The sequence below is a fragment of the Eubalaena glacialis genome, chromosome 13 (assembly GCF_028564815.1).
Source record: "Eubalaena glacialis isolate mEubGla1 chromosome 13, mEubGla1.1.hap2.+ XY, whole genome shotgun sequence".
In the NCBI taxonomy this organism is placed as follows: domain Eukaryota; kingdom Metazoa; phylum Chordata; class Mammalia; order Artiodactyla; family Balaenidae; genus Eubalaena; species Eubalaena glacialis.
The window spans coordinates 33,370,895-33,442,063 of record NC_083728.1 but is presented as its reverse complement, the minus strand read 5'-3'; positions in this window follow the sequence as shown (position 1 = coordinate 33,442,063).

Here is a 71,169-nt window from a genome sequence, read left to right as displayed (position 1 = left end):
CATGCTGTCTCAGTTCCTTGCTGGGAGCTCCTCCAGGAGCACTCTGGAAATTACCAGCCAAAGAAATGGCACCCCAGGCATCAAGTAAAAGTCCAGATGTCTCCCATTGTAAGCTTAGGTGTGCCATAGTAGCGAAGAAGCATGTGTTAAAGGAATGCTTCCACTCCTCTGTTATGTATTTCACGACGCGTTGTGCACTCACATTCGTTGTAACATCTGTGAAGGGGCACTGAACGCCGCCAACTCTTTTGTTGCCTTTGAGTCCCAGGAGGCAAAAGGGTTCGTTTGCTTTAACGCTGTGAATGTGCAGCGGTAATGGCAAAGCCCTGCCCGGATCGCTCGACAGCGCTCGTTTGTACAGCATTCAAATGGCCTCAGGAACGCCGTTCTAAGCAGCCTTACATTCCATGCTGGTGTGCCCCAAGGAGGAATTTGGGTTCTGAGAAACGCCACTGTGCCTCACAAATGAAACCTGTGAACTCCCAACGGACGTCTCCCTACGGCAGTCGGAAGCTAGATGTTGAGTTCCCGCCTGAAAACAACGGACAGCTTTCCCTGTGACAATGCTGGACTTCTGGGACCATCCAGATTCACCAAGGCCTAACTTTTGCACGGCGGGGGAATGCTCTTGTGCATGTACAGCAGTCCCCACGTGAAAACCTTTCTTAGCAGATGGAGGCGGTCTTTCCCTTGTACTAGGTAGCTAGGCAGGATCATCAGATAAACATGCTTTGTCATCGAGCTTGAAAGTGGGACACTGATGGGAAAGTTCACATTTTCCCGCTTTGCAAGCGACTTGCTTTTGGCTTCAAAGCTGCCTGAACAGCACTAGCGGCCCACCTTCTCTTCACTGCAGGAGTTTCGCTGTGGGCCAAGGCTGCGTTCTCTCAATGCCAAGAATGTGCTGACAATTCCCTTCTAGAAACTCATCCTACTGCACTCCAAATTCAGCTCCGGCCAATGAAAGGTGACCTAAGGCCACAAGGTAAGATCCAGTGTTTCATATCAGCAGAGCTGGGTGTGCATTGTATCCACGAAACCATACTCTGAAATGGAGTGCCTTAACTCTGCTATGCCCCTGGGGACACATAGGACAGTGGATCGTGCACCCATTTCGCATGATGACCACTGTGTGCCTGAAGAGCGTCCTCTGGCTTCTGAGGAACCCTAGGCGAAATAGGTCCCTGGGAAGCATTCTTCCCATTCATAGCAAGGGAAAAGTACTGCTTTCTGGGTTGCCAAGGAAGAGTGTCCCAGTCGTCAAAGAGCCTCGCGAAAGCAGTGCTGGGCAGACTCTGTTTGCAAGTCGACTGGCCTCAGTGACTGAAGGAGAACTCCACTGCTAATACACAGTGTGCTGACGATTGAGGCCTGGACTCAGGACAGCACGCAGGCAGAAGCGAAAGCTAAGCTCTGCGTCCAGCCTGAAGACGAGTACACTTTTCACACTTAACTCTGTTGGGATGTGCAAGAGCCATGGTCACCGAGGCCTACCTAAGGTACTGAAATACTTCCCCAGTTCAGCCTAGGCAGAGGACTCTGTTGCCAAAGGATCTCCATGGAAGGGCCCTGTGGGTTCCGTGTGTTTCCTTGAGGGAGTCAGAAACGACTGAGGGTAACTATAGGAGCTCATGGTTGAAAGCAGGCTACCCTGGCAAAACCTTATTTTCCTCCGCGGTAGGCGAGACAGTTGCGGTTTGAAAGCTGCCTGAAAAACACTCCTGCTGCCCATCTTCTCTTTGCTGCCTGAAGGCGTCACGAAAGTACTATGAGTGTACTCGTATGAGGCATGCTGTCTCAGTTCCTTGCTGGGAGCTCCTCCAGGAGCACTCTGGAAATTACCAGCCAAAGAAATGGCACCCCAGGCATCAAGTAAAAGTCCAGATGTCTCCCATTGTAAGCTTAGGTGTGCCATAGTAGCGAAGAAGCATGTGTTAAAGGAATGCTTCCACTCCTCTGTTATGTATTTCACGACGCGTTGTGCACTCACATTCGTTGTAACATCTGTGAAGGGGCACTGAACGCCGCCAACTCTTTTGTTGCCTTTGAGTCCCAGGAGGCAAAAGGGTTCGTTTGCTTTAACGCTGTGAATGTGCAGCGGTAATGGCAAAGCCCTGCCCGGATCGCTCGACAGCGCTCGTTTGTACAGCATTCAAATGGCCTCAGGAACGCCGTTCTAAGCAGCCTTACATTCCATGCTGGTGTGCCCCAAGGAGGAATTTGGGTTCTGAGAAACGCCACTGTGCCTCACAAATGAAACCTGTGAACTCCCAACGGACGTCTCCCTACGGCAGTCGGAAGCTAGATGTTGAGTTCCCGCCTGAAAACAACGGACAGCTTTCCCTGTGACAATGCTGGACTTCTGGGACCATCCAGATTCACCAAGGCCTAACTTTTGCACGGCGGGGGAATGCTCTTGTGCATGTACAGCAGTCCCCACGTGAAAACCTTTCTTAGCAGATGGAGGCGGTCTTTCCCTTGTACTAGGTAGCTAGGCAGGATCATCAGATAAACATGCTTTGTCATCGAGCTTGAAAGTGGGACACTGATGGGAAAGTTCACATTTTCCCGCTTTGCAAGCGACTTGCTTTTGGCTTCAAAGCTGCCTGAACAGCACTAGCGGCCCACCTTCTCTTCACTGCAGGAGTTTCGCTGTGGGCCAAGGCTGCGTTCTCTCAATGCCAAGAATGTGCTGACAATTCCCTTCTAGAAACTCATCCTACTGCACTCCAAATTCAGCTCCGGCCAATGAAAGGTGACCTAAGGCCACAAGGTAAGATCCAGTGTTTCATATCAGCAGAGCTGGGTGTGCATTGTATCCACGAAACCATACTCTGAAATGGAGTGCCTTAACTCTGCTATGCCCCTGGGGACACATAGGACAGTGGATCGTGCACCCATTTCGCATGATGACCACTGTGTGCCTGAAGAGCGTCCTCTGGCTTCTGAGGAACCCTAGGCGAAATAGGTCCCTGGGAAGCATTCTTCCCATTCATAGCAAGGGAAAAGTACTGCTTTCTGGGTTGCCAAGGAAGAGTGTCCCAGTCGTCAAAGAGCCTCGCGAAAGCAGTGCTGGGCAGACTCTGTTTGCAAGTCGACTGGCCTCAGTGACTGAAGGAGAACTCCACTGCTAATACACAGTGTGCTGACGATTGAGGCCTGGACTCAGGACAGCACGCAGGCAGAAGCGAAAGCTAAGCTCTGCGTCCAGCCTGAAGACGAGTACACTTTTCACACTTAACTCTGTTGGGATGTGCAAGAGCCATGGTCACCGAGGCCTACCTAAGGTACTGAAATACTTCCCCAGTTCAGCCTAGGCAGAGGACTCTGTTGCCAAAGGATCTCCATGGAAGGGCCCTGTGGGTTCCGTGTGTTTCCTTGAGGGAGTCAGAAACGACTGAGGGTAACTATAGGAGCTCATGGTTGAAAGCAGGCTACCCTGGCAAAACCTTATTTTCCTCCGCGGTAGGCGAGACAGTTGCGGTTTGAAAGCTGCCTGAAAAACACTCCTGCTGCCCATCTTCTCTTTGCTGCCTGAAGGCGTCACGAAAGTACTATGAGTGTACTCGTATGAGGCATGCTGTCTCAGTTCCTTGCTGGGAGCTCCTCCAGGAGCACTCTGGAAATTACCAGCCAAAGAAATGGCACCCCAGGCATCAAGTAAAAGTCCAGATGTCTCCCATTGTAAGCTTAGGTGTGCCATAGTAGCGAAGAAGCATGTGTTAAAGGAATGCTTCCACTCCTCTGTTATGTATTTCACGACGCGTTGTGCACTCACATTCGTTGTAACATCTGTGAAGGGGCACTGAACGCCGCCAACTCTTTTGTTGCCTTTGAGTCCCAGGAGGCAAAAGGGTTCGTTTGCTTTAACGCTGTGAATGTGCAGCGGTAATGGCAAAGCCCTGCCCGGATCGCTCGACAGCGCTCGTTTGTACAGCATTCAAATGGCCTCAGGAACGCCGTTCTAAGCAGCCTTACATTCCATGCTGGTGTGCCCCAAGGAGGAATTTGGGTTCTGAGAAACGCCACTGTGCCTCACAAATGAAACCTGTGAACTCCCAACGGACGTCTCCCTACGGCAGTCGGAAGCTAGATGTTGAGTTCCCGCCTGAAAACAACGGACAGCTTTCCCTGTGACAATGCTGGACTTCTGGGACCATCCAGATTCACCAAGGCCTAACTTTTGCACGGCGGGGGAATGCTCTTGTGCATGTACAGCAGTCCCCACGTGAAAACCTTTCTTAGCAGATGGAGGCGGTCTTTCCCTTGTACTAGGTAGCTAGGCAGGATCATCAGATAAACATGCTTTGTCATCGAGCTTGAAAGTGGGACACTGATGGGAAAGTTCACATTTTCCCGCTTTGCAAGCGACTTGCTTTTGGCTTCAAAGCTGCCTGAACAGCACTAGCGGCCCACCTTCTCTTCACTGCAGGAGTTTCGCTGTGGGCCAAGGCTGCGTTCTCTCAATGCCAAGAATGTGCTGACAATTCCCTTCTAGAAACTCATCCTACTGCACTCCAAATTCAGCTCCGGCCAATGAAAGGTGACCTAAGGCCACAAGGTAAGATCCAGTGTTTCATATCAGCAGAGCTGGGTGTGCATTGTATCCACGAAACCATACTCTGAAATGGAGTGCCTTAACTCTGCTATGCCCCTGGGGACACATAGGACAGTGGATCGTGCACCCATTTCGCATGATGACCACTGTGTGCCTGAAGAGCGTCCTCTGGCTTCTGAGGAACCCTAGGCGAAATAGGTCCCTGGGAAGCACTCTTCCCATTCATAGCAAGGGAAAAGTACTGCTTTCTGGGTTGCCAAGGAAGAGTGTCCCAGTCGTCAAAGAGCCTCGCGAAAGCAGTGCTGGGCAGACTCTGTTTGCAAGTCGACTGGCCTCAGTGACTGAAGGAGAACTCCACTGCTAATACACAGTGTGCTGACGATTGAGGCCTGGACTCAGGACAGCACGCAGGCAGAAGCGAAAGCTAAGCTCTGCGTCCAGCCTGAAGACGAGTACACTTTTCACACTTAACTCTGTTGGGATGTGCAAGAGCCATGGTCACCGAGGCCTACCTAAGGTACTGAAATACTTCCCCAGTTCAGCCTAGGCAGAGGACTCTGTTGCCAAAGGATCTCCATGGAAGGGCCCTGTGGGTTCCGTGTGTTTCCTTGAGGGAGTCAGAAACGACTGAGGGTAACTATAGGAGCTCATGGTTGAAAGCAGGCTACCCTGGCAAAACCTTATTTTCCTCCGCGGTAGGCGAGACAGTTGCGGTTTGAAAGCTGCCTGAAAAACACTCCTGCTGCCCATCTTCTCTTTGCTGCCTGAAGGCGTCACGAAAGTACTATGAGTGTACTCGTATGAGGCATGCTGTCTCAGTTCCTTGCTGGGAGCTCCTCCAGGAGCACTCTGGAAATTACCAGCCAAAGAAATGGCACCCCAGGCATCAAGTAAAAGTCCAGATGTCTCCCATTGTAAGCTTAGGTGTGCCATAGTAGCGAAGAAGCATGTGTTAAAGGAATGCTTCCACTCCTCTGTTATGTATTTCACGACGCGTTGTGCACTCACATTCGTTGTAACATCTGTGAAGGGGCACTGAACGCCGCCAACTCTTTTGTTGCCTTTGAGTCCCAGGAGGCAAAAGGGTTCGTTTGCTTTAACGCTGTGAATGTGCAGCGGTAATGGCAAAGCCCTGCCCGGATCGCTCGACAGCGCTCGTTTGTACAGCATTCAAATGGCCTCAGGAACGCCGTTCTAAGCAGCCTTACATTCCATGCTGGTGTGCCCCAAGGAGGAATTTGGGTTCTGAGAAACGCCACTGTGCCTCACAAATGAAACCTGTGAACTCCCAACGGACGTCTCCCTACGGCAGTCGGAAGCTAGATGTTGAGTTCCCGCCTGAAAACAACGGACAGCTTTCCCTGTGACAATGCTGGACTTCTGGGACCATCCAGATTCACCAAGGCCTAACTTTTGCACGGCGGGGGAATGCTCTTGTGCATGTACAGCAGTCCCCACGTGAAAACCTTTCTTAGCAGATGGAGGCGGTCTTTCCCTTGTACTAGGTAGCTAGGCAGGATCATCAGATAAACATGCTTTGTCATCGAGCTTGAAAGTGGGACACTGATGGGAAAGTTCACATTTTCCCGCTTTGCAAGCGACTTGCTTTTGGCTTCAAAGCTGCCTGAACAGCACTAGCGGCCCACCTTCTCTTCACTGCAGGAGTTTCGCTGTGGGCCAAGGCTGCGTTCTCTCAATGCCAAGAATGTGCTGACAATTCCCTTCTAGAAACTCATCCTACTGCACTCCAAATTCAGCTCCGGCCAATGAAAGGTGACCTAAGGCCACAAGGTAAGATCCAGTGTTTCATATCAGCAGAGCTGGGTGTGCATTGTATCCACGAAACCATACTCTGAAATGGAGTGCCTTAACTCTGCTATGCCCCTGGGGACACATAGGACAGTGGATCGTGCACCCATTTCGCATGATGACCACTGTGTGCCTGAAGAGCGTCCTCTGGCTTCTGAGGAACCCTAGGCGAAATAGGTCCCTGGGAAGCATTCTTCCCATTCATAGCAAGGGAAAAGTACTGCTTTCTGGGTTGCCAAGGAAGAGTGTCCCAGTCGTCAAAGAGCCTCGCGAAAGCAGTGCTGGGCAGACTCTGTTTGCAAGTCGACTGGCCTCAGTGACTGAAGGAGAACTCCACTGCTAATACACAGTGTGCTGACGATTGAGGCCTGGACTCAGGACAGCACGCAGGCAGAAGCGAAAGCTAAGCTCTGCGTCCAGCCTGAAGACGAGTACACTTTTCACACTTAACTCTGTTGGGATGTGCAAGAGCCATGGTCACCGAGGCCTACCTAAGGTACTGAAATACTTCCCCAGTTCAGCCTAGGCAGAGGACTCTGTTGCCAAAGGATCTCCATGGAAGGGCCCTGTGGGTTCCGTGTGTTTCCTTGAGGGAGTCAGAAACGACTGAGGGTAACTATAGGAGCTCATGGTTGAAAGCAGGCTACCCTGGCAAAACCTTATTTTCCTCCGCGGTAGGCGAGACAGTTGCGGTTTGAAAGCTGCCTGAAAAACACTCCTGCTGCCCATCTTCTCTTTGCTGCCTGAAGGCGTCACGAAAGTACTATGAGTGTACTCGTATGAGGCATGCTGTCTCAGTTCCTTGCTGGGAGCTCCTCCAGGAGCACTCTGGAAATTACCAGCCAAAGAAATGGCACCCCAGGCATCAAGTAAAAGTCCAGATGTCTCCCATTGTAAGCTTAGGTGTGCCATAGTAGCGAAGAAGCATGTGTTAAAGGAATGCTTCCACTCCTCTGTTATGTATTTCACGACGCGTTGTGCACTCACATTCGTTGTAACATCTGTGAAGGGGCACTGAACGCCGCCAACTCTTTTGTTGCCTTTGAGTCCCAGGAGGCAAAAGGGTTCGTTTGCTTTAACGCTGTGAATGTGCAGCGGTAATGGCAAAGCCCTGCCCGGATCGCTCGACAGCGCTCGTTTGTACAGCATTCAAATGGCCTCAGGAACGCCGTTCTAAGCAGCCTTACATTCCATGCTGGTGTGCCCCAAGGAGGAATTTGGGTTCTGAGAAACGCCACTGTGCCTCACAAATGAAACCTGTGAACTCCCAACGGACGTCTCCCTACGGCAGTCGGAAGCTAGATGTTGAGTTCCCGCCTGAAAACAACGGACAGCTTTCCCTGTGACAATGCTGGACTTCTGGGACCATCCAGATTCACCAAGGCCTAACTTTTGCACGGCGGGGGAATGCTCTTGTGCATGTACAGCAGTCCCCACGTGAAAACCTTTCTTAGCAGATGGAGGCGGTCTTTCCCTTGTACTAGGTAGCTAGGCAGGATCATCAGACAAACATGCTTTGTCATCGAGCTTGAAAGTGGGACACTGATGGGAAAGTTCACATTTTCCCGCTTTGCAAGCGACTTGCTTTTGGCTTCAAAGCTGCCTGAACAGCACTAGCGGCCCACCTTCTCTTCACTGCAGGAGTTTCGCTGTGGGCCAAGGCTGCGTTCTCTCAATGCCAAGAATGTGCTGACAATTCCCTTCTAGAAACTCATCCTACTGCACTCCAAATTCAGCTCCGGCCAATGAAAGGTGACCTAAGGCCACAAGGTAAGATCCAGTGTTTCATATCAGCAGAGCTGGGTGTGCATTGTATCCACGAAACCATACTCTGAAATGGAGTGCCTTAACTCTGCTATGCCCCTGGGGACACATAGGACAGTGGATCGTGCACCCATTTCGCATGATGACCACTGTGTGCCTGAAGAGCGTCCTCTGGCTTCTGAGGAACCCTAGGCGAAATAGGTCCCTGGGAAGCACTCTTCCCATTCATAGCAAGGGAAAAGTACTGCTTTCTGGGTTGCCAAGGAAGAGTGTCCCAGTCGTCAAAGAGCCTCGCGAAAGCAGTGCTGGGCAGACTCTGTTTGCAAGTCGACTGGCCTCAGTGACTGAAGGAGAACTCCACTGCTAATACACAGTGTGCTGACGATTGAGGCCTGGACTCAGGACAGCACGCAGGCAGAAGCGAAAGCTAAGCTCTGCGTCCAGCCTGAAGACGAGTACACTTTTCACACTTAACTCTGTTGGGATGTGCAAGAGCCATGGTCACCGAGGCCTACCTAAGGTACTGAAATACTTCCCCAGTTCAGCCTAGGCAGAGGACTCTGTTGCCAAAGGATCTCCATGGAAGGGCCCTGTGGGTTCCGTGTGTTTCCTTGAGGGAGTCAGAAACGACTGAGGGTAACTATAGGAGCTCATGGTTGAAAGCAGGCTACCCTGGCAAAACCTTATTTTCCTCCGCGGTAGGCGAGACAGTTGCGGTTTGAAAGCTGCCTGAAAAACACTCCTGCTGCCCATCTTCTCTTTGCTGCCTGAAGGCGTCACGAAAGTACTATGAGTGTACTCGTATGAGGCATGCTGTCTCAGTTCCTTGCTGGGAGCTCCTCCAGGAGCACTCTGGAAATTACCAGCCAAAGAAATGGCACCCCAGGCATCAAGTAAAAGTCCAGATGTCTCCCATTGTAAGCTTAGGTGTGCCATAGTAGCGAAGAAGCATGTGTTAAAGGAATGCTTCCACTCCTCTGTTATGTATTTCACGACGCGTTGTGCACTCACATTCGTTGTAACATCTGTGAAGGGGCACTGAACGCCGCCAACTCTTTTGTTGCCTTTGAGTCCCAGGAGGCAAAAGGGTTCGTTTGCTTTAACGCTGTGAATGTGCAGCGGTAATGGCAAAGCCCTGCCCGGATCGCTCGACAGCGCTCGTTTGTACAGCATTCAAATGGCCTCAGGAACGCCGTTCTAAGCAGCCTTACATTCCATGCTGGTGTGCCCCAAGGAGGAATTTGGGTTCTGAGAAACGCCACTGTGCCTCACAAATGAAACCTGTGAACTCCCAACGGACGTCTCCCTACGGCAGTCGGAAGCTAGATGTTGAGTTCCCGCCTGAAAACAACGGACAGCTTTCCCTGTGACAATGCTGGACTTCTGGGACCATCCAGATTCACCAAGGCCTAACTTTTGCACGGCGGGGGAATGCTCTTGTGCATGTACAGCAGTCCCCACGTGAAAACCTTTCTTAGCAGATGGAGGCGGTCTTTCCCTTGTACTAGGTAGCTAGGCAGGATCATCAGATAAACATGCTTTGTCATCGAGCTTGAAAGTGGGACACTGATGGGAAAGTTCACATTTTCCCGCTTTGCAAGCGACTTGCTTTTGGCTTCAAAGCTGCCTGAACAGCACTAGCGGCCCACCTTCTCTTCACTGCAGGAGTTTCGCTGTGGGCCAAGGCTGCGTTCTCTCAATGCCAAGAATGTGCTGACAATTCCCTTCTAGAAACTCATCCTACTGCACTCCAAATTCAGCTCCGGCCAATGAAAGGTGACCTAAGGCCACAAGGTAAGATCCAGTGTTTCATATCAGCAGAGCTGGGTGTGCATTGTATCCACGAAACCATACTCTGAAATGGAGTGCCTTAACTCTGCTATGCCCCTGGGGACACATAGGACAGTGGATCGTGCACCCATTTCGCATGATGACCACTGTGTGCCTGAAGAGCGTCCTCTGGCTTCTGAGGAACCCTAGGCGAAATAGGCCCCTGGGAAGCACTCTTCCCATTCATAGCAAGGGAAAAGTACTGCTTTCTGGGTTGCCAAGGAAGAGTGTCCCAGTCGTCAAAGAGCCTCGCGAAAGCAGTGCTGGGCAGACTCTGTTTGCAAGTCGACTGGCCTCAGTGACTGAAGGAGAACTCCACTGCTAATACACAGTGTGCTGACGATTGAGGCCTGGACTCAGGACAGCACGCAGGCAGAAGCGAAAGCTAAGCTCTGCGTCCAGCCTGAAGACGAGTACACTTTTCACACTTAACTCTGTTGGGATGTGCAAGAGCCATGGTCACCGAGGCCTACCTAAGGTACTGAAATACGTCCCCAGTTCAGCCTAGGCAGAGGACTCTGTTGCCAAAGGATCTCCATGGAAGGGCCCTGTGGGTTCCGTGTGTTTCCTTGAGGGAGTCAGAAACGACTGAGGGTAACTATAGGAGCTCATGGTTGAAAGCAGGCTACCCTGGCAAAACCTTATTTTCCTCCGCGGTAGGCGAGACAGTTGCGGTTTGAAAGCTGCCTGAAAAACACTCCTGCTGCCCATCTTCTCTTTGCTGCCTGAAGGCGTCACGAAAGTACTATGAGTGTACTCGTATGAGGCATGCTGTCTCAGTTCCTTGCTGGGAGCTCCTCCAGGAGCACTCTGGAAATTACCAGCCAAAGAAATGGCACCCCAGGCATCAAGTAAAAGTCCAGATGTCTCCCATTGTAAGCTTAGGTGTGCCATAGTAGCGAAGAAGCCTGTGTTAAAGGAATCCTTCCACTCCTCTGTTATGTATTTCACGACGCGTTGTGCACTCACATTCGTTGTAACATCTGTGAAGGGGCACTGAACGCCGCCAACTCTTTTGTTGCCTTTGAGTCCCAGGAGGCAAAAGGGTTCGTTTGCTTTAACGCTGTGAATGTGCAGCGGTAATGGCAAAGCCCTGCCCGGATCGCTCGACAGCGCTCGTTTGTACAGCATTCAAATGGCCTCAGGAACGCCGTTCTAAGCAGCCTTACATTCCATGCTGGTGTGCCCCAAGGAGGAATTTGGGTTCTGAGAAACGCCACTGTGCCTCACAAATGAAACCTGTGAACTCCCAACGGACGTCTCCCTACGGCAGTCGGAAGCTAGATGTTGAGTTCCCGCCTGAAAACAACGGACAGCTTTCCCTGTGACAATGCTGGACTTCTGGGACCATCCAGATTCACCAAGGCCTAACTTTTGCACGGCGGGGGAATGCTCTTGTGCATGTACAGCAGTCCCCACGTGAAAACCTTTCTTAGCAGATGGAGGCGGTCTTTCCCTTGTACTAGGTAGCTAGGCAGGATCATCAGATAAACATGCTTTGTCATCGAGCTTGAAAGTGGGACACTGATGGGAAAGTTCACATTTTCCCGCTTTGCAAGCGACTTGCTTTTGGCTTCAAAGCTGCCTGAACAGCACTAGCGGCCCACCTTCTCTTCACTGCAGGAGTTTCGCTGTGGGCCAAGGCTGCGTTCTCTCAATGCCAAGAATGTGCTGACAATTCCCTTCTAGAAACTCATCCTACTGCACTCCAAATTCAGCTCCGGCCAATGAAAGGTGACCTAAGGCCACAAGGTAAGATCCAGTGTTTCATATCAGCAGAGCTGGGTGTGCATTGTATCCACGAAACCATACTCTGAAATGGAGTGCCTTAACTCTGCTATGCCCCTGGGGACACATAGGACAGTGGATCGTGCACCCATTTCGCATGATGACCACTGTGTGCCTGAAGAGCGTCCTCTGGCTTCTGAGGAACCCTAGGCGAAATAGGCCCCTGGGAAGCACTCTTCCCATTCATAGCAAGGGAAAAGTACTGCTTTCTGGGTTGCCAAGGAAGAGTGTCCCAGTCGTCAAAGAGCCTCGCGAAAGCAGTGCTGGGCAGACTCTGTTTGCAAGTCGACTGGCCTCAGTGACTGAAGGAGAACTCCACTGCTAATACACAGTGTGCTGACGATTGAGGCCTGGACTCAGGACAGCACGCAGGCAGAAGCGAAAGCTAAGCTCTGCGTCCAGCCTGAAGACGAGTACACTTTTCACACTTAACTCTGTTGGGATGTGCAAGAGCCATGGTCACCGAGGCCTACCTAAGGTACTGAAATACGTCCCCAGTTCAGCCTAGGCAGAGGACTCTGTTGCCAAAGGATCTCCATGGAAGGGCCCTGTGGGTTCCGTGTGTTTCCTTGAGGGAGTCAGAAACGACTGAGGGTAACTATAGGAGCTCATGGTTGAAAGCAGGCTACCCTGGCAAAACCTTATTTTCCTCCGCGGTAGGCGAGACAGTTGCGGTTTGAAAGCTGCCTGAAAAACACTCCTGCTGCCCATCTTCTCTTTGCTGCCTGAAGGCGTCACGAAAGTACTATGAGTGTACTCGTATGAGGCATGCTGTCTCAGTTCCTTGCTGGGAGCTCCTCCAGGAGCACTCTGGAAATTACCAGCCAAAGAAATGGCACCCCAGGCATCAAGTAAAAGTCCAGATGTCTCCCATTGTAAGCTTAGGTGTGCCATAGTAGCGAAGAAGCCTGTGTTAAAGGAATGCTTCCACTCCTCTGTTATGTATTTCACGACGCGTTGTGCACTCACATTCGTTGTAACATCTGTGAAGGGGCACTGAACGCCGCCAACTCTTTTGTTGCCTTTGAGTCCCAGGAGGCAAAAGGGTTCGTTTGCTTTAACGCTGTGAATGTGCAGCGGTAATGGCAAAGCCCTGCCCGGATCGCTCGACAGCGCTCGTTTGTACAGCATTCAAATGGCCTCAGGAACGCCGTTCTAAGCAGCCTTACATTCCATGCTGGTGTGCCCCAAGGAGGAATTTGGGTTCTGAGAAACGCCACTGTGCCTCACAAATGAAACCTGTGAACTCCCAACGGACGTCTCCCTACGGCAGTCGGAAGCTAGATGTTGAGTTCCCGCCTGAAAACAACGGACAGCTTTCCCTGTGACAATGCTGGACTTCTGGGACCATCCAGATTCACCAAGGCCTAACTTTTGCACGGCGGGGGAATGCTCTTGTGCATGTACAGCAGTCCCCACGTGAAAACCTTTCTTAGCAGATGGAGGCGGTCTTTCCCTTGTACTAGGTAGCTAGGCAGGATCATCAGATAAACATGCTTTGTCATCGAGCTTGAAAGTGGGACACTGATGGGAAAGTTCACATTTTCCCGCTTTGCAAGCGACTTGCTTTTGGCTTCAAAGCTGCCTGAACAGCACTAGCGGCCCACCTTCTCTTCACTGCAGGAGTTTCGCTGTGGGCCAAGGCTGCGTTCTCTCAATGCCAAGAATGTGCTGACAATTCCCTTCTAGAAACTCATCCTACTGCACTCCAAATTCAGCTCCGGCCAATGAAAGGTGACCTAAGGCCACAAGGTAAGATCCAGTGTTTCATATCAGCAGAGCTGGGTGTGCATTGTATCCACGAAACCATACTCTGAAATGGAGTGCCTTAACTCTGCTATGCCCCTGGGGACACATAGGACAGTGGATCGTGCACCCATTTCGCATGATGACCACTGTGTGCCTGAAGAGCGTCCTCTGGCTTCTGAGGAACCCTAGGCGAAATAGGCCCCTGGGAAGCACTCTTCCCATTCATAGCAAGGGAAAAGTACTGCTTTCTGGGTTGCCAAGGAAGAGTGTCCCAGTCGTCAAAGAGCCTCGCGAAAGCAGTGCTGGGCAGACTCTGTTTGCAAGTCGACTGGCCTCAGTGACTGAAGGAGAACTCCACTGCTAATACACAGTGTGCTGACGATTGAGGCCTGGACTCAGGACAGCACGCAGGCAGAAGCGAAAGCTAAGCTCTGCGTCCAGCCTGAAGACGAGTACACTTTTCACACTTAACTCTGTTGGGATGTGCAAGAGCCATGGTCACCGAGGCCTACCTAAGGTACTGAAATACGTCCCCAGTTCAGCCTAGGCAGAGGACTCTGTTGCCAAAGGATCTCCATGGAAGGGCCCTGTGGGTTCCGTGTGTTTCCTTGAGGGAGTCAGAAACGACTGAGGGTAACTATAGGAGCTCATGGTTGAAAGCAGGCTACCCTGGCAAAACCTTATTTTCCTCCGCGGTAGGCGAGACAGTTGCGGTTTGAAAGCTGCCTGAAAAACACTCCTGCTGCCCATCTTCTCTTTGCTGCCTGAAGGCGTCACGAAAGTACTATGAGTGTACTCGTATGAGGCATGCTGTCTCAGTTCCTTGCTGGGAGCTCCTCCAGGAGCACTCTGGAAATTACCAGCCAAAGAAATGGCACCCCAGGCATCAAGTAAAAGTCCAGATGTCTCCCATTGTAAGCTTAGGTGTGCCATAGTAGCGAAGAAGCCTGTGTTAAAGGAATGCTTCCACTCCTCTGTTATGTATTTCACGACGCGTTGTGCACTCACATTCGTTGTAACATCTGTGAAGGGGCACTGAACGCCGCCAACTCTTTTGTTGCCTTTGAGTCCCAGGAGGCAAAAGGGTTCGTTTGCTTTAACGCTGTGAATGTGCAGCGGTAATGGCAAAGCCCTGCCCGGATCGCTCGACAGCGCTCGTTTGTACAGCATTCAAATGGCCTCAGGAACGCCGTTCTAAGCAGCCTTACATTCCATGCTGGTGTGCCCCAAGGAGGAATTTGGGTTCTGAGAAACGCCACTGTGCCTCACAAATGAAACCTGTGAACTCCCAACGGACGTCTCCCTACGGCAGTCGGAAGCTAGATGTTGAGTTCCCGCCTGAAAACAACGGACAGCTTTCCCTGTGACAATGCTGGACTTCTGGGACCATCCAGATTCACCAAGGCCTAACTTTTGCACGGCGGGGGAATGCTCTTGTGCATGTACAGCAGTCCCCACGTGAAAACCTTTCTTAGCAGATGGAGGCGGTCTTTCCCTTGTACTAGGTAGCTAGGCAGGATCATCAGATAAACATGCTTTGTCATCGAGCTTGAAAGTGGGACACTGATGGGAAAGTTCACATTTTCCCGCTTTGCAAGCGACTTGCTTTTGGCTTCAAAGCTGCCTGAACAGCACTAGCGGCCCACCTTCTCTTCACTGCAGGAGTTTCGCTGTGGGCCAAGGCTGCGTTCTCTCAATGCCAAGAATGTGCTGACAATTCCCTTCTAGAAACTCATCCTACTGCACTCCAAATTCAGCTCCGGCCAATGAAAGGTGACCTAAGGCCACAAGGTAAGATCCAGTGTTTCATATCAGCAGAGCTGGGTGTGCATTGTATCCACGAAACCATACTCTGAAATGGAGTGCCTTAACTCTGCTATGCCCCTGGGGACACATAGGACAGTGGATCGTGCACCCATTTCGCATGATGACCACTGTGTGCCTGAAGAGCGTCCTCTGGCTTCTGAGGAACCCTAGGCGAAATAGGCCCCTGGGAAGCACTCTTCCCATTCATAGCAAGGGAAAAGTACTGCTTTCTGGGTTGCCAAGGAAGAGTGTCCCAGTCGTCAAAGAGCCTCGCGAAAGCAGTGCTGGGCAGACTCTGTTTGCAAGTCGACTGGCCTCAGTGACTGAAGGAGAACTCCACTGCTAATACACAGTGTGCTGACGATTGAGGCCTGGACTCAGGACAGCACGCAGGCAGAAGCGAAAGCTAAGCTCTGCGTCCAGCCTGAAGACGAGTACACTTTTCACACTTAACTCTGTTGGGATGTGCAAGAGCCATGGTCACCGAGGCCTACCTAAGGTACTGAAATACGTCCCCAGTTCAGCCTAGGCAGAGGACTCTGTTGCCAAAGGATCTCCATGGAAGGGCCCTGTGGGTTCCGTGTGTTTCCTTGAGGGAGTCAGAAACGACTGAGGGTAACTATAGGAGCTCATGGTTGAAAGCAGGCTACCCTGGCAAAACCTTATTTTCCTCCGCGGTAGGCGAGACAGTTGCGGTTTGAAAGCTGCCTGAAAAACACTCCTGCTGCCCATCTTCTCTTTGCTGCCTGAAGGCGTCACGAAAGTACTATGAGTGTACTCGTATGAGGCATGCTGTCTCAGTTCCTTGCTGGGAGCTCCTCCAGGAGCACTCTGGAAATTACCAGCCAAAGAAATGGCACCCCAGGCATCAAGTAAAAGTCCAGATGTCTCCCATTGTAAGCTTAGGTGTGCCATAGTAGCGAAGAAGCCTGTGTTAAAGGAATGCTTCCACTCCTCTGTTATGTATTTCACGACGCGTTGTGCACTCACATTCGTTGTAACATCTGTGAAGGGGCACTGAACGCCGCCAACTCTTTTGTTGCCTTTGAGTCCCAGGAGGCAAAAGGGTTCGTTTGCTTTAACGCTGTGAATGTGCAGCGGTAATGGCAAAGCCCTGCCCGGATCGCTCGACAGCGCTCGTTTGTACAGCATTCAAATGGCCTCAGGAACGCCGTTCTAAGCAGCCTTACATTCCATGCTGGTGTGCCCCAAGGAGGAATTTGGGTTCTGAGAAACGCCACTGTGCCTCACAAATGAAACCTGTGAACTCCCAACGGACGTCTCCCTACGGCAGTCGGAAGCTAGATGTTGAGTTCCCGCCTGAAAACAACGGACAGCTTTCCCTGTGACAATGCTGGACTTCTGGGACCATCCAGATTCACCAAGGCCTAACTTTTGCACGGCGGGGGAATGCTCTTGTGCATGTACAGCAGTCCCCACGTGAAAACCTTTCTTAGCAGATGGAGGCGGTCTTTCCCTTGTACTAGGTAGCTAGGCAGGATCATCAGATAAACATGCTTTGTCATCGAGCTTGAAAGTGGGACACTGATGGGAAAGTTCACATTTTCCCGCTTTGCAAGCGACTTGCTTTTGGCTTCAAAGCTGCCTGAACAGCACTAGCGGCCCACCTTCTCTTCACTGCAGGAGTTTCGCTGTGGGCCAAGGCTGCGTTCTCTCAATGCCAAGAATGTGCTGACAATTCCCTTCTAGAAACTCATCCTACTGCACTCCAAATTCAGCTCCGGCCAATGAAAGGTGACCTAAGGCCACAAGGTAAGATCCAGTGTTTCATATCAGCAGAGCTGGGTGTGCATTGTATCCACGAAACCATACTCTGAAATGGAGTGCCTTAACTCTGCTATGCCCCTGGGGACACATAGGACAGTGGATCGTGCACCCATTTCGCATGATGACCACTGTGTGCCTGAAGAGCGTCCTCTGGCTTCTGAGGAACCCTAGGCGAAATAGGCCCCTGGGAAGCACTCTTCCCATTCATAGCAAGGGAAAAGTACTGCTTTCTGGGTTGCCAAGGAAGAGTGTCCCAGTCGTCAAAGAGCCTCGCGAAAGCAGTGCTGGGCAGACTCTGTTTGCAAGTCGACTGGCCTCAGTGACTGAAGGAGAACTCCACTGCTAATACACAGTGTGCTGACGATTGAGGCCTGGACTCAGGACAGCACGCAGGCAGAAGCGAAAGCTAAGCTCTGCGTCCAGCCTGAAGACGAGTACACTTTTCACACTTAACTCTGTTGGGATGTGCAAGAGCCATGGTCACCGAGGCCTACCTAAGGTACTGAAATACGTCCCCAGTTCAGCCTAGGCAGAGGACTCTGTTGCCAAAGGATCTCCATGGAAGGGCCCTGTGGGTTCCGTGTGTTTCCTTGAGGGAGTCAGAAACGACTGAGGGTAACTATAGGAGCTCATGGTTGAAAGCAGGCTACCCTGGCAAAACCTTATTTTCCTCCGCGGTAGGCGAGACAGTTGCGGTTTGAAAGCTGCCTGAAAAACACTCCTGCTGCCCATCTTCTCTTTGCTGCCTGAAGGCGTCACGAAAGTACTATGAGTGTACTCGTATGAGGCATGCTGTCTCAGTTCCTTGCTGGGAGCTCCTCCAGGAGCACTCTGGAAATTACCAGCCAAAGAAATGGCACCCCAGGCATCAAGTAAAAGTCCAGATGTCTCCCATTGTAAGCTTAGGTGTGCCATAGTAGCGAAGAAGCCTGTGTTAAAGGAATGCTTCCACTCCTCTGTTATGTATTTCACGACGCGTTGTGCACTCACATTCGTTGTAACATCTGTGAAGGGGCACTGAACGCCGCCAACTCTTTTGTTGCCTTTGAGTCCCAGGAGGCAAAAGGGTTCGTTTGCTTTAACGCTGTGAATGTGCAGCGGTAATGGCAAAGCCCTGCCCGGATCGCTCGACAGCGCTCGTTTGTACAGCATTCAAATGGCCTCAGGAACGCCGTTCTAAGCAGCCTTACATTCCATGCTGGTGTGCCCCAAGGAGGAATTTGGGTTCTGAGAAACGCCACTGTGCCTCACAAATGAAACCTGTGAACTCCCAACGGACGTCTCCCTACGGCAGTCGGAAGCTAGATGTTGAGTTCCCGCCTGAAAACAACGGACAGCTTTCCCTGTGACAATGCTGGACTTCTGGGACCATCCAGATTCACCAAGGCCTAACTTTTGCACGGCGGGGGAATGCTCTTGTGCATGTACAGCAGTCCCCACGTGAAAACCTTTCTTAGCAGATGGAGGCGGTCTTTCCCTTGTACTAGGTAGCTAGGCAGGATCATCAGATAAACATGCTTTGTCATCGAGCTTGAAAGTGGGACACTGATGGGAAAGTTCACATTTTCCCGCTTTGCAAGCGACTTGCTTTTGGCTTCAAAGCTGCCTGAACAGCACTAGCGGCCCACCTTCTCTTCACTGCAGGAGTTTCGCTGTGGGCCAAGGCTGCGTTCTCTCAATGCCAAGAATGTGCTGACAATTCCCTTCTAGAAACTCATCCTACTGCACTCCAAATTCAGCTCCGGCCAATGAAAGGTGACCTAAGGCCACAAGGTAAGATCCAGTGTTTCATATCAGCAGAGCTGGGTGTGCATTGTATCCACGAAACCATACTCTGAAATGGAGTGCCTTAACTCTGCTATGCCCCTGGGGACACATAGGACAGTGGATCGTGCACCCATTTCGCATGATGACCACTGTGTGCCTGAAGAGCGTCCTCTGGCTTCTGAGGAACCCTAGGCGAAATAGGCCCCTGGGAAGCACTCTTCCCATTCATAGCAAGGGAAAAGTACTGCTTTCTGGGTTGCCAAGGAAGAGTGTCCCAGTCGTCAAAGAGCCTCGCGAAAGCAGTGCTGGGCAGACTCTGTTTGCAAGTCGACTGGCCTCAGTGACTGAAGGAGAACTCCACTGCTAATACACAGTGTGCTGACGATTGAGGCCTGGACTCAGGACAGCACGCAGGCAGAAGCGAAAGCTAAGCTCTGCGTCCAGCCTGAAGACGAGTACACTTTTCACACTTAACTCTGTTGGGATGTGCAAGAGCCATGGTCACCGAGGCCTACCTAAGGTACTGAAATACGTCCCCAGTTCAGCCTAGGCAGAGGACTCTGTTGCCAAAGGATCTCCATGGAAGGGCCCTGTGGGTTCCGTGTGTTTCCTTGAGGGAGTCAGAAACGACTGAGGGTAACTATAGGAGCTCATGGTTGAAAGCAGGCTACCCTGGCAAAACCTTATTTTCCTCCGCGGTAGGCGAGACAGTTGCGGTTTGAAAGCTGCCTGAAAAACACTCCTGCTGCCCATCTTCTCTTTGCTGCCTGAAGGCGTCACGAAAGTACTATGAGTGTACTCGTATGAGGCATGCTGTCTCAGTTCCTTGCTGGGAGCTCCTCCAGGAGCACTCTGGAAATTACCAGCCAAAGAAATGGCACCCCAGGCATCAAGTAAAAGTCCAGATGTCTCCCATTGTAAGCTTAGGTGTGCCATAGTAGCGAAGAAGCCTGTGTTAAAGGAATGCTTCCACTCCTCTGTTATGTATTTCACGACGCGTTGTGCACTCACATTCGTTGTAACATCTGTGAAGGGGCACTGAACGCCGCCAACTCTTTTGTTGCCTTTGAGTCCCAGGAGGCAAAAGGGTTCGTTTGCTTTAACGCTGTGAATGTGCAGCGGTAATGGCAAAGCCCTGCCCGGATCGCTCGACAGCGCTCGTTTGTACAGCATTCAAATGGCCTCAGGAACGCCGTTCTAAGCAGCCTTACATTCCATGCTGGTGTGCCCCAAGGAGGAATTTGGGTTCTGAGAAACGCCACTGTGCCTCACAAATGAAACCTGTGAACTCCCAACGGACGTCTCCCTACGGCAGTCGGAAGCTAGATGTTGAGTTCCCGCCTGAAAACAACGGACAGCTTTCCCTGTGACAATGCTGGACTTCTGGGACCATCCAGATTCACCAAGGCCTAACTTTTGCACGGCGGGGGAATGCTCTTGTGCATGTACAGCAGTCCCCACGTGAAAACCTTTCTTAGCAGATGGAGGCGGTCTTTCCCTTGTACTAGGTAGCTAGGCAGGATCATCAGATAAACATGCTTTGTCATCGAGCTTGAAAGTGGGACACTGATGGGAAAGTTCACATTTTCCCGCTTTGCAAGCGACTTGCTTTTGGCTTCAAAGCTGCCTGAACAGCACTAGCGGCCCACCTTCTCTTCACTGCAGGAGTTTCGCTGTGGGCCAAGGCTGCGTTCTCTCAATGCCAAGAATGTGCTGACAATTCCCTTCTAGAAACTCATCCTACTGCACTCCAAATTCAGCTCCGGCCAATGAAAGGTGACCTAAGGCCACAAGGTAAGATCCAGTGTTTCATATCAGCAGAGCTGGGTGTGCATTGTATCCACGAAACCATACTCTGAAATGGAGTGCCTTAACTCTGCTATGCCCCTGGGGACACATAGGACAGTGGATCGTGCACCCATTTCGCATGATGACCACTGTGTGCCTGAAGAGCGTCCTCTGGCTTCTGAGGAACCCTAGGCGAAATAGGCCCCTGGGAAGCACTCTTCCCATTCATAGCAAGGGAAAAGTACTGCTTTCTGGGTTGCCAAGGAAGAGTGTCCCAGTCGTCAAAGAGCCTCGCGAAAGCAGTGCTGGGCAGACTCTGTTTGCAAGTCGACTGGCCTCAGTGACTGAAGGAGAACTCCACTGCTAATACACAGTGTGCTGACGATTGAGGCCTGGACTCAGGACAGCACGCAGGCAGAAGCGAAAGCTAAGCTCTGCGTCCAGCCTGAAGACGAGTACACTTTTCACACTTAACTCTGTTGGGATGTGCAAGAGCCATGGTCACCGAGGCCTACCTAAGGTACTGAAATACGTCCCCAGTTCAGCCTAGGCAGAGGACTCTGTTGCCAAAGGATCTCCATGGAAGGGCCCTGTGGGTTCCGTGTGTTTCCTTGAGGGAGTCAGAAACGACTGAGGGTAACTATAGGAGCTCATGGTTGAAAGCAGGCTACCCTGGCAAAACCTTATTTTCCTCCGCGGTAGGCGAGACAGTTGCGGTTTGAAAGCTGCCTGAAAAACACTCCTGCTGCCCATCTTCTCTTTGCTGCCTGAAGGCGTCACGAAAGTACTATGAGTGTACTCGTATGAGGCATGCTGTCTCAGTTCCTTGCTGGGAGCTCCTCCAGGAGCACTCTGGAAATTACCAGCCAAAGAAATGGCACCCCAGGCATCAAGTAAAAGTCCAGATGTCTCCCATTGTAAGCTTAGGTGTGCCATAGTAGCGAAGAAGCCTGTGTTAAAGGAATCCTTCCACTCCTCTGTTATGTATTTCACGACGCGTTGTGCACTCACATTCGTTGTAACATCTGTGAAGGGGCACTGAACGCCGCCAACTCTTTTGTTGCCTTTGAGTCCCAGGAGGCAAAAGGGTTCGTTTGCTTTAACGCTGTGAATGTGCAGCGGTAATGGCAAAGCCCTGCCCGGATCGCTCGACAGCGCTCGTTTGTACAGCATTCAAATGGCCTCAGGAACGCCGTTCTAAGCAGCCTTACATTCCATGCTGGTGTGCCCCAAGGAGGAATTTGGGTTCTGAGAAACGCCACTGTGCCTCACAAATGAAACCTGTGAACTCCCAACGGACGTCTCCCTACGGCAGTCGGAAGCTAGATGTTGAGTTCCCGCCTGAAAACAACGGACAGCTTTCCCTGTGACAATGCTGGACTTCTGGGACCATCCAGATTCACCAAGGCCTAACTTTTGCACGGCGGGGGAATGCTCTTGTGCATGTACAGCAGTCCCCACGTGAAAACCTTTCTTAGCAGATGGAGGCGGTCTTTCCCTTGTACTAGGTAGCTAGGCAGGATCATCAGATAAACATGCTTTGTCATCGAGCTTGAAAGTGGGACACTGATGGGAAAGTTCACATTTTCCCGCTTTGCAAGCGACTTGCTTTTGGCTTCAAAGCTGCCTGAACAGCACTAGCGGCCCACCTTCTCTTCACTGCAGGAGTTTCGCTGTGGGCCAAGGCTGCGTTCTCTCAATGCCAAGAATGTGCTGACAATTCCCTTCTAGAAACTCATCCTACTGCACTCCAAATTCAGCTCCGGCCAATGAAAGGTGACCTAAGGCCACAAGGTAAGATCCAGTGTTTCATATCAGCAGAGCTGGGTGTGCATTGTATCCACGAAACCATACTCTGAAATGGAGTGCCTTAACTCTGCTATGCCCCTGGGGACACATAGGACAGTGGATCGTGCACCCATTTCGCATGATGACCACTGTGTGCCTGAAGAGCGTCCTCTGGCTTCTGAGGAACCCTAGGCGAAATAGGCCCCTGGGAAGCACTCTTCCCATTCATAGCAAGGGAAAAGTACTGCTTTCTGGGTTGCCAAGGAAGAGTGTCCCAGTCGTCAAAGAGCCTCGCGAAAGCAGTGCTGGGCAGACTCTGTTTGCAAGTCGACTGGCCTCAGTGACTGAAGGAGAACTCCACTGCTAATACACAGTGTGCTGACGATTGAGGCCTGGACTCAGGACAGCACGCAGGCAGAAGCGAAAGCTGAGCTCTGCGTCCAGCCTGAAGACGAGTACACTTTTCACACTTAACTCTGTTGGGATGTGCAAGAGCCATGGTCACCGAGGCCTACCTAAGGTACTGAAATACGTCCCCAGTTCAGCCTAGGCAGAGGACTCTGTTGCCAAAGGATCTCCATGGAAGGGCCCTGTGGGTTCCGTGTGTTTCCTTGAGGGAGTCAGAAACGACTGAGGGTAACTATAGGAGCTCATGGTTGAAAGCAGGCTACCCTGGCAAAACCTTATTTTCCTCCGCGGTAGGCGAGACAGTTGCGGTTTGAAAGCTGCCTGAAAAACACTCCTGCTGCCCATCTTCTCTTTGCTGCCTGAAGGCGTCACGAAAGTACTATGAGTGTACTCGTATGAGGCATGCTGTCTCAGTTCCTTGCTGGGAGCTCCTCCAGGAGCACTCTGGAAATTACCAGCCAAAGAAATGGCACCCCAGGCATCAAGTAAAAGTCCAGATGTCTCCCATTGTAAGCTTAGGTGTGCCATAGTAGCGAAGAAGCCTGTGTTAAAGGAATGCTTCCACTCCTCTGTTATGTATTTCACGACGCGTTGTGCACTCACATTCGTTGTAACATCTGTGAAGGGGCACTGAACGCCGCCAACTCTTTTGTTGCCTTTGAGTCCCAGGAGGCAAAAGGGTTCGTTTGCTTTAACGCTGTGAATGTGCAGCGGTAATGGCAAAGCCCTGCCCGGATCGCTCGACAGCGCTCGTTTGTACAGCATTCAAATGGCCTCAGGAACGCCGTTCTAAGCAGCCTTACATTCCATGCTGGTGTGCCCCAAGGAGGAATTTGGGTTCTGAGAAACGCCACTGTGCCTCACAAATGAAACCTGTGAACTCCCAACGGACGTCTCCCTACGGCAGTCGGAAGCTAGATGTTGAGTTCCCGCCTGAAAACAACGGACAGCTTTCCCTGTGACAATGCTGGACTTCTGGGACCATCCAGATTCACCAAGGCCTAACTTTTGCACGGCGGGGGAATGCTCTTGTGCATGTACAGCAGTCCCCACGTGAAAACCTTTCTTAGCAGATGGAGGCGGTCTTTCCCTTGTACTAGGTAGCTAGGCAGGATCATCAGATAAACATGCTTTGTCATCGAGCTTGAAAGTGGGACACTGATGGGAAAGTTCACATTTTCCCGCTTTGCAAGCGACTTGCTTTTGGCTTCAAAGCTGCCTGAACAGCACTAGCGGCCCACCTTCTCTTCACTGCAGGAGTTTCGCTGTGGGCCAAGGCTGCGTTCTCTCAATGCCAAGAATGTGCTGACAATTCCCTTCTAGAAACTCATCCTACTGCACTCCAAATTCAGCTCCGGCCAATGAAAGGTGACCTAAGGCCACAAGGTAAGATCCAGTGTTTCATATCAGCAGAGCTGGGTGTGCATTGTATCCACGAAACCATACTCTGAAATGGAGTGCCTTAACTCTGCTATGCCCCTGGGGACACATAGGACAGTGGATCGTGCACCCATTTCGCATGATGACCACTGTGTGCCTGAAGAGCGTCCTCTGGCTTCTGAGGAACCCTAGGCGAAATAGGCCCCTGGGAAGCACTCTTCCCATTCATAGCAAGGGAAAAGTACTGCTTTCTGGGTTGCCAAGGAAGAGTGTCCCAGTCGTCAAAGAGCCTCGCGAAAGCAGTGCTGGGCAGACTCTGTTTGCAAGTCGACTGGCCTCAGTGACTGAAGGAGAACTCCACTGCTAATACACAGTGTGCTGACGATTGAGGCCTGGACTCAGGACAGCACGCAGGCAGAAGCGAAAGCTAAGCTCTGCGTCCAGCCTGAAGACGAGTACACTTTTCACACTTAACTCTGTTGGGATGTGCAAGAGCCATGGTCACCGAGGCCTACCTAAGGTACTGAAATACGTCCCCAGTTCAGCCTAGGCAGAGGACTCTGTTGCCAAAGGATCTCCATGGAAGGGCCCTGTGGGTTCCGTGTGTTTCCTTGAGGGAGTCAGAAACGACTGAGGGTAACTATAGGAGCTCATGGTTGAAAGCAGGCTACCCTGGCAAAACCTTATTTTCCTCCGCGGTAGGCGAGACAGTTGCGGTTTGAAAGCTGCCTGAAAAACACTCCTGCTGCCCATCTTCTCTTTGCTGCCTGAAGGCGTCACGAAAGTACTATGAGTGTACTCGTATGAGGCATGCTGTCTCAGTTCCTTGCTGGGAGCTCCTCCAGGAGCACTCTGGAAATTACCAGCCAAAGAAATGGCACCCCAGGCATCAAGTAAAAGTCCAGATGTCTCCCATTGTAAGCTTAGGTGTGCCATAGTAGCGAAGAAGCCTGTGTTAAAGGAATCCTTCCACTCCTCTGTTATGTATTTCACGACGCGTTGTGCACTCACATTCGTTGTAACATCTGTGAAGGGGCACTGAACGCCGCCAACTCTTTTGTTGCCTTTGAGTCCCAGGAGGCAAAAGGGTTCGTTTGCTTTAACGCTGTGAATGTGCAGCGGTAATGGCAAAGCCCTGCCCGGATCGCTCGACAGCGCTCGTTTGTACAGCATTCAAATGGCCTCAGGAACGCCGTTCTAAGCAGCCTTACATTCCATGCTGGTGTGCCCCAAGGAGGAATTTGGGTTCTGAGAAACGCCACTGTGCCTCACAAATGAAACCTGTGAACTCCCAACGGACGTCTCCCTACGGCAGTCGGAAGCTAGATGTTGAGTTCCCGCCTGAAAACAACGGACAGCTTTCCCTGTGACAATGCTGGACTTCTGGGACCATCCAGATTCACCAAGGCCTAACTTTTGCACGGCGGGGGAATGCTCTTGTGCATGTACAGCAGTCCCCACGTGAAAACCTTTCTTAGCAGATGGAGGCGGTCTTTCCCTTGTACTAGGTAGCTAGGCAGGATCATCAGATAAACATGCTTTGTCATCGAGCTTGAAAGTGGGACACTGATGGGAAAGTTCACATTTTCCCGCTTTGCAAGCGACTTGCTTTTGGCTTCAAAGCTGCCTGAACAGCACTAGCGGCCCACCTTCTCTTCACTGCAGGAGTTTCGCTGTGGGCCAAGGCTGCGTTCTCTCAATGCCAAGAATGTGCTGACAATTCCCTTCTAGAAACTCATCCTACTGCACTCCAAATTCAGCTCCGGCCAATGAAAGGTGACCTAAGGCCACAAGGTAAGATCCAGTGTTTCATATCAGCAGAGCTGGGTGTGCATTGTATCCACGAAACCATACTCTGAAATGGAGTGCCTTAACTCTGCTATGCCCCTGGGGACACATAGGACAGTGGATCGTGCACCCATTTCGCATGATGACCACTGTGTGCCTGAAGAGCGTCCTCTGGCTTCTGAGGAACCCTAGGCGAAATAGGCCCCTGGGAAGCACTCTTCCCATTCATAGCAAGGGAAAAGTACTGCTTTCTGGGTTGCCAAGGAAGAGTGTCCCAGTCGTCAAAGAGCCTCGCGAAAGCAGTGCTGGGCAGACTCTGTTTGCAAGTCGACTGGCCTCAGTGACTGAAGGAGAACTCCACTGCTAATACACAGTGTGCTGACGATTGAGGCCTGGACTCAGGACAGCACGCAGGCAGAAGCGAAAGCTAAGCTCTGCGTCCAGCCTGAAGACGAGTACACTTTTCACACTTAACTCTGTTGGGATGTGCAAGAGCCATGGTCACCGAGGCCTACCTAAGGTACTGAAATACGTCCCCAGTTCAGCCTAGGCAGAGGACTCTGTTGCCAAAGGATCTCCATGGAAGGGCCCTGTGGGTTCCGTGTGTTTCCTTGAGGGAGTCAGAAACGACTGAGGGTAACTATAGGAGCTCATGGTTGAAAGCAGGCTACCCTGGCAAAACCTTATTTTCCTCCGCGGTAGGCGAGACAGTTGCGGTTTGAAAGCTGCCTGAAAAACACTCCTGCTGCCCATCTTCTCTTTGCTGCCTGAAGGCGTCACGAAAGTACTATGAGTGTACTCGTATGAGGCATGCTGTCTCAGTTCCTTGCTGGGAGCTCCTCCAGGAGCACTCTGGAAATTACCAGCCAAAGAAATGGCACCCCAGGCATCAAGTAAAAGTCCAGATGTCTCCCATTGTAAGCTTAGGTGTGCCATAGTAGCGAAGAAGCCTGTGTTAAAGGAATGCTTCCACTCCTCTGTTATGTATTTCACGACGCGTTGTGCACTCACATTCGTTGTAACATCTGTGAAGGGGCACTGAACGCCGCCAACTCTTTTGTTGCCTTTGAGTCCCAGGAGGCAAAAGGGTTCGTTTGCTTTAACGCTGTGAATGTGCAGCGGTAATGGCAAAGCCCTGCCCGGATCGCTCGACAGCGCTCGTTTGTACAGCATTCAAATGGCCTCAGGAACGCCGTTCTAAGCAGCCTTACATTCCATGCTGGTGTGCCCCAAGGAGGAATTTGGGTTCTGAGAAACGCCACTGTGCCTCACAAATGAAACCTGTGAACTCCCAACGGACGTCTCCCTACGGCAGTCGGAAGCTAGATGTTGAGTTCCCGCCTGAAAACAACGGACAGCTTTCCCTGTGACAATGCTGGACTTCTGGGACCATCCAGATTCACCAAGGCCTAACTTTTGCACGGCGGGGGAATGCTCTTGTGCATGTACAGCAGTCCCCACGTGAAAACCTTTCTTAGCAGATGGAGGCGGTCTTTCCCTTGTACTAGGTAGCTAGGCAGGATCATCAGATAAACATGCTTTGTCATCGAGCTTGAAAGTGGGACACTGATGGGAAAGTTCACATTTTCCCGCTTTGCAAGCGACTTGCTTTTGGCTTCAAAGCTGCCTGAACAGCACTAGCGGCCCACCTTCTCTTCACTGCAGGAGTTTCGCTGTGGGCCAAGGCTGCGTTCTCTCAATGCCAAGAATGTGCTGACAATTCCCTTCTAGAAACTCATCCTACTGCACTCCAAATTCAGCTCCGGCCAATGAAAGGTGACCTAAGGCCACAAGGTAAGATCCAGTGTTTCATATCAGCAGAGCTGGGTGTGCATTGTATCCACGAAACCATACTCTGAAATGGAGTGCCTTAACTCTGCTATGCCCCTGGGGACACATAGGACAGTGGATCGTGCACCCATTTCGCATGATGACCACTGTGTGCCTGAAGAGCGTCCTCTGGCTTCTGAGGAACCCTAGGCGAAATAGGCCCCTGGGAAGCACTCTTCCCATTCATAGCAAGGGAAAAGTACTGCTTTCTGGGTTGCCAAGGAAGAGTGTCCCAGTCGTCAAAGAGCCTCGCGAAAGCAGTGCTGGGCAGACTCTGTTTGCAAGTCGACTGGCCTCAGTGACTGAAGGAGAACTCCACTGCTAATACACAGTGTGCTGACGATTGAGGCCTGGACTCAGGACAGCACGCAGGCAGAAGCGAAAGCTAAGCTCTGCGTCCAGCCTGAAGACGAGTACACTTTTCACACTTAACTCTGTTGGGATGTGCAAGAGCCATGGTCACCGAGGCCTACCTAAGGTACTGAAATACGTCCCCAGTTCAGCCTAGGCAGAGGACTCTGTTGCCAAAGGATCTCCATGGAAGGGCCCTGTGGGTTCCGTGTGTTTCCTTGAGGGAGTCAGAAACGACTGAGGGTAACTATAGGAGCTCATGGTTGAAAGCAGGCTACCCTGGCAAAACCTTATTTTCCTCCGCGGTAGGCGAGACAGTTGCGGTTTGAAAGCTGCCTGAAAAACACTCCTGCTGCCCATCTTCTCTTTGCTGCCTGAAGGCGTCACGAAAGTACTATGAGTGTACTCGTATGAGGCATGCTGTCTCAGTTCCTTGCTGGGAGCTCCTCCAGGAGCACTCTGGAAATTACCAGCCAAAGAAATGGCACCCCAGGCATCAAGTAAAAGTCCAGATGTCTCCCATTGTAAGCTTAGGTGTGCCATAGTAGCGAAGAAGCCTGTGTTAAAGGAATCCTTCCACTCCTCTGTTATGTATTTCACGACGCGTTGTGCACTCACATTCGTTGTAACATCTGTGAAGGGGCACTGAACGCCGCCAACTCTTTTGTTGCCTTTGAGTCCCAGGAGGCAAAAGGGTTCGTTTGCTTTAACGCTGTGAATGTGCAGCGGTAATGGCAAAGCCCTGCCCGGATCGCTCGACAGCGCTCGTTTGTACAGCATTCAAATGGCCTCAGGAACGCCGTTCTAAGCAGCCTTACATTCCATGCTGGTGTGCCCCAAGGAGGAATTTGGGTTCTGAGAAACGCCACTGTGCCTCACAAATGAAACCTGTGAACTCCCAACGGACGTCTCCCTACGGCAGTCGGAAGCTAGATGTTGAGTTCCCGCCTGAAAACAACGGACAGCTTTCCCTGTGACAATGCTGGACTTCTGGGACCATCCAGATTCACCAAGGCCTAACTTTTGCACGGCGGGGGAATGCTCTTGTGCATGTACAGCAGTCCCCACGTGAAAACCTTTCTTAGCAGATGGAGGCGGTCTTTCCCTTGTACTAGGTAGCTAGGCAGGATCATCAGATAAACATGCTTTGTCATCGAGCTTGAAAGTGGGACACTGATGGGAAAGTTCACATTTTCCCGCTTTGCAAGCGACTTGCTTTTGGCTTCAAAGCTGCCTGAACAGCACTAGCGGCCCACCTTCTCTTCACTGCAGGAGTTTCGCTGTGGGCCAAGGCTGCGTTCTCTCAATGCCAAGAATGTGCTGACAATTCCCTTCTAGAAACTCATCCTACTGCACTCCAAATTCAGCTCCGGCCAATGAAAGGTGACCTAAGGCCACAAGGTAAGATCCAGTGTTTCATATCAGCAGAGCTGGGTGTGCATTGTATCCACGAAACCATACTCTGAAATGGAGTGCCTTAACTCTGCTATGCCCCTGGGGACACATAGGACAGTGGATCGTGCACCCATTTCGCATGATGACCACTGTGTGCCTGAAGAGCGTCCTCTGGCTTCTGAGGAACCCTAGGCGAAATAGGCCCCTGGGAAGCACTCTTCCCATTCATAGCAAGGGAAAAGTACTGCTTTCTGGGTTGCCAAGGAAGAGTGTCCCAGTCGTCAAAGAGCCTCGCGAAAGCAGTGCTGGGCAGACTCTGTTTGCAAGTCGACTGGCCTCAGTGACTGAAGGAGAACTCCACTGCTAATACACAGTGTGCTGACGATTGAGGCCTGGACTCAGGACAGCACGCAGGCAGAAGCGAAAGCTAAGCTCTGCGTCCAGCCTGAAGACGAGTACACTTTTCACACTTAACTCTGTTGGGATGTGCAAGAGCCATGGTCACCGAGGCCTACCTAAGGTACTGAAATACGTCCCCAGTTCAGCCTAGGCAGAGGACTCTGTTGCCAAAGGATCTCCATGGAAGGGCCCTGTGGGTTCCGTGTGTTTCCTTGAGGGAGTCAGAAACGACTGAGGGTAACTATAGGAGCTCATGGTTGAAAGCAGGCTACCCTGGCAAAACCTTATTTTCCTCCGCGGTAGGCGAGACAGTTGCGGTTTGAAAGCTGCCTGAAAAACACTCCTGCTGCCCATCTTCTCTTTGCTGCCTGAAGGCGTCACGAAAGTACTATGAGTGTACTCGTATGAGGCATGCTGTCTCAGTTCCTTGCTGGGAGCTCCTCCAGGAGCACTCTGGAAATTACCAGCCAAAGAAATGGCACCCCAGGCATCAAGTAAAAGTCCAGATGTCTCCCATTGTAAGCTTAGGTGTGCCATAGTAGCGAAGAAGCCTGTGTTAAAGGAATCCTTCCACTCCTCTGTTATGTATTTCACGACGCGTTGTGCACTCACATTCGTTGTAACATCTGTGAAGGGGCACTGAACGCCGCCAACTCTTTTGTTGCCTTTGAGTCCCAGGAGGCAAAAGGGTTCGTTTGCTTTAACGCTGTGAATGTGCAGCGGTAATGGCAAAGCCCTGCCCGGATCGCTCGACAGCGCTCGTTTGTACAGCATTCAAATGGCCTCAGGAACGCCGTTCTAAGCAGCCTTACATTCCATGCTGGTGTGCCCCAAGGAGGAATTTGGGTTCTGAGAAACGCCACTGTGCCTCACAAATGAAACCTGTGAACTCCCAACGGACGTCTCCCTACGGCAGTCGGAAGCTAGATGTTGAGTTCCCGCCTGAAAACAACGGACAGCTTTCCCTGTGACAATGCTGGACTTCTGGGACCATCCAGATTCACCAAGGCCTAACTTTTGCACGGCGGGGGAATGCTCTTGTGCATGTACAGCAGTCCCCACGTGAAAACCTTTCTTAGCAGATGGAGGCGGTCTTTCCCTTGTACTAGGTAGCTAGGCAGGATCATCAGATAAACATGCTTTGTCATCGAGCTTGAAAGTGGGACACTGATGGGAAAGTTCACATTTTCCCGCTTTGCAAGCGACTTGCTTTTGGCTTCAAAGCTGCCTGAACAGCACTAGCGGCCCACCTTCTCTTCACTGCAGGAGTTTCGCTGTGGGCCAAGGCTGCGTTCTCTCAATGCCAAGAATGTGCTGACAATTCCCTTCTAGAAACTCATCCTACTGCACTCCAAATTCAGCTCCGGCCAATGAAAGGTGACCTAAGGCCACAAGGTAAGATCCAGTGTTTCATATCAGCAGAGCTGGGTGTGCATTGTATCCACGAAACCATACTCTGAAATGGAGTGCCTTAACTCTGCTATGCCCCTGGGGACACATAGGACAGTGGATCGTGCACCCATTTCGCATGATGACCACTGTGTGCCTGAAGAGCGTCCTCTGGCTTCTGAGGAACCCTAGGCGAAATAGGCCCCTGGGAAGCACTCTTCCCATTCATAGCAAGGGAAAAGTACTGCTTTCTGGGTTGCCAAGGAAGAGTGTCCCAGTCGTCAAAGAGCCTCGCGAAAGCAGTGCTGGGCAGACTCTGTTTGCAAGTCGACTGGCCTCAGTGACTGAAGGAGAACTCCACTGCTAATACACAGTGTGCTGACGATTGAGGCCTGGACTCAGGACAGCACGCAGGCAGAAGCGAAAGCTAAGCTCTGCGTCCAGCCTGAAGACGAGTACACTTTTCACACTTAACTCTGTTGGGATGTGCAAGAGCCATGGTCACCGAGGCCTACCTAAGGTACTGAAATACGTCCCCAGTTCAGCCTAGGCAGAGGACTCTGTTGCCAAAGGATCTCCATGGAAGGGCCCTGTGGGTTCCGTGTGTTTCCTTGAGGGAGTCAGAAACGACTGAGGGTAACTATAGGAGCTCATGGTTGAAAGCAGGCTACCCTGGCAAAACCTTATTTTCCTCCGCGGTAGGCGAGACAGTTGCGGTTTGAAAGCTGCCTGAAAAACACTCCTGCTGCCCATCTTCTCTTTGCTGCCTGAAGGCGTCACGAAAGTACTATGAGTGTACTCGTATGAGGCATGCTGTCTCAGTTCCTTGCTGGGAGCTCCTCCAGGAGCACTCTGGAAATTACCAGCCAAAGAAATGGCACCCCAGGCATCAAGTAAAAGTCCAGATGTCTCCCATTGTAAGCTTAGGTGTGCCATAGTAGCGAAGAAGCCTGTGTTAAAGGAATGCTTCCACTCCTCTGTTATGTATTTCACGACGCGTTGTGCACTCACATTCGTTGTAACATCTGTGAAGGGGCACTGAACGCCGCCAACTCTTTTGTTGCCTTTGAGTCCCAGGAGGCAAAAGGGTTCGTTTGCTTTAACGCTGTGAATGTGCAGCGGTAATGGCAAAGCCCTGCCCGGATCGCTCGACAGCGCTCGTTTGTACAGCATTCAAATGGCCTCAGGAACGCCGTTCTAAGCAGCCTTACATTCCATGCTGGTGTGCCCCAAGGAGGAATTTGGGTTCTGAGAAACGCCACTGTGCCTCACAAATGAAACCTGTGAACTCCCAACGGACGTCTCCCTACGGCAGTCGGAAGCTAGATGTTGAGTTCCCGCCTGAAAACAACGGACAGCTTTCCCTGTGACAATGCTGGACTTCTGGGACCATCCAGATTCACCAAGGCCTAACTTTTGCACGGCGGGGGAATGCTCTTGTGCATGTACAGCAGTCCCCACGTGAAAACCTTTCTTAGCAGATGGAGGCGGTCTTTCCCTTGTACTAGGTAGCTAGGCAGGATCATCAGATAAACATGCTTTGTCATCGAGCTTGAAAGTGGGACACTGATGGGAAAGTTCACATTTTCCCGCTTTGCAAGCGACTTGCTTTTGGCTTCAAAGCTGCCTGAACAGCACTAGCGGCCCACCTTCTCTTCACTGCAGGAGTTTCGCTGTGGGCCAAGGCTGCGTTCTCTCAATGCCAAGAATGTGCTGACAATTCCCTTCTAGAAACTCATCCTACTGCACTCCAAATTCAGCTCCGGCCAATGAAAGGTGACCTAAGGCCACAAGGTAAGATCCAGTGTTTCATATCAGCAGAGCTGGGTGTGCATTGTATCCACGAAACCATACTCTGAAATGGAGTGCCTTAACTCTGCTATGCCCCTGGGGACACATAGGACAGTGGATCGTGCACCCATTTCGCATGATGACCACTGTGTGCCTGAAGAGCGTCCTCTGGCTTCTGAGGAACCCTAGGCGAAATAGGCCCCTGGGAAGCACTCTTCCCATTCATAGCAAGGGAAAAGTACTGCTTTCTGGGTTGCCAAGGAAGAGTGTCCCAGTCGTCAAAGAGCCTCGCGAAAGCAGTGCTGGGCAGACTCTGTTTGCAAGTCGACTGGCCTCAGTGACTGAAGGAGAACTCCACTGCTAATACACAGTGTGCTGACGATTGAGGCCTGGACTCAGGACAGCACGCAGGCAGAAGCGAAAGCTAAGCTCTGCGTCCAGCCTGAAGACGAGTACACTTTTCACACTTAACTCTGTTGGGATGTGCAAGAGCCATGGTCACCGAGGCCTACCTAAGGTACTGAAATACGTCCCCAGTTCAGCCTAGGCAGAGGACTCTGTTGCCAAAGGATCTCCATGGAAGGGCCCTGTGGGTTCCGTGTGTTTCCTTGAGGGAGTCAGAAACGACTGAGGGTAACTATAGGAGCTCATGGTTGAAAGCAGGCTACCCTGGCAAAACCTTATTTTCCTCCGCGGTAGGCGAGACAGTTGCGGTTTGAAAGCTGCCTGAAAAACACTCCTGCTGCCCATCTTCTCTTTGCTGCCTGAAGGCGTCACGAAAGTACTATGAGTGTACTCGTATGAGGCATGCTGTCTCAGTTCCTTGCTGGGAGCTCCTCCAGGAGCACTCTGGAAATTACCAGCCAAAGAAATGGCACCCCAGGCATCAAGTAAAAGTCCAGATGTCTCCCATTGTAAGCTTAGGTGTGCCATAGTAGCGAAGAAGCCTGTGTTAAAGGAATGCTTCCACTCCTCTGTTATGTATTTCACGACGCGTTGTGCACTCACATTCGTTGTAACATCTGTGAAGGGGCACTGAACGCCGCCAACTCTTTTGTTGCCTTTGAGTCCCAGGAGGCAAAAGGGTTCGTTTGCTTTAACGCTGTGAATGTGCAGCGGTAATGGCAAAGCCCTGCCCGGATCGCTCGACAGCGCTCGTTTGTACAGCATTCAAATGGCCTCAGGAACGCCGTTCTAAGCAGCCTTACATTCCATGCTGGTGTGCCCCAAGGAGGAATTTGGGTTCTGAGAAACGCCACTGTGCCTCACAAATGAAACCTGTGAACTCCCAACGGACGTCTCCCTACGGCAGTCGGAAGCTAGATGTTGAGTTCCCGCCTGAAAACAACGGACAGCTTTCCCTGTGACAATGCTGGACTTCTGGGACCATCCAGATTCACCAAGGCCTAACTTTTGCACGGCGGGGGAATGCTCTTGTGCATGTACAGCAGTCCCCACGTGAAAACCTTTCTTAGCAGATGGAGGCGGTCTTTCCCTTGTACTAGGTAGCTAGGCAGGATCATCAGATAAACATGCTTTGTCATCGAGCTTGAAAGTGGGACACTGATGGGAAAGTTCACATTTTCCCGCTTTGCAAGCGACTTGCTTTTGGCTTCAAAGCTGCCTGAACAGCACTAGCGGCCCACCTTCTCTTCACTGCAGGAGTTTCGCTGTGGGCCAAGGCTGCGTTCTCTCAATGCCAAGAATGTGCTGACAATTCCCTTCTAGAAACTCATCCTACTGCACTCCAAATTCAGCTCCGGCCAATGAAAGGTGACCTAAGGCCACAAGGTAAGATCCAGTGTTTCATATCAGCAGAGCTGGGTGTGCATTGTATCCACGAAACCATACTCTGAAATGGAGTGCCTTAACTCTGCTATGCCCCTGGGGACACATAGGACAGTGGATCGTGCACCCATTTCGCATGATGACCACTGTGTGCCTGAAGAGCGTCCTCTGGCTTCTGAGGAACCCTAGGCGAAATAGGCCCCTGGGAAGCACTCTTCCCATTCATAGCAAGGGAAAAGTACTGCTTTCTGGGTTGCCAAGGAAGAGTGTCCCAGTCGTCAAAGAGCCTCGCGAAAGCAGTGCTGGGCAGACTCTGTTTGCAAGTCGACTGGCCTCAGTGACTGAAGGAGAACTCCACTGCTAATACACAGTGTGCTGACGATTGAGGCCTGGACTCAGGACAGCACGCAGGCAGAAGCGAAAGCTAAGCTCTGCGTCCAGCCTGAAGACGAGTACACTTTTCACACTTAACTCTGTTGGGATGTGCAAGAGCCATGGTCACCGAGGCCTACCTAAGGTACTGAAATACGTCCCCAGTTCAGCCTAGGCAGAGGACTCTGTTGCCAAAGGATCTCCATGGAAGGGCCCTGTGGGTTCCGTGTGTTTCCTTGAGGGAGTCAGAAACGACTGAGGGTAACTATAGGAGCTCATGGTTGAAAGCAGGCTACCCTGGCAAAACCTTATTTTCCTCCGCGGTAGGCGAGACAGTTGCGGTTTGAAAGCTGCCTGAAAAACACTCCTGCTGCCCATCTTCTCTTTGCTGCCTGAAGGCGTCACGAAAGTACTATGAGTGTACTCGTATGAGGCATGCTGTCTCAGTTCCTTGCTGGGAGCTCCTCCAGGAGCACTCTGGAAATTACCAGCCAAAGAAATGGCACCCCAGGCATCAAGTAAAAGTCCAGATGTCTCCCATTGTAAGCTTAGGTGTGCCATAGTAGCGAAGAAGCCTGTGTTAAAGGAATCCTTCCACTCCTCTGTTATGTATTTCACGACGCGTTGTGCACTCACATTCGTTGTAACATCTGTGAAGGGGCACTGAACGCCGCCAACTCTTTTGTTGCCTTTGAGTCCCAGGAGGCAAAAGGGTTCGTTTGCTTTAACGCTGTGAATGTGCAGCGGTAATGGCAAAGCCCTGCCCGGATCGCTCGACAGCGCTCGTTTGTACAGCATTCAAATGGCCTCAGGAACGCCGTTCTAAGCAGCCTTACATTCCATGCTGGTGTGCCCCAAGGAGGAATTTGGGTTCTGAGAAACGCCACTGTGCCTCACAAATGAAACCTGTGAACTCCCAACGGACGTCTCCCTACGGCAGTCGGAAGCTAGATGTTGAGTTCCCGCCTGAAAACAACGGACAGCTTTCCCTGTGACAATGCTGGACTTCTGGGACCATCCAGATTCACCAAGGCCTAACTTTTGCACGGCGGGGGAATGCTCTTGTGCATGTACAGCAGTCCCCACGTGAAAACCTTTCTTAGCAGATGGAGGCGGTCTTTCCCTTGTACTAGGTAGCTAGGCAGGATCATCAGATAAACATGCTTTGTCATCGAGCTTGAAAGTGGGACACTGATGGGAAAGTTCACATTTTCCCGCTTTGCAAGCGACTTGCTTTTGGCTTCAAAGCTGCCTGAACAGCACTAGCGGCCCACCTTCTCTTCACTGCAGGAGTTTCGCTGTGGGCCAAGGCTGCGTTCTCTCAATGCCAAGAATGTGCTGACAATTCCCTTCTAGAAACTCATCCTACTGCACTCCAAATTCAGCTCCGGCCAATGAAAGGTGACCTAAGGCCACAAGGTAAGATCCAGTGTTTCATATCAGCAGAGCTGGGTGTGCATTGTATCCACGAAACCATACTCTGAAATGGAGTGCCTTAACTCTGCTATGCCCCTGGGGACACATAGGACAGTGGATCGTGCACCCATTTCGCATGATGACCACTGTGTGCCTGAAGAGCGTCCTCTGGCTTCTGAGGAACCCTAGGCGAAATAGGCCCCTGGGAAGCACTCTTCCCATTCATAGCAAGGGAAAAGTACTGCTTTCTGGGTTGCCAAGGAAGAGTGTCCCAGTCGTCAAAGAGCCTCGCGAAAGCAGTGCTGGGCAGACTCTGTTTGCAAGTCGACTGGCCTCAGTGACTGAAGGAGAACTCCACTGCTAATACACAGTGTGCTGACGATTGAGGCCTGGACTCAGGACAGCACGCAGGCAGAAGCGAAAGCTAAGCTCTGCGTCCAGCCTGAAGACGAGTACACTTTTCACACTTAACTCTGTTGGGATGTGCAAGAGCCATGGTCACCGAGGCCTACCTAAGGTACTGAAATACGTCCCCAGTTCAGCCTAGGCAGAGGACTCTGTTGCCAAAGGATCTCCATGGAAGGGCCCTGTGGGTTCCGTGTGTTTCCTTGAGGGAGTCAGAAACGACTGAGGGGAACTATAGGAGCTCATGGTTGAAAGCAGGCTACCCTGGCAAAACCTTATTTTCCTCCGCGGTAGGCGAGACAGTTGCGGTTTGAAAGCTGCCTGAAAAACACTCCTGCTGCCCATCTTCTCTTTGCTGCCTGAAGGCGTCACGAAAGTACTATGAGTGTACTCGTATGAGGCATGCTGTCTCAGTTCCTTGCTGGGAGCTCCTCCAGGAGCACTCTGGAAATTACCAGCCAAAGAAATGGCACCCCAGGCATCAAGTAAAAGTCCAGATGTCTCCCATTGTAAGCTTAGGTGTGCCATAGTAGCGAAGAAGCCTGTGTTAAAGGAATGCTTCCACTCCTCTGTTATGTATTTCACGACGCGTTGTGCACTCACATTCGTTGTAACATCTGTGAAGGGGCACTGAACGCCGCCAACTCTTTTGTTGCCTTTGAGTCCCAGGAGGCAAAAGGGTTCGTTTGCTTTAACGCTGTGAATGTGCAGCGGTAATGGCAAAGCCCTGCCCGGATCGCTCGACAGCGCTCGTTTGTACAGCATTCAAATGGCCTCAGGAACGCCGTTCTAAGCAGCCTTACATTCCATGCTGGTGTGCCCCAAGGAGGAATTTGGGTTCTGAGAAACGCCACTGTGCCTCACAAATGAAACCTGTGAACTCCCAACGGACGTCTCCCTACGGCAGTCGGAAGCTAGATGTTGAGTTCCCGCCTGAAAACAACGGACAGCTTTCCCTGTGACAATGCTGGACTTCTGGGACCATCCAGATTCACCAAGGCCTAACTTTTGCACGGCGGGGGAATGCTCTTGTGCATGTACAGCAGTCCCCACGTGAAAACCTTTCTTAGCAGATGGAGGCGGTCTTTCCCTTGTACTAGGTAGCTAGGCAGGATCATCAGATAAACATGCTTTGTCATCGAGCTTGAAAGTGGGACACTGATGGGAAAGTTCACATTTTCCCGCTTTGCAAGCGACTTGCTTTTGGCTTCAAAGCTGCCTGAACAGCACTAGCGGCCCACCTTCTCTTCACTGCAGGAGTTTCGCTGTGGGCCAAGGCTGCGTTCTCTCAATGCCAAGAATGTGCTGACAATTCCCTTCTAGAAACTCATCCTACTGCACTCCAAATTCAGCTCCGGCCAATGAAAGGTGACCTAAGGCCACAAGGTAAGATCCAGTGTTTCATATCAGCAGAGCTGGGTGTGCATTGTATCCACGAAACCATACTCTGAAATGGAGTGCCTTAACTCTGCTATGCCCCTGGGGACACATAGGACAGTGGATCGTGCACCCATTTCGCATGATGACCACTGTGTGCCTGAAGAGCGTCCTCTGGCTTCTGAGGAACCCTAGGCGAAATAGGCCCCTGGGAAGCACTCTTCCCATTCATAGCAAGGGAAAAGTACTGCTTTCTGGGTTGCCAAGGAAGAGTGTCCCAGTCGTCAAAGAGCCTCGCGAAAGCAGTGCTGGGCAGACTCTGTTTGCAAGTCGACTGGCCTCAGTGACTGAAGGAGAACTCCACTGCTAATACACAGTGTGCTGACGATTGAGGCCTGGACTCAGGACAGCACGCAGGCAGAAGCGAAAGCTAAGCTCTGCGTCCAGCCTGAAGACGAGTACACTTTTCACACTTAACTCTGTTGGGATGTGCAAGAGCCATGGTCACCGAGGCCTACCTAAGGTACTGAAATACGTCCCCAGTTCAGCCTAGGCAGAGGACTCTGTTGCCAAAGGATCTCCATGGAAGGGCCCTGTGGGTTCCGTGTGTTTCCTTGAGGGAGTCAGAAACGACTGAGGGTAACTATAGGAGCTCATGGTTGAAAGCAGGCTACCCTGGCAAAACCTTATTTTCCTCCGCGGTAGGCGAGACAGTTGCGGTTTGAAAGCTGCCTGAAAAACACTCCTGCTGCCCATCTTCTCTTTGCTGCCTGAAGGCGTCACGAAAGTACTATGAGTGTACTCGTATGAGGCATGCTGTCTCAGTTCCTTGCTGGGAGCTCCTCCAGGAGCACTCTGGAAATTACCAGCCAAAGAAATGGCACCCCAGGCATCAAGTAAAAGTCCAGATGTCTCCCATTGTAAGCTTAGGTGTGCCATAGTAGCGAAGAAGCCTGTGTTAAAGGAATGCTTCCACTCCTCTGTTATGTATTTCACGACGCGTTGTGCACTCACATTCGTTGTAACATCTGTGAAGGGGCACTGAACGCCGCCAACTCTTTTGTTGCCTTTGAGTCCCAGGAGGCAAAAGGGTTCGTTTGCTTTAACGCTGTGAATGTGCAGCGGTAATGGCAAAGCCCTGCCCGGATCGCTCGACAGCGCTCGTTTGTACAGCATTCAAATGGCCTCAGGAACGCCGTTCTAAGCAGCCTTACATTCCATGCTGGTGTGCCCCAAGGAGGAATTTGGGTTCTGAGAAACGCCACTGTGCCTCACAAATGAAACCTGTGAACTCCCAACGGACGTCTCCCTACGGCAGTCGGAAGCTAGATGTTGAGTTCCCGCCTGAAAACAACGGACAGCTTTCCCTGTGACAATGCTGGACTTCTGGGACCATCCAGATTCACCAAGGCCTAACTTTTGCACGGCGGGGGAATGCTCTTGTGCATGTACAGCAGTCCCCACGTGAAAACCTTTCTTAGCAGATGGAGGCGGTCTTTCCCTTGTACTAGGTAGCTAGGCAGGATCATCAGATAAACATGCTTTGTCATCGAGCTTGAAAGTGGGACACTGATGGGAAAGTTCACATTTTCCCGCTTTGCAAGCGACTTGCTTTTGGCTTCAAAGCTGCCTGAACAGCACTAGCGGCCCACCTTCTCTTCACTGCAGGAGTTTCGCTGTGGGCCAAGGCTGCGTTCTCTCAATGCCAAGAATGTGCTGACAATTCCCTTCTAGAAACTCATCCTACTGCACTCCAAATTCAGCTCCGGCCAATGAAAGGTGACCTAAGGCCACAAGGTAAGATCCAGTGTTTCATATCAGCAGAGCTGGGTGTGCATTGTATCCACGAAACCATACTCTGAAATGGAGTGCCTTAACTCTGCTATGCCCCTGGGGACACATAGGACAGTGGATCGTGCACCCATTTCGCATGATGACCACTGTGTGCCTGAAGAGCGTCCTCTGGCTTCTGAGGAACCCTAGGCGAAATAGGCCCCTGGGAAGCACTCTTCCCATTCATAGCAAGGGAAAAGTACTGCTTTCTGGGTTGCCAAGGAAGAGTGTCCCAGTCGTCAAAGAGCCTCGCGAAAGCAGTGCTGGGCAGACTCTGTTTGCAAGTCGACTGGCCTCAGTGACTGAAGGAGAACTCCACTGCTAATACACAGTGTGCTGACGATTGAGGCCTGGACTCAGGACAGCACGCAGGCAGAAGCGAAAGCTAAGCTCTGCGTCCAGCCTGAAGACGAGTACACTTTTCACACTTAACTCTGTTGGGATGTGCAAGAGCCATGGTCACCGAGGCCTACCTAAGGTACTGAAATACGTCCCCAGTTCAGCCTAGGCAGAGGACTCTGTTGCCAAAGGATCTCCATGGAAGGGCCCTGTGGGTTCCGTGTGTTTCCTTGAGGGAGTCAGAAACGACTGAGGGTAACTATAGGAGCTCATGGTTGAAAGCAGGCTACCCTGGCAAAACCTTATTTTCCTCCGCGGTAGGCGAGACAGTTGCGGTTTGAAAGCTGCCTGAAAAACACTCCTGCTGCCCATCTTCTCTTTGCTGCCTGAAGGCGTCACGAAAGTACTATGAGTGTACTCGTATGAGGCATGCTGTCTCAGTTCCTTGCTGGGAGCTCCTCCAGGAGCACTCTGGAAATTACCAGCCAAAGAAATGGCACCCCAGGCATCAAGTAAAAGTCCAGATGTCTCCCATTGTAAGCTTAGGTGTGCCATAGTAGCGAAGAAGCCTGTGTTAAAGGAATGCTTCCACTCCTCTGTTATGTATTTCACGACGCGTTGTGCACTCACATTCGTTGTAACATCTGTGAAGGGGCACTGAACGCCGCCAACTCTTTTGTTGCCTTTGAGTCCCAGGAGGCAAAAGGGTTCGTTTGCTTTAACGCTGTGAATGTGCAGCGGTAATGGCAAAGCCCTGCCCGGATCGCTCGACAGCGCTCGTTTGTACAGCATTCAAATGGCCTCAGGAACGCCGTTCTAAGCAGCCTTACATTCCATGCTGGTGTGCCCCAAGGAGGAATTTGGGTTCTGAGAAACGCCACTGTGCCTCACAAATGAAACCTGTGAACTCCCAACGGACGTCTCCCTACGGCAGTCGGAAGCTAGATGTTGAGTTCCCGCCTGAAAACAACGGACAGCTTTCCCTGTGACAATGCTGGACTTCTGGGACCATCCAGATTCACCAAGGCCTAACTTTTGCACGGCGGGGGAATGCTCTTGTGCATGTACAGCAGTCCCCACGTGAAAACCTTTCTTAGCAGATGGAGGCGGTCTTTCCCTTGTACTAGGTAGCTAGGCAGGATCATCAGATAAACATGCTTTGTCATCGAGCTTGAAAGTGGGACACTGATGGGAAAGTTCACATTTTCCCGCTTTGCAAGCGACTTGCTTTTGGCTTCAAAGCTGCCTGAACAGCACTAGCGGCCCACCTTCTCTTCACTGCAGGAGTTTCGCTGTGGGCCAAGGCTGCGTTCTCTCAATGCCAAGAATGTGCTGACAATTCCCTTCTAGAAACTCATCCTACTGCACTCCAAATTCAGCTCCGGCCAATGAAAGGTGACCTAAGGCCACAAGGTAAGATCCAGTGTTTCATATCAGCAGAGCTGGGTGTGCATTGTATCCACGAAACCATACTCTGAAATGGAGTGCCTTAACTCTGCTATGCCCCTGGGGACACATAGGACAGTGGATCGTGCACCCATTTCGCATGATGACCACTGTGTGCCTGAAGAGCGTCCTCTGGCTTCTGAGGAACCCTAGGCGAAATAGGCCCCTGGGAAGCACTCTTCCCATTCATAGCAAGGGAAAAGTACTGCTTTCTGGGTTGCCAAGGAAGAGTGTCCCAGTCGTCAAAGAGCCTCGCGAAAGCAGTGCTGGGCAGACTCTGTTTGCAAGTCGACTGGCCTCAGTGACTGAAGGAGAACTCCACTGCTAATACACAGTGTGCTGACGATTGAGGCCTGGACTCAGGACAGCACGCAGGCAGAAGCGAAAGCTAAGCTCTGCGTCCAGCCTGAAGACGAGTACACTTTTCACACTTAACTCTGTTGGGATGTGCAAGAGCCATGGTCACCGAGGCCTACCTAAGGTACTGAAATACGTCCCCAGTTCAGCCTAGGCAGAGGACTCTGTTGCCAAAGGATCTCCATGGAAGGGCCCTGTGGGTTCCGTGTGTTTCCTTGAGGGAGTCAGAAACGACTGAGGGGAACTATAGGAGCTCATGGTTGAAAGCAGGCTACCCTGGCAAAACCTTATTTTCCTCCGCGGTAGGCGAGACAGTTGCGGTTTGAAAGCTGCCTGAAAAACACTCCTGCTGCCCATCTTCTCTTTGCTGCCTGAAGGCGTCACGAAAGTACTATGAGTGTACTCGTATGAGGCATGCTGTCTCAGTTCCTTGCTGGGAGCTCCTCCAGGAGCACTCTGGAAATTACCAGCCAAAGAAATGGCACCCCAGGCATCAAGTAAAAGTCCAGATGTCTCCCATTGTAAGCTTAGGTGTGCCATAGTAGCGAAGAAGCCTGTGTTAAAGGAATGCTTCCACTCCTCTGTTATGTATTTCACGACGCGTTGTGCACTCACATTCGTTGTAACATCTGTGAAGGGGCACTGAACGCCGCCAACTCTTTTGTTGCCTTTGAGTCCCAGGAGGCAAAAGGGTTCGTTTGCTTTAACGCTGTGAATGTGCAGCGGTAATGGCAAAGCCCTGCCCGGATCGCTCGACAGCGCTCGTTTGTACAGCATTCAAATGGCCTCAGGAACGCCGTTCTAAGCAGCCTTACATTCCATGCTGGTGTGCCCCAAGGAGGAATTTGGGTTCTGAGAAACGCCACTGTGCCTCACAAATGAAACCTGTGAACTCCCAACGGACGTCTCCCTACGGCAGTCGGAAGCTAGATGTTGAGTTCCCGCCTGAAAACAACGGACAGCTTTCCCTGTGACAATGCTGGACTTCTGGGACCATCCAGATTCACCAAGGCCTAACTTTTGCACGGCGGGGGAATGCTCTTGTGCATGTACAGCAGTCCCCACGTGAAAACCTTTCTTAGCAGATGGAGGCGGTCTTTCCCTTGTACTAGGTAGCTAGGCAGGATCATCAGATAAACATGCTTTGTCATCGAGCTTGAAAGTGGGACACTGATGGGAAAGTTCACATTTTCCCGCTTTGCAAGCGACTTGCTTTTGGCTTCAAAGCTGCCTGAACAGCACTAGCGGCCCACCTTCTCTTCACTGCAGGAGTTTCGCTGTGGGCCAAGGCTGCGTTCTCTCAATGCCAAGAATGTGCTGACAATTCCCTTCTAGAAACTCATCCTACTGCACTCCAAATTCAGCTCCGGCCAATGAAAGGTGACCTAAGGCCACAAGGTAAGATCCAGTGTTTCATATCAGCAGAGCTGGGTGTGCATTGTATCCACGAAACCATACTCTGAAATGGAGTGCCTTAACTCTGCTATGCCCCTGGGGACACATAGGACAGTGGATCGTGCACCCATTTCGCATGATGACCACTGTGTGCCTGAAGAGCGTCCTCTGGCTTCTGAGGAACCCTAGGCGAAATAGGCCCCTGGGAAGCACTCTTCCCATTCATAGCAAGGGAAAAGTACTGCTTTCTGGGTTGCCAAGGAAGAGTGTCCCAGTCGTCAAAGAGCCTCGCGAAAGCAGTGCTGGGCAGACTCTGTTTGCAAGTCGACTGGCCTCAGTGACTGAAGGAGAACTCCACTGCTAATACACAGTGTGCTGACGATTGAGGCCTGGACTCAGGACAGCACGCAGGCAGAAGCGAAAGCTAAGCTCTGCGTCCAGCCTGAAGACGAGTACACTTTTCACACTTAACTCTGTTGGGATGTGCAAGAGCCATGGTCACCGAGGCCTACCTAAGGTACTGAAATACGTCCCCAGTTCAGCCTAGGCAGAGGACTCTGTTGCCAAAGGATCTCCATGGAAGGGCCCTGTGGGTTCCGTGTGTTTCCTTGAGGGAGTCAGAAACGACTGAGGGTAACTATAGGAGCTCATGGTTGAAAGCAGGCTACCCTGGCAAAACCTTATTTTCCTCCGCGGTAGGCGAGACAGTTGCGGTTTGAAAGCTGCCTGAAAAACACTCCTGCTGCCCATCTTCTCTTTGCTGCCTGAAGGCGTCACGAAAGTACTATGAGTGTACTCGTATGAGGCATGCTGTCTCAGTTCCTTGCTGGGAGCTCCTCCAGGAGCACTCTGGAAATTACCAGCCAAAGAAATGGCACCCCAGGCATCAAGTAAAAGTCCAGATGTCTCCCATTGTAAGCTTAGGTGTGCCATAGTAGCGAAGAAGCCTGTGTTAAAGGAATGCTTCCACTCCTCTGTTATGTATTTCACGACGCGTTGTGCACTCACATTCGTTGTAACATCTGTGAAGGGGCACTGAACGCCGCCAACTCTTTTGTTGCCTTTGAGTCCCAGGAGGCAAAAGGGTTCGTTTGCTTTAACGCTGTGAATGTGCAGCGGTAATGGCAAAGCCCTGCCCGGATCGCTCGACAGCGCTCGTTTGTACAGCATTCAAATGGCCTCAGGAACGCCGTTCTAAGCAGCCTTACATTCCATGCTGGTGTGCCCCAAGGAGGAATTTGGGTTCTGAGAAACGCCACTGTGCCTCACAAATGAAACCTGTGAACTCCCAACGGACGTCTCCCTACGGCAGTCGGAAGCTAGATGTTGAGTTCCCGCCTGAAAACAACGGACAGCTTTCCCTGTGACAATGCTGGACTTCTGGGACCATCCAGATTCACCAAGGCCTAACTTTTGCACGGCGGGGGAATGCTCTTGTGCATGTACAGCAGTCCCCACGTGAAAACCTTTCTTAGCAGATGGAGGCGGTCTTTCCCTTGTACTAGGTAGCTAGGCAGGATCATCAGATAAACATGCTTTGTCATCGAGCTTGAAAGTGGGACACTGATGGGAAAGTTCACATTTTCCCGCTTTGCAAGCGACTTGCTTTTGGCTTCAAAGCTGCCTGAACAGCACTAGCGGCCCACCTTCTCTTCACTGCAGGAGTTTCGCTGTGGGCCAAGGCTGCGTTCTCTCAATGCCAAGAATGTGCTGACAATTCCCTTCTAGAAACTCATCCTACTGCACTCCAAATTCAGCTCCGGCCAATGAAAGGTGACCTAAGGCCACAAGGTAAGATCCAGTGTTTCATATCAGCAGAGCTGGGTGTGCATTGTATCCACGAAACCATACTCTGAAATGGAGTGCCTTAACTCTGCTATGCCCCTGGGGACACATAGGACAGTGGATCGTGCACCCATTTCGCATGATGACCACTGTGTGCCTGAAGAGCGTCCTCTGGCTTCTGAGGAACCCTAGGCGAAATAGGCCCCTGGGAAGCACTCTTCCCATTCATAGCAAGGGAAAAGTACTGCTTTCTGGGTTGCCAAGGAAGAGTGTCCCAGTCGTCAAAGAGCCTCGCGAAAGCAGTGCTGGGCAGACTCTGTTTGCAAGTCGACTGGCCTCAGTGACTGAAGGAGAACTCCACTGCTAATACACAGTGTGCTGACGATTGAGGCCTGGACTCAGGACAGCACGCAGGCAGAAGCGAAAGCTAAGCTCTGCGTCCAGCCTGAAGACGAGTACACTTTTCACACTTAACTCTGTTGGGATGTGCAAGAGCCATGGTCACCGAGGCCTACCTAAGGTACTGAAATACGTCCCCAGTTCAGCCTAGGCAGAGGACTCTGTTGCCAAAGGATCTCCATGGAAGGGCCCTGTGGGTTCCGTGTGTTTCCTTGAGGGAGTCAGAAACGACTGAGGGTAACTATAGGAGCTCATGGTTGAAAGCAGGCTACCCTGGCAAAACCTTATTTTCCTCCGCGGTAGGCGAGACAGTTGCGGTTTGAAAGCTGCCTGAAAAACACTCCTGCTGCCCATCTTCTCTTTGCTGCCTGAAGGCGTCACGAAAGTACTATGAGTGTACTCGTATGAGGCATGCTGTCTCAGTTCCTTGCTGGGAGCTCCTCCAGGAGCACTCTGGAAATTACCAGCCAAAGAAATGGCACCCCAGGCATCAAGTAAAAGTCCAGATGTCTCCCATTGTAAGCTTAGGTGTGCCATAGTAGCGAAGAAGCCTGTGTTAAAGGAATGCTTCCACTCCTCTGTTATGTATTTCACGACGCGTTGTGCACTCACATTCGTTGTAACATCTGTGAAGGGGCACTGAACGCCGCCAACTCTTTTGTTGCCTTTGAGTCCCAGGAGGCAAAAGGGTTCGTTTGCTTTAACGCTGTGAATGTGCAGCGGTAATGGCAAAGCCCTGCCCGGATCGCTCGACAGCGCTCGTTTGTACAGCATTCAAATGGCCTCAGGAACGCCGTTCTAAGCAGCCTTACATTCCATGCTGGTGTGCCCCAAGGAGGAATTTGGGTTCTGAGAAACGCCACTGTGCCTCACAAATGAAACCTGTGAACTCCCAACGGACGTCTCCCTACGGCAGTCGGAAGCTAGATGTTGAGTTCCCGCCTGAAAACAACGGACAGCTTTCCCTGTGACAATGCTGGACTTCTGGGACCATCCAGATTCACCAAGGCCTAACTTTTGCACGGCGGGGGAATGCTCTTGTGCATGTACAGCAGTCCCCACGTGAAAACCTTTCTTAGCAGATGGAGGCGGTCTTTCCCTTGTACTAGGTAGCTAGGCAGGATCATCAGATAAACATGCTTTGTCATCGAGCTTGAAAGTGGGACACTGATGGGAAAGTTCACATTTTCCCGCTTTGCAAGCGACTTGCTTTTGGCTTCAAAGCTGCCTGAACAGCACTAGCGGCCCACCTTCTCTTCACTGCAGGAGTTTCGCTGTGGGCCAAGGCTGCGTTCTCTCAATGCCAAGAATGTGCTGACAATTCCCTTCTAGAAACTCATCCTACTGCACTCCAAATTCAGCTCCGGCCAATGAAAGGTGACCTAAGGCCACAAGGTAAGATCCAGTGTTTCATATCAGCAGAGCTGGGTGTGCATTGTATCCACGAAACCATACTCTGAAATGGAGTGCCTTAACTCTGCTATGCCCCTGGGGACACATAGGACAGTGGATCGTGCACCCATTTCGCATGATGACCACTGTGTGCCTGAAGAGCGTCCTCTGGCTTCTGAGGAACCCTAGGCGAAATAGGCCCCTGGGAAGCACTCTTCCCATTCATAGCAAGGGAAAAGTACTGCTTTCTGGGTTGCCAAGGAAGAGTGTCCCAGTCGTCAAAGAGCCTCGCGAAAGCAGTGCTGGGCAGACTCTGTTTGCAAGTCGACTGGCCTCAGTGACTGAAGGAGAACTCCACTGCTAATACACAGTGTGCTGACGATTGAGGCCTGGACTCAGGACAGCACGCAGGCAGAAGCGAAAGCTAAGCTCTGCGTCCAGCCTGAAGACGAGTACACTTTTCACACTTAACTCTGTTGGGATGTGCAAGAGCCATGGTCACCGAGGCCTACCTAAGGTACTGAAATACGTCCCCAGTTCAGCCTAGGCAGAGGACTCTGTTGCCAAAGGATCTCCATGGAAGGGCCCTGTGGGTTCCGTGTGTTTCCTTGAGGGAGTCAGAAACGACTGAGGGTAACTATAGGAGCTCATGGTTGAAAGCAGGCTACCCTGGCAAAACCTTATTTTCCTCCGCGGTAGGCGAGACAGTTGCGGTTTGAAAGCTGCCTGAAAAACACTCCTGCTGCCCATCTTCTCTTTGCTGCCTGAAGGCGTCACGAAAGTACTATGAGTGTACTCGTATGAGGCATGCTGTCTCAGTTCCTTGCTGGGAGCTCCTCCAGGAGCACTCTGGAAATTACCAGCCAAAGAAATGGCACCCCAGGCATCAAGTAAAAGTCCAGATGTCTCCCATTGTAAGCTTAGGTGTGCCATAGTAGCGAAGAAGCCTGTGTTAAAGGAATGCTTCCACTCCTCTGTTATGTATTTCACGACGCGTTGTGCACTCACATTCGTTGTAACATCTGTGAAGGGGCACTGAACGCCGCCAACTCTTTTGTTGCCTTTGAGTCCCAGGAGGCAAAAGGGTTCGTTTGCTTTAACGCTGTGAATGTGCAGCGGTAATGGCAAAGCCCTGCCCGGATCGCTCGACAGCGCTCGTTTGTACAGCATTCAAATGGCCTCAGGAACGCCGTTCTAAGCAGCCTTACATTCCATGCTGGTGTGCCCCAAGGAGGAATTTGGGTTCTGAGAAACGCCACTGTGCCTCACAAATGAAACCTGTGAACTCCCAACGGACGTCTCCCTACGGCAGTCGGAAGCTAGATGTTGAGTTCCCGCCTGAAAACAACGGACAGCTTTCCCTGTGACAATGCTGGACTTCTGGGACCATCCAGATTCACCAAGGCCTAACTTTTGCACGGCGGGGGAATGCTCTTGTGCATGTACAGCAGTCCCCACGTGAAAACCTTTCTTAGCAGATGGAGGCGGTCTTTCCCTTGTACTAGGTAGCTAGGCAGGATCATCAGATAAACATGCTTTGTCATCGAGCTTGAAAGTGGGACACTGATGGGAAAGTTCACATTTTCCCGCTTTGCAAGCGACTTGCTTTTGGCTTCAAAGCTGCCTGAACAGCACTAGCGGCCCACCTTCTCTTCACTGCAGGAGTTTCGCTGTGGGCCAAGGCTGCGTTCTCTCAATGCCAAGAATGTGCTGACAATTCCCTTCTAGAAACTCATCCTACTGCACTCCAAATTCAGCTCCGGCCAATGAAAGGTGACCTAAGGCCACAAGGTAAGATCCAGTGTTTCATATCAGCAGAGCTGGGTGTGCATTGTATCCACGAAACCATACTCTGAAATGGAGTGCCTTAACTCTGCTATGCCCCTGGGGACACATAGGACAGTGGATCGTGCACCCATTTCGCATGATGACCACTGTGTGCCTGAAGAGCGTCCTCTGGCTTCTGAGGAACCCTAGGCGAAATAGGCCCCTGGGAAGCACTCTTCCCATTCATAGCAAGGGAAAAGTACTGCTTTCTGGGTTGCCAAGGAAGAGTGTCCCAGTCGTCAAAGAGCCTCGCGAAAGCAGTGCTGGGCAGACTCTGTTTGCAAGTCGACTGGCCTCAGTGACTGAAGGAGAACTCCACTGCTAATACACAGTGTGCTGACGATTGAGGCCTGGACTCAGGACAGCACGCAGGCAGAAGCGAAAGCTAAGCTCTGCGTCCAGCCTGAAGACGAGTACACTTTTCACACTTAACTCTGTTGGGATGTGCAAGAGCCATGGTCACCGAGGCCTACCTAAGGTACTGAAATACGTCCCCAGTTCAGCCTAGGCAGAGGACTCTGTTGCCAAAGGATCTCCATGGAAGGGCCCTGTGGGTTCCGTGTGTTTCCTTGAGGGAGTCAGAAACGACTGAGGGTAACTATAGGAGCTCATGGTTGAAAGCAGGCTACCCTGGCAAAACCTTATTTTCCTCCGCGGTAGGCGAGACAGTTGCGGTTTGAAAGCTGCCTGAAAAACACTCCTGCTGCCCATCTTCTCTTTGCTGCCTGAAGGCGTCACGAAAGTACTATGAGTGTACTCGTATGAGGCATGCTGTCTCAGTTCCTTGCTGGGAGCTCCTCCAGGAGCACTCTGGAAATTACCAGCCAAAGAAATGGCACCCCAGGCATCAAGTAAAAGTCCAGATGTCTCCCATTGTAAGCTTAGGTGTGCCATAGTAGCGAAGAAGCATGTGTTAAAGGAATGCTTCCACTCCTCTGTTATGTATTTCACGACGCGTTGTGCACTCACATTCGTTGTAACATCTGTGAAGGGGCACTGAACGCCGCCAACTCTTTTGTTGCCTTTGAGTCCCAGGAGGCAAAAGGGTTCGTTTGCTTTAACGCTGTGAATGTGCAGCGGTAATGGCAAAGCCCTGCCCGGATCGCTCGACAGCGCTCGTTTGTACAGCATTCAAATGGCCTCAGGAACGCCGTTCTAAGCAGCCTTACATTCCATGCTGGTGTGCCCCAAGGAGGAATTTGGGTTCTGAGAAACGCCACTGTGCCTCACAAATGAAACCTGTGAACTCCCAACGGACGTCTCCCTACGGCAGTCGGAAGCTAGATGTTGAGTTCCCGCCTGAAAACAACGGACAGCTTTCCCTGTGACAATGCTGGACTTCTGGGACCATCCAGATTCACCAAGGCCTAACTTTTGCACGGCGGGGGAATGCTCTTGTGCATGTACAGCAGTCCCCACGTGAAAACCTTTCTTAGCAGATGGAGGCGGTCTTTCCCTTGTACTAGGTAGCTAGGCAGGATCATCAGATAAACATGCTTTGTCATCGAGCTTGAAAGTGGGACACTGATGGGAAAGTTCACATTTTCCCGCTTTGCAAGCGACTTGCTTTTGGCTTCAAAGCTGCCTGAACATCACTAGCGGCCCACCTTCTCTTCACTGCAGGAGTTTCGCTGTGGGCCAAGGCTGCGTTCTCTCAATGCCAAGAATGTGCTGACAATTCCCTTCTAGAAACTCATCCTACTGCACTCCAAATTCAGCTCCGGCCAATGAAAGGTGACCTAAGGCCACAAGGTAAGATCCAGTGTTTCATATCAGCAGAGCTGGGTGTGCATTGTATCCACGAAACCATACTCTGAAATGGAGTGCCTTAACTCTGCTATGCCCCTGGGGACACATAGGACAGTGGATCGTGCACCCATTTCGCATGATGACCACTGTGTGCCTGAAGAGCGTCCTCTGGCTTCTGAGGAACCCTAGGCGAAATAGGCCCCTGGGAAGCACTCTTCCCATTCATAGCAAGGGAAAAGTACTGCTTTCTGGGTTGCCAAGGAAGAGTGTCCCAGTCGTCAAAGAGCCTCGCGAAAGCAGTGCTGGGCAGACTCTGTTTGCAAGTCGACTGGCCTCAGTGACTGAAGGAGAACTCCACTGCTAATACACAGTGTGCTGACGATTGAGGCCTGGACTCAGGACAGCACGCAGGCAGAAGCGAAAGCTAAGCTCTGCGTCCAGCCTGAAGACGAGTACACTTTTCACACTTAACTCTGTTGGGATGTGCAAGAGCCATGGTCACCGAGGCCTACCTAAGGTACTGAAATACGTCCCCAGTTCAGCCTAGGCAGAGGACTCTGTTGCCAAAGGATCTCCATGGAAGGGCCCTGTGGGTTCCGTGTGTTTCCTTGAGGGAGTCAGAAACGACTGAGGGTAACTATAGGAGCTCATGGTTGAAAGCAGGCTACCCTGGCAAAACCTTATTTTCCTCCGCGGTAGGCGAGACAGTTGCGGTTTGAAAGCTGCCTGAAAAACACTCCTGCTGCCCATCTTCTCTTTGCTGCCTGAAGGCGTCACGAAAGTACTATGAGTGTACTCGTATGAGGCATGCTGTCTCAGTTCCTTGCTGGGAGCTCCTCCAGGAGCACTCTGGAAATTACCAGCCAAAGAAATGGCACCCCAGGCATCAAGTAAAAGTCCAGATGTCTCCCATTGTAAGCTTAGGTGTGCCATAGTAGCGAAGAAGCCTGTGTTAAAGGAATGCTTCCACTCCTCTGTTATGTATTTCACGACGCGTTGTGCACTCACATTCGTTGTAACATCTGTGAAGGGGCACTGAACGCCGCCAACTCTTTTGTTGCCTTTGAGTCCCAGGAGGCAAAAGGGTTCGTTTGCTTTAACGCTGTGAATGTGCAGCGGTAATGGCAAAGCCCTGCCCGGATCGCTCGACAGCGCTCGTTTGTACAGCATTCAAATGGCCTCAGGAACGCCGTTCTAAGCAGCCTTACATTCCATGCTGGTGTGCCCCAAGGAGGAATTTGGGTTCTGAGAAACGCCACTGTGCCTCACAAATGAAACCTGTGAACTCCCAACGGACGTCTCCCTACGGCAGTCGGAAGCTAGATGTTGAGTTCCCGCCTGAAAACAACGGACAGCTTTCCCTGTGACAATGCTGGACTTCTGGGACCATCCAGATTCACCAAGGCCTAACTTTTGCACGGCGGGGGAATGCTCTTGTGCATGTACAGCAGTCCCCACGTGAAAACCTTTCTTAGCAGATGGAGGCGGTCTTTCCCTTGTACTAGGTAGCTAGGCAGGATCATCAGATAAACATGCTTTGTCATCGAGCTTGAAAGTGGGACACTGATGGGAAAGTTCACATTTTCCCGCTTTGCAAGCGACTTGCTTTTGGCTTCAAAGCTGCCTGAACAGCACTAGCGGCCCACCTTCTCTTCACTGCAGGAGTTTCGCTGTGGGCCAAGGCTGCGTTCTCTCAATGCCAAGAATGTGCTGACAATTCCCTTCTAGAAACTCATCCTACTGCACTCCAAATTCAGCTCCGGCCAATGAAAGGTGACCTAAGGCCACAAGGTAAGATCCAGTGTTTCATATCAGCAGAGCTGGGTGTGCATTGTATCCACGAAACCATACTCTGAAATGGAGTGCCTTAACTCTGCTATGCCCCTGGGGACACATAGGACAGTGGATCGTGCACCCATTTCGCATGATGACCACTGTGTGCCTGAAGAGCGTCCTCTGGCTTCTGAGGAACCCTAGGCGAAATAGGCCCCTGGGAAGCACTCTTCCCATTCATAGCAAGGGAAAAGTACTGCTTTCTGGGTTGCCAAGGAAGAGTGTCCCAGTCGTCAAAGAGCCTCGCGAAAGCAGTGCTGGGCAGACTCTGTTTGCAAGTCGACTGGCCTCAGTGACTGAAGGAGAACTCCACTGCTAATACACAGTGTGCTGACGATTGAGGCCTGGACTCAGGACAGCACGCAGGCAGAAGCGAAAGCTAAGCTCTGCGTCCAGCCTGAAGACGAGTACACTTTTCACACTTAACTCTGTTGGGATGTGCAAGAGCCATGGTCACCGAGGCCTACCTAAGGTACTGAAATACGTCCCCAGTTCAGCCTAGGCAGAGGACTCTGTTGCCAAAGGATCTCCATGGAAGGGCCCTGTGGGTTCCGTGTGTTTCCTTGAGGGAGTCAGAAACGACTGAGGGTAACTATAGGAGCTCATGGTTGAAAGCAGGCTACCCTGGCAAAACCTTATTTTCCTCCGCGGTAGGCGAGACAGTTGCGGTTTGAAAGCTGCCTGAAAAACACTCCTGCTGCCCATCTTCTCTTTGCTGCCTGAAGGCGTCACGAAAGTACTATGAGTGTACTCGTATGAGGCATGCTGTCTCAGTTCCTTGCTGGGAGCTCCTCCAGGAGCACTCTGGAAATTACCAGCCAAAGAAATGGCACCCCAGGCATCAAGTAAAAGTCCAGATGTCTCCCATTGTAAGCTTAGGTGTGCCATAGTAGCGAAGAAGCATGTGTTAAAGGAATGCTTCCACTCCTCTGTTATGTATTTCACGACGCGTTGTGCACTCACATTCGTTGTAACATCTGTGAAGGGGCACTGAACGCCGCCAACTCTTTTGTTGCCTTTGAGTCCCAGGAGGCAAAAGGGTTCGTTTGCTTTAACGCTGTGAATGTGCAGCGGTAATGGCAAAGCCCTGCCCGGATCGCTCGACAGCGCTCGTTTGTACAGCATTCAAATGGCCTCAGGAACGCCGTTCTAAGCAGCCTTACATTCCATGCTGGTGTGCCCCAAGGAGGAATTTGGGTTCTGAGAAACGCCACTGTGCCTCACAAATGAAACCTGTGAACTCCCAACGGACGTCTCCCTACGGCAGTCGGAAGCTAGATGTTGAGTTCCCGCCTGAAAACAACGGACAGCTTTCCCTGTGACAATGCTGGACTTCTGGGACCATCCAGATTCACCAAGGCCTAACTTTTGCACGGCGGGGGAATGCTCTTGTGCATGTACAGCAGTCCCCACGTGAAAACCTTTCTTAGCAGATGGAGGCGGTCTTTCCCTTGTACTAGGTAGCTAGGCAGGATCATCAGATAAACATGCTTTGTCATCGAGCTTGAAAGTGGGACACTGATGGGAAAGTTCACATTTTCCCGCTTTGCAAGCGACTTGCTTTTGGCTTCAAAGCTGCCTGAACAGCACTAGCGGCCCACCTTCTCTTCACTGCAGGAGTTTCGCTGTGGGCCAAGGCTGCGTTCTCTCAATGCCAAGAATGTGCTGACAATTCCCTTCTAGAAACTCATCCTACTGCACTCCAAATTCAGCTCCGGCCAATGAAAGGTGACCTAAGGCCACAAGGTAAGATCCAGTGTTTCATATCAGCAGAGCTGGGTGTGCATTGTATCCACGAAACCATACTCTGAAATGGAGTGCCTTAACTCTGCTATGCCCCTGGGGACACATAGGACAGTGGATCGTGCACCCATTTCGCATGATGACCACTGTGTGCCTGAAGAGCGTCCTCTGGCTTCTGAGGAACCCTAGGCGAAATAGGCCCCTGGGAAGCACTCTTCCCATTCATAGCAAGGGAAAAGTACTGCTTTCTGGGTTGCCAAGGAAGAGTGTCCCAGTCGTCAAAGAGCCTCGCGAAAGCAGTGCTGGGCAGACTCTGTTTGCAAGTCGACTGGCCTCAGTGACTGAAGGAGAACTCCACTGCTAATACACAGTGTGCTGACGATTGAGGCCTGGACTCAGGACAGCACGCAGGCAGAAGCGAAAGCTAAGCTCTGCGTCCAGCCTGAAGACGAGTACACTTTTCACACTTAACTCTGTTGGGATGTGCAAGAGCCATGGTCACCGAGGCCTACCTAAGGTACTGAAATACTTCCCCAGTTCAGCCTAGGCAGAGGACTCTGTTGCCAAAGGATCTCCATGGAAGGGCCCTGTGGGTTCCGTGTGTTTCCTTGAGGGAGTCAGAAACGACTGAGGGTAACTATAGGAGCTCATGGTTGAAAGCAGGCTACCCTGGCAAAACCTTATTTTCCTCCGCGGTAGGCGAGACAGTTGCGGTTTGAAAGCTGCCTGAAAAACACTCCTGCTGCCCATCTTCTCTTTGCTGCCTGAAGGCGTCACGAAAGTACTATGAGTGTACTCGTATGAGGCATGCTGTCTCAGTTCCTTGCTGGGAGCTCCTCCAGGAGCACTCTGGAAATTACCAGCCAAAGAAATGGCACCCCAGGCATCAAGTAAAAGTCCAGATGTCTCCCATTGTAAGCTTAGGTGTGCCATAGTAGCGAAGAAGCATGTGTTAAAGGAATGCTTCCACTCCTCTGTTATGTATTTCACGACGCGTTGTGCACTCACATTCGTTGTAACATCTGTGAAGGGGCACTGAACGCCGCCAACTCTTTTGTTGCCTTTGAGTCCCAGGAGGCAAAAGGGTTCGTTTGCTTTAACGCTGTGAATGTGCAGCGGTAATGGCAAAGCCCTGCCCGGATCGCTCGACAGCGCTCGTTTGTACAGCATTCAAATGGCCTCAGGAACGCCGTTCTAAGCAGCCTTACATTCCATGCTGGTGTGCCCCAAGGAGGAATTTGGGTTCTGAGAAACGCCACTGTGCCTCACAAATGAAACCTGTGAACTCCCAACGGACGTCTCCCTACGGCAGTCGGAAGCTAGATGTTGAGTTCCCGCCTGAAAACAACGGACAGCTTTCCCTGTGACAATGCTGGACTTCTGGGACCATCCAGATTCACCAAGGCCTAACTTTTGCACGGCGGGGGAATGCTCTTGTGCATGTACAGCAGTCCCCACGTGAAAACCTTTCTTAGCAGATGGAGGCGGTCTTTCCCTTGTACTAGGTAGCTAGGCAGGATCATCAGATAAACATGCTTTGTCATCGAGCTTGAAAGTGGGACACTGATGGGAAAGTTCACATTTTCCCGCTTTGCAAGCGACTTGCTTTTGGCTTCAAAGCTGCCTGAACAGCACTAGCGGCCCACCTTCTCTTCACTGCAGGAGTTTCGCTGTGGGCCAAGGCTGCGTTCTCTCAATGCCAAGAATGTGCTGACAATTCCCTTCTAGAAACTCATCCTACTGCACTCCAAATTCAGCTCCGGCCAATGAAAGGTGACCTAAGGCCACAAGGTAAGATCCAGTGTTTCATATCAGCAGAGCTGGGTGTGCATTGTATCCACGAAACCATACTCTGAAATGGAGTGCCTTAACTCTGCTATGCCCCTGGGGACACATAGGACAGTGGATCGTGCACCCATTTCGCATGATGACCACTGTGTGCCTGAAGAGCGTCCTCTGGCTTCTGAGGAACCCTAGGCGAAATAGGCCCCTGGGAAGCACTCTTCCCATTCATAGCAAGGGAAAAGTACTGCTTTCTGGGTTGCCAAGGAAGAGTGTCCCAGTCGTCAAAGAGCCTCGCGAAAGCAGTGCTGGGCAGACTCTGTTTGCAAGTCGACTGGCCTCAGTGACTGAAGGAGAACTCCACTGCTAATACACAGTGTGCTGACGATTGAGGCCTGGACTCAGGACAGCACGCAGGCAGAAGCGAAAGCTAAGCTCTGCGTCCAGCCTGAAGACGAGTACACTTTTCACACTTAACTCTGTTGGGATGTGCAAGAGCCATGGTCACCGAGGCCTACCTAAGGTACTGAAATACTTCCCCAGTTCAGCCTAGGCAGAGGACTCTGTTGCCAAAGGATCTCCATGGAAGGGCCCTGTGGGTTCCGTGTGTTTCCTTGAGGGAGTCAGAAACGACTGAGGGTAACTATAGGAGCTCATGGTTGAAAGCAGGCTACCCTGGCAAAACCTTATTTTCCTCCGCGGTAGGCGAGACAGTTGCGGTTTGAAAGCTGCCTGAAAAACACTCCTGCTGCCCATCTTCTCTTTGCTGCCTGAAGGCGTCACGAAAGTACTATGAGTGTACTCGTATGAGGCATGCTGTCTCAGTTCCTTGCTGGGAGCTCCTCCAGGAGCACTCTGGAAATTACCAGCCAAAGAAATGGCACCCCAGGCATCAAGTAAAAGTCCAGATGTCTCCCATTGTAAGCTTAGGTGTGCCATAGTAGCGAAGAAGCATGTGTTAAAGGAATGCTTCCACTCCTCTGTTATGTATTTCACGACGCGTTGTGCACTCACATTCGTTGTAACATCTGTGAAGGGGCACTGAACGCCGCCAACTCTTTTGTTGCCTTTGAGTCCCAGGAGGCAAAAGGGTTCGTTTGCTTTAACGCTGTGAATGTGCAGCGGTAATGGCAAAGCCCTGCCCGGATCGCTCGACAGCGCTCGTTTGTACAGCATTCAAATGGCCTCAGGAACGCCGTTCTAAGCAGCCTTACATTCCATGCTGGTGTGCCCCAAGGAGGAATTTGGGTTCTGAGAAACGCCACTGTGCCTCACAAATGAAACCTGTGAACTCCCAACGGACGTCTCCCTACGGCAGTCGGAAGCTAGATGTTGAGTTCCCGCCTGAAAACAACGGACAGCTTTCCCTGTGACAATGCTGGACTTCTGGGACCATCCAGATTCACCAAGGCCTAACTTTTGCACGGCGGGGGAATGCTCTTGTGCATGTACAGCAGTCCCCACGTGAAAACCTTTCTTAGCAGATGGAGGCGGTCTTTCCCTTGTACTAGGTAGCTAGGCAGAATCATCAGATAAACATGCTTTGTCATCGAGCTTGAAAGTGGGACACTGATGGGAAAGTTCACATTTTCCCGCTTTGCAAGCGACTTGCTTTTGGCTTCAAAGCTGCCTGAACAGCACTAGCGGCCCACCTTCTCTTCACTGCAGGAGTTTCGCTGTGGGCCAAGGCTGCGTTCTCTCAATGCCAAGAATGTGCTGACAATTCCCTTCTAGAAACTCATCCTACTGCACTCCAAATTCAGCTCCGGCCAATGAAAGGTGACCTAAGGCCACAAGGTAAGATCCAGTGTTTCATATCAGCAGAGCTGGGTGTGCATTGTATCCACGAAACCATACTCTGAAATGGAGTGCCTTAACTCTGCTATGCCCCTGGGGACACATAGGACAGTGGATCGTGCACCCATTTCGCATGATGACCACTGTGTGCCTGAAGAGCGTCCTCTGGCTTCTGAGGAACCCTAGGCGAAATAGGCCCCTGGGAAGCACTCTTCCCATTCATAGCAAGGGAAAAGTACTGCTTTCTGGGTTGCCAAGGAAGAGTGTCCCAGTCGTCAAAGAGCCTCGCGAAAGCAGTGCTGGGCAGACTCTGTTTGCAAGTCGACTGGCCTCAGTGACTGAAGGAGAATTCCACTGCTAATACACAGTGTGCTGACGATTGAGGCCTGGACTCAGGACAGCACGCAGGCAGAAGCGAAAGCTAAGCTCTGCGTCCAGCCTGAAGACGAGTACACTTTTCACACTTAACTCTGTTGGGATGTGCAAGAGCCATGGTCACCGAGGCCTACCTAAGGTACTGAAATACGTCCCCAGTTCAGCCTAGGCAGAGGACTCTGTTGCCAAAGGATCTCCATGGAAGGGCCCTGTGGGTTCCGTGTGTTTCCTTGAGGGAGTCAGAAACGACTGAGGGTAACTATAGGAGCTCATGGTTGAAAGCAGGCTACCCTGGCAAAACCTTATTTTCCTCCGCGGTAGGCGAGACAGTTGCGGTTTGAAAGCTGCCTGAAAAACACTCCTGCTGCCCATCTTCTCTTTGCTGCCTGAAGGCGTCACGAAAGTACTATGAGTGTACTCGTATGAGGCATGCTGTCTCAGTTCCTTGCTGGGAGCTCCTCCAGGAGCACTCTGGAAATTACCAGCCAAAGAAATGGCACCCCAGGCATCAAGTAAAAGTCCAGATGTCTCCCATTGTAAGCTTAGGTGTGCCATAGTAGCGAAGAAGCATGTGTTAAAGGAATGCTTCCACTCCTCTGTTATGTATTTCACGACGCGTTGTGCACTCACATTCGTTGTAACATCTGTGAAGGGGCACTGAACGCCGCCAACTCTTTTGTTGCCTTTGAGTCCCAGGAGGCAAAAGGGTTCGTTTGCTTTAACGCTGTGAATGTGCAGCGGTAATGGCAAAGCCCTGCCCGGATCGCTCGACAGCGCTCGTTTGTACAGCATTCAAATGGCCTCAGGAACGCCGTTCTAAGCAGCCTTACATTCCATGCTGGTGTGCCCCAAGGAGGAATTTGGGTTCTGAGAAACGCCACTGTGCCTCACAAATGAAACCTGTGAACTCCCAACGGACGTCTCCCTACGGCAGTCGGAAGCTAGATGTTGAGTTCCCGCCTGAAAACAACGGACAGCTTTCCCTGTGACAATGCTGGACTTCTGGGACCATCCAGATTCACCAAGGCCTAACTTTTGCACGGCGGGGGAATGCTCTTGTGCATGTACAGCAGTCCCCACGTGAAAACCTTTCTTAGCAGATGGAGGCGGTCTTTCCCTTGTACTAGGTAGCTAGGCAGGATCATCAGATAAACATGCTTTGTCATCGAGCTTGAAAGTGGGACACTGATGGGAAAGTTCACATTTTCCCGCTTTGCAAGCGACTTGCTTTTGGCTTCAAAGCTGCCTGAACAGCACTAGCGGCCCACCTTCTCTTCACTGCAGGAGTTTCGCTGTGGGCCAAGGCTGCGTTCTCTCAATGCCAAGAATGTGCTGACAATTCCCTTCTAGAAACTCATCCTACTGCACTCCAAATTCAGCTCCGGCCAATGAAAGGTGACCTAAGGCCACAAGGTAAGATCCAGTGTTTCATATCAGCAGAGCTGGGTGTGCATTGTATCCACGAAACCATACTCTGAAATGGAGTGCCTTAACTCTGCTATGCCCCTGGGGACACATAGGACAGTGGATCGTGCACCCATTTCGCATGATGACCACTGTGTGCCTGAAGAGCGTCCTCTGGCTTCTGAGGAACCCTAGGCGAAATAGGCCCCTGGGAAGCACTCTTCCCATTCATAGCAAGGGAAAAGTACTGCTTTCTGGGTTGCCAAGGAAGAGTGTCCCAGTCGTCAAAGAGCCTCGCGAAAGCAGTGCTGGGCAGACTCTGTTTGCAAGTCGACTGGCCTCAGTGACTGAAGGAGAACTCCACTGCTAATACACAGTGTGCTGACGATTGAGGCCTGGACTCAGGACAGCACGCAGGCAGAAGCGAAAGCTAAGCTCTGCGTCCAGCCTGAAGACGAGTACACTTTTCACACTTAACTCTGTTGGGATGTGCAAGAGCCATGGTCACCGAGGCCTACCTAAGGTACTGAAATACGTCCCCAGTTCAGCCTAGGCAGAGGACTCTGTTGCCAAAGGATCTCCATGGAAGGGCCCTGTGGGTTCCGTGTGTTTCCTTGAGGGAGTCAGAAACGACTGAGGGTAACTATAGGAGCTCATGGTTGAAAGCAGGCTACCCTGGCAAAACCTTATTTTCCTCCGCGGTAGGCGAGACAGTTGCGGTTTGAAAGCTGCCTGAAAAACACTCCTGCTGCCCATCTTCTCTTTGCTGCCTGAAGGCGTCACGAAAGTACTATGAGTGTACTCGTATGAGGCATGCTGTCTCAGTTCCTTGCTGGGAGCTCCTCCAGGAGCACTCTGGAAATTACCAGCCAAAGAAATGGCACCCCAGGCATCAAGTAAAAGTCCAGATGTCTCCCATTGTAAGCTTAGGTGTGCCATAGTAGCGAAGAAGCATGTGTTAAAGGAATGCTTCCACTCCTCTGTTATGTATTTCACGACGCGTTGTGCACTCACATTCGTTGTAACATCTGTGAAGGGGCACTGAACGCCGCCAACTCTTTTGTTGCCTTTGAGTCCCAGGAGGCAAAAGGGTTCGTTTGCTTTAACGCTGTGAATGTGCAGCGGTAATGGCAAAGCCCTGCCCGGATCGCTCGACAGCGCTCGTTTGTACAGCATTCAAATGGCCTCAGGAACGCCGTTCTAAGCAGCCTTACATTCCATGCTGGTGTGCCCCAAGGAGGAATTTGGGTTCTGAGAAACGCCACTGTGCCTCACAAATGAAACCTGTGAACTCCCAACGGACGTCTCCCTACGGCAGTCGGAAGCTAGATGTTGAGTTCCCGCCTGAAAACAACGGACAGCTTTCCCTGTGACAATGCTGGACTTCTGGGACCATCCAGATTCACCAAGGCCTAACTTTTGCACGGCGGGGGAATGCTCTTGTGCATGTACAGCAGTCCCCACGTGAAAACCTTTCTTAGCAGATGGAGGCGGTCTTTCCCTTGTACTAGGTAGCTAGGCAGGATCATCAGATAAACATGCTTTGTCATCGAGCTTGAAAGTGGGACACTGATGGGAAAGTTCACATTTTCCCGCTTTGCAAGCGACTTGCTTTTGGCTTCAAAGCTGCCTGAACAGCACTAGCGGCCCACCTTCTCTTCACTGCAGGAGTTTCGCTGTGGGCCAAGGCTGCGTTCTCTCAATGCCAAGAATGTGCTGACAATTCCCTTCTAGAAACTCATCCTACTGCACTCCAAATTCAGCTCCGGCCAATGAAAGGTGACCTAAGGCCACAAGGTAAGATCCAGTGTTTCATATCAGCAGAGCTGGGTGTGCATTGTATCCACGAAACCATACTCTGAAATGGAGTGCCTTAACTCTGCTATGCCCCTGGGGACACATAGGACAGTGGATCGTGCACCCATTTCGCATGATGACCACTGTGTGCCTGAAGAGCGTCCTCTGGCTTCTGAGGAACCCTAGGCGAAATAGGCCCCTGGGAAGCACTCTTCCCATTCATAGCAAGGGAAAAGTACTGCTTTCTGGGTTGCCAAGGAAGAGTGTCCCAGTCGTCAAAGAGCCTCGCGAAAGCAGTGCTGGGCAGACTCTGTTTGCAAGTCGACTGGCCTCAGTGACTGAAGGAGAACTCCACTGCTAATACACAGTGTGCTGACGATTGAGGCCTGGACTCAGGACAGCACGCAGGCAGAAGCGAAAGCTAAGCTCTGCGTCCAGCCTGAAGACGAGTACACTTTTCACACTTAACTCTGTTGGGATGTGCAAGAGCCATGGTCACCGAGGCCTACCTAAGGTACTGAAATACGTCCCCAGTTCAGCCTAGGCAGAGGACTCTGTTGCCAAAGGATCTCCATGGAAGGGCCCTGTGGGTTCCGTGTGTTTCCTTGAGGGAGTCAGAAACGACTGAGGGTAACTATAGGAGCTCATGGTTGAAAGCAGGCTACCCTGGCAAAACCTTATTTTCCTCCGCGGTAGGCGAGACAGTTGCGGTTTGAAAGCTGCCTGAAAAACACTCCTGCTGCCCATCTTCTCTTTGCTGCCTGAAGGCGTCACGAAAGTACTATGAGTGTACTCGTATGAGGCATGCTGTCTCAGTTCCTTGCTGGGAGCTCCTCCAGGAGCACTCTGGAAATTACCAGCCAAAGAAATGGCACCCCAGGCATCAAGTAAAAGTCCAGATGTCTCCCATTGTAAGCTTAGGTGTGCCATAGTAGCGAAGAAGCATGTGTTAAAGGAATGCTTCCACTCCTCTGTTATGTATTTCACGACGCGTTGTGCACTCACATTCGTTGTAACATCTGTGAAGGGGCACTGAACGCCGCCAACTCTTTTGTTGCCTTTGAGTCCCAGGAGGCAAAAGGGTTCGTTTGCTTTAACGCTGTGAATGTGCAGCGGTAATGGCAAAGCCCTGCCCGGATCGCTCGACAGCGCTCGTTTGTACAGCATTCAAATGGCCTCAGGAACGCCGTTCTAAGCAGCCTTACATTCCATGCTGGTGTGCCCCAAGGAGGAATTTGGGTTCTGAGAAACGCCACTGTGCCTCACAAATGAAACCTGTGAACTCCCAACGGACGTCTCCCTACGGCAGTCGGAAGCTAGATGTTGAGTTCCCGCCTGAAAACAACGGACAGCTTTCCCTGTGACAATGCTGGACTTCTGGGACCATCCAGATTCACCAAGGCCTAACTTTTGCACGGCGGGGGAATGCTCTTGTGCATGTACAGCAGTCCCCACGTGAAAACCTTTCTTAGCAGATGGAGGCGGTCTTTCCCTTGTACTAGGTAGCTAGGCAGGATCATCAGATAAACATGCTTTGTCATCGAGCTTGAAAGTGGGACACTGATGGGAAAGTTCACATTTTCCCGCTTTGCAAGCGACTTGCTTTTGGCTTCAAAGCTGCCTGAACAGCACTAGCGGCCCACCTTCTCTTCACTGCAGGAGTTTCGCTGTGGGCCAAGGCTGCGTTCTCTCAATGCCAAGAATGTGCTGACAATTCCCTTCTAGAAACTCATCCTACTGCACTCCAAATTCAGCTCCGGCCAATGAAAGGTGACCTAAGGCCACAAGGTAAGATCCAGTGTTTCATATCAGCAGAGCTGGGTGTGCATTGTATCCACGAAACCATACTCTGAAATGGAGTGCCTTAACTCTGCTATGCCCCTGGGGACACATAGGACAGTGGATCGTGCACCCATTTCGCATGATGACCACTGTGTGCCTGAAGAGCGTCCTCTGGCTTCTGAGGAACCCTAGGCGAAATAGGCCCCTGGGAAGCACTCTTCCCATTCATAGCAAGGGAAAAGTACTGCTTTCTGGGTTGCCAAGGAAGAGTGTCCCAGTCGTCAAAGAGCCTCGCGAAAGCAGTGCTGGGCAGACTCTGTTTGCAAGTCGACTGGCCTCAGTGACTGAAGGAGAACTCCACTGCTAATACACAGTGTGCTGACGATTGAGGCCTGGACTCAGGACAGCACGCAGGCAGAAGCGAAAGCTAAGCTCTGCGTCCAGCCTGAAGACGAGTACACTTTTCACACTTAACTCTGTTGGGATGTGCAAGAGCCATGGTCACCGAGGCCTACCTAAGGTACTGAAATACGTCCCCAGTTCAGCCTAGGCAGAGGACTCTGTTGCCAAAGGATCTCCATGGAAGGGCCCTGTGGGTTCCGTGTGTTTCCTTGAGGGAGTCAGAAACGACTGAGGGTAACTATAGGAGCTCATGGTTGAAAGCAGGCTACCCTGGCAAAACCTTATTTTCCTCCGCGGTAGGCGAGACAGTTGCGGTTTGAAAGCTGCCTGAAAAACACTCCTGCTGCCCATCTTCTCTTTGCTGCCTGAAGGCGTCACGAAAGTACTATGAGTGTACTCGTATGAGGCATGCTGTCTCAGTTCCTTGCTGGGAGCTCCTCCAGGAGCACTCTGGAAATTACCAGCCAAAGAAATGGCACCCCAGGCATCAAGTAAAAGTCCAGATGTCTCCCATTGTAAGCTTAGGTGTGCCATAGTAGCGAAGAAGCATGTGTTAAAGGAATGCTTCCACTCCTCTGTTATGTATTTCACGACGCGTTGTGCACTCACATTCGTTGTAACATCTGTGAAGGGGCACTGAACGCCGCCAACTCTTTTGTTGCCTTTGAGTCCCAGGAGGCAAAAGGGTTCGTTTGCTTTAACGCTGTGAATGTGCAGCGGTAATGGCAAAGCCCTGCCCGGATCGCTCGACAGCGCTCGTTTGTACAGCATTCAAATGGCCTCAGGAACGCCGTTCTAAGCAGCCTTACATTCCATGCTGGTGTGCCCCAAGGAGGAATTTGGGTTCTGAGAAACGCCACTGTGCCTCACAAATGAAACCTGTGAACTCCCAACGGACGTCTCCCTACGGCAGTCGGAAGCTAGATGTTGAGTTCCCGCCTGAAAACAACGGACAGCTTTCCCTGTGACAATGCTGGACTTCTGGGACCATCCAGATTCACCAAGGCCTAACTTTTGCACGGCGGGGGAATGCTCTTGTGCATGTACAGCAGTCCCCACGTGAAAACCTTTCTTAGCAGATGGAGGCGGTCTTTCCCTTGTACTAGGTAGCTAGGCAGGATCATCAGATAAACATGCTTTGTCATCGAGCTTGAAAGTGGGACACTGATGGGAAAGTTCACATTTTCCCGCTTTGCAAGCGACTTGCTTTTGGCTTCAAAGCTGCCTGAACAGCACTAGCGGCCCACCTTCTCTTCACTGCAGGAGTTTCGCTGTGGGCCAAGGCTGCGTTCTCTCAATGCCAAGAATGTGCTGACAATTCCCTTCTAGAAACTCATCCTACTGCACTCCAAATTCAGCTCCGGCCAATGAAAGGTGACCTAAGGCCACAAGGTAAGATCCAGTGTTTCATATCAGCAGAGCTGGGTGTGCATTGTATCCACGAAACCATACTCTGAAATGGAGTGCCTTAACTCTGCTATGCCCCTGGGGACACATAGGACAGTGGATCGTGCACCCATTTCGCATGATGACCACTGTGTGCCTGAAGAGCGTCCTCTGGCTTCTGAGGAACCCTAGGCGAAATAGGCCCCTGGGAAGCACTCTTCCCATTCATAGCAAGGGAAAAGTACTGCTTTCTGGGTTGCCAAGGAAGAGTGTCCCAGTCGTCAAAGAGCCTCGCGAAAGCAGTGCTGGGCAGACTCTGTTTGCAAGTCGACTGGCCTCAGTGACTGAAGGAGAACTCCACTGCTAATACACAGTGTGCTGACGATTGAGGCCTGGACTCAGGACAGCACGCAGGCAGAAGCGAAAGCTAAGCTCTGCGTCCAGCCTGAAGACGAGTACACTTTTCACACTTAACTCTGTTGGGATGTGCAAGAGCCATGGTCACCGAGGCCTACCTAAGGTACTGAAATACTTCCCCAGTTCAGCCTAGGCAGAGGACTCTGTTGCCAAAGGATCTCCATGGAAGGGCCCTGTGGGTTCCGTGTGTTTCCTTGAGGGAGTCAGAAACGACTGAGGGTAACTATAGGAGCTCATGGTTGAAAGCAGGCTACCCTGGCAAAACCTTATTTTCCTCCGCGGTAGGCGAGACAGTTGCGGTTTGAAAGCTGCCTGAAAAACACTCCTGCTGCCCATCTTCTCTTTGCTGCCTGAAGGCGTCACGAAAGTACTATGAGTGTACTCGTATGAGGCATGCTGTCTCAGTTCCTTGCTGGGAGCTCCTCCAGGAGCACTCTGGAAATTACCAGCCAAAGAAATGGCACCCCAGGCATCAAGTAAAAGTCCAGATGTCTCCCATTGTAAGCTTAGGTGTGCCATAGTAGCGAAGAAGCATGTGTTAAAGGAATGCTTCCACTCCTCTGTTATGTATTTCACGACGCGTTGTGCACTCACATTCGTTGTAACATCTGTGAAGGGGCACTGAACGCCGCCAACTCTTTTGTTGCCTTTGAGTCCCAGGAGGCAAAAGGGTTCGTTTGCTTTAACGCTGTGAATGTGCAGCGGTAATGGCAAAGCCCTGCCCGGATCGCTCGACAGCGCTCGTTTGTACAGCATTCAAATGGCCTCAGGAACGCCGTTCTAAGCAGCCTTACATTCCATGCTGGTGTGCCCCAAGGAGGAATTTGGGTTCTGAGAAACGCCACTGTGCCTCACAAATGAAACCTGTGAACTCCCAACGGACGTCTCCCTACGGCAGTCGGAAGCTAGATGTTGAGTTCCCGCCTGAAAACAACGGACAGCTTTCCCTGTGACAATGCTGGACTTCTGGGACCATCCAGATTCACCAAGGCCTAACTTTTGCACGGCGGGGGAATGCTCTTGTGCATGTACAGCAGTCCCCACGTGAAAACCTTTCTTAGCAGATGGAGGCGGTCTTTCCCTTGTACTAGGTAGCTAGGCAGGATCATCAGATAAACATGCTTTGTCATCGAGCTTGAAAGTGGGACACTGATGGGAAAGTTCACATTTTCCCGCTTTGCAAGCGACTTGCTTTTGGCTTCAAAGCTGCCTGAACAGCACTAGCGGCCCACCTTCTCTTCACTGCAGGAGTTTCGCTGTGGGCCAAGGCTGCGTTCTCTCAATGCCAAGAATGTGCTGACAATTCCCTTCTAGAAACTCATCCTACTGCACTCCAAATTCAGCTCCGGCCAATGAAAGGTGACCTAAGGCCACAAGGTAAGATCCAGTGTTTCATATCAGCAGAGCTGGGTGTGCATTGTATCCACGAAACCATACTCTGAAATGGAGTGCCTTAACTCTGCTATGCCCCTGGGGACACATAGGACAGTGGATCGTGCACCCATTTCGCATGATGACCACTGTGTGCCTGAAGAGCGTCCTCTGGCTTCTGAGGAACCCTAGGCGAAATAGGCCCCTGGGAAGCACTCTTCCCATTCATAGCAAGGGAAAAGTACTGCTTTCTGGGTTGCCAAGGAAGAGTGTCCCAGTCGTCAAAGAGCCTCGCGAAAGCAGTGCTGGGCAGACTCTGTTTGCAAGTCGACTGGCCTCAGTGACTGAAGGAGAACTCCACTGCTAATACACAGTGTGCTGACGATTGAGGCCTGGACTCAGGACAGCACGCAGGCAGAAGCGAAAGCTAAGCTCTGCGTCCAGCCTGAAGACGAGTACACTTTTCACACTTAACTCTGTTGGGATGTGCAAGAGCCATGGTCACCGAGGCCTACCTAAGGTACTGAAATACTTCCCCAGTTCAGCCTAGGCAGAGGACTCTGTTGCCAAAGGATCTCCATGGAAGGGCCCTGTGGGTTCCGTGTGTTTCCTTGAGGGAGTCAGAAACGACTGAGGGTAACTATAGGAGCTCATGGTTGAAAGCAGGCTACCCTGGCAAAACCTTATTTTCCTCCGCGGTAGGCGAGACAGTTGCGGTTTGAAAGCTGCCTGAAAAACACTCCTGCTGCCCATCTTCTCTTTGCTGCCTGAAGGCGTCACGAAAGTACTATGAGTGTACTCGTATGAGGCATGCTGTCTCAGTTCCTTGCTGGGAGCTCCTCCAGGAGCACTCTGGAAATTACCAGCCAAAGAAATGGCACCCCAGGCATCAAGTAAAAGTCCAGATGTCTCCCATTGTAAGCTTAGGTGTGCCATAGTAGCGAAGAAGCATGTGTTAAAGGAATGCTTCCACTCCTCTGTTATGTATTTCACGACGCGTTGTGCACTCACATTCGTTGTAACATCTGTGAAGGGGCACTGAACGCCGCCAACTCTTTTGTTGCCTTTGAGTCCCAGGAGGCAAAAGGGTTCGTTTGCTTTAACGCTGTGAATGTGCAGCGGTAATGGCAAAGCCCTGCCCGGATCGCTCGACAGCGCTCGTTTGTACAGCATTCAAATGGCCTCAGGAACGCCGTTCTAAGCAGCCTTACATTCCATGCTGGTGTGCCCCAAGGAGGAATTTGGGTTCTGAGAAACGCCACTGTGCCTCACAAATGAAACCTGTGAACTCCCAACGGACGTCTCCCTACGGCAGTCGGAAGCTAGATGTTGAGTTCCCGCCTGAAAACAACGGACAGCTTTCCCTGTGACAATGCTGGACTTCTGGGACCATCCAGATTCACCAAGGCCTAACTTTTGCACGGCGGGGGAATGCTCTTGTGCATGTACAGCAGTCCCCACGTGAAAACCTTTCTTAGCAGATGGAGGCGGTCTTTCCCTTGTACTAGGTAGCTAGGCAGGATCATCAGATAAACATGCTTTGTCATCGAGCTTGAAAGTGGGACACTGATGGGAAAGTTCACATTTTCCCGCTTTGCAAGCGACTTGCTTTTGGCTTCAAAGCTGCCTGAACAGCACTAGCGGCCCACCTTCTCTTCACTGCAGGAGTTTCGCTGTGGGCCAAGGCTGCGTTCTCTCAATGCCAAGAATGTGCTGACAATTCCCTTCTAGAAACTCATCCTACTGCACTCCAAATTCAGCTCCGGCCAATGAAAGGTGACCTAAGGCCACAAGGTAAGATCCAGTGTTTCATATCAGCAGAGCTGGGTGTGCATTGTATCCACGAAACCATACTCTGAAATGGAGTGCCTTAACTCTGCTATGCCCCTGGGGACACATAGGACAGTGGATCGTGCACCCATTTCGCATGATGACCACTGTGTGCCTGAAGAGCGTCCTCTGGCTTCTGAGGAACCCTAGGCGAAATAGGCCCCTGGGAAGCACTCTTCCCATTCATAGCAAGGGAAAAGTACTGCTTTCTGGGTTGCCAAGGAAGAGTGTCCCAGTCGTCAAAGAGCCTCGCGAAAGCAGTGCTGGGCAGACTCTGTTTGCAAGTCGACTGGCCTCAGTGACTGAAGGAGAACTCCACTGCTAATACACAGTGTGCTGACGATTGAGGCCTGGACTCAGGACAGCACGCAGGCAGAAGCGAAAGCTAAGCTCTGCGTCCAGCCTGAAGACGAGTACACTTTTCACACTTAACTCTGTTGGGATGTGCAAGAGCCATGGTCACCGAGGCCTACCTAAGGTACTGAAATACTTCCCCAGTTCAGCCTAGGCAGAGGACTCTGTTGCCAAAGGATCTCCATGGAAGGGCCCTGTGGGTTCCGTGTGTTTCCTTGAGGGAGTCAGAAACGACTGAGGGTAACTATAGGAGCTCATGGTTGAAAGCAGGCTACCCTGGCAAAACCTTATTTTCCTCCGCGGTAGGCGAGACAGTTGCGGTTTGAAAGCTGCCTGAAAAACACTCCTGCTGCCCATCTTCTCTTTGCTGCCTGAAGGCGTCACGAAAGTACTATGAGTGTACTCGTATGAGGCATGCTGTCTCAGTTCCTTGCTGGGAGCTCCTCCAGGAGCACTCTGGAAATTACCAGCCAAAGAAATGGCACCCCAGGCATCAAGTAAAAGTCCAGATGTCTCCCATTGTAAGCTTAGGTGTGCCATAGTAGCGAAGAAGCATGTGTTAAAGGAATGCTTCCACTCCTCTGTTATGTATTTCACGACGCGTTGTGCACTCACATTCGTTGTAACATCTGTGAAGGGGCACTGAACGCCGCCAACTCTTTTGTTGCCTTTGAGTCCCAGGAGGCAAAAGGGTTCGTTTGCTTTAACGCTGTGAATGTGCAGCGGTAATGGCAAAGCCCTGCCCGGATCGCTCGACAGCGCTCGTTTGTACAGCATTCAAATGGCCTCAGGAACGCCGTTCTAAGCAGCCTTACATTCCATGCTGGTGTGCCCCAAGGAGGAATTTGGGTTCTGAGAAACGCCACTGTGCCTCACAAATGAAACCTGTGAACTCCCAACGGACGTCTCCCTACGGCAGTCGGAAGCTAGATGTTGAGTTCCCGCCTGAAAACAACGGACAGCTTTCCCTGTGACAATGCTGGACTTCTGGGACCATCCAGATTCACCAAGGCCTAACTTTTGCACGGCGGGGGAATGCTCTTGTGCATGTACAGCAGTCCCCACGTGAAAACCTTTCTTAGCAGATGGAGGCGGTCTTTCCCTTGTACTAGGTAGCTAGGCAGGATCATCAGATAAACATGCTTTGTCATCGAGCTTGAAAGTGGGACACTGATGGGAAAGTTCACATTTTCCCGCTTTGCAAGCGACTTGCTTTTGGCTTCAAAGCTGCCTGAACAGCACTAGCGGCCCACCTTCTCTTCACTGCAGGAGTTTCGCTGTGGGCCAAGGCTGCGTTCTCTCAATGCCAAGAATGTGCTGACAATTCCCTTCTAGAAACTCATCCTACTGCACTCCAAATTCAGCTCCGGCCAATGAAAGGTGACCTAAGGCCACAAGGTAAGATCCAGTGTTTCATATCAGCAGAGCTGGGTGTGCATTGTATCCACGAAACCATACTCTGAAATGGAGTGCCTTAACTCTGCTATGCCCCTGGGGACACATAGGACAGTGGATCGTGCACCCATTTCGCATGATGACCACTGTGTGCCTGAAGAGCGTCCTCTGGCTTCTGAGGAACCCTAGGCGAAATAGGCCCCTGGGAAGCACTCTTCCCATTCATAGCAAGGGAAAAGTACTGCTTTCTGGGTTGCCAAGGAAGAGTGTCCCAGTCGTCAAAGAGCCTCGCGAAAGCAGTGCTGGGCAGACTCTGTTTGCAAGTCGACTGGCCTCAGTGACTGAAGGAGAACTCCACTGCTAATACACAGTGTGCTGACGATTGAGGCCTGGACTCAGGACAGCACGCAGGCAGAAGCGAAAGCTAAGCTCTGCGTCCAGCCTGAAGACGAGTA